At 41.7% G+C, this 72089-nt stretch overlaps 1 protein-coding gene across 1 annotated transcript; it reads right to left on the bottom strand.

Annotated features, from left to right (window-relative positions):
* Positions 1–19132: 19132 nt before the first annotated feature.
* Positions 19133–23301, bottom strand: pim1 (Pim-1 proto-oncogene, serine/threonine kinase). The gene is made up of 6 exons (XM_030733759.1): positions 22857–23301; positions 22506–22612; positions 22332–22382; positions 21821–22187; positions 21049–21225; positions 19133–20937 (listed from the first exon to the last, which is right to left on the bottom strand). Exons 1-6 carry the CDS (start codon positions 22936–22938, stop codon positions 20723–20725), a joined length of 999 nt encoding a protein of 332 aa, XP_030589619.1. The 5' UTR covers positions 22939–23301; the 3' UTR covers positions 19133–20722.
* Positions 23302–72089: the final 48788 nt, after the last annotated feature.

The raw sequence follows: 72089 nt of genomic DNA on the forward strand, positions 1-72089 counted from the left end.
CACCAACTCTGTAGCTGAATTAAGGATTTTCTCTTCAACAGACCACAGCATCCTCAACACCGGCACCCCCGAAGGCTGTGTTCTCAGTCAACTCCTATACTCACTTTTCACACTCGACTGTACCCCCATTCATGACACAAACTACATGTTCAAGTTTGCAGATGACACAACTGTGGTGGGGCTGATAACCAGTAATGATGAGGCAGCATACAGACAGGAGGTCCAGGCCCTCACATTCTGGTGCCAGAACAATGACTTGCTCCTCAATACCAATAAGACAAAGGAGCTTGTCATTGACTTCAGGAAACATAATGCTACAGTACATGCCAGTCTGATGATTGCTGGAGAAAAGCTGGAACAGCTGGGGAGCTTCAAATACCTTGGTGTTCACCTCTCAAGGGACTTGACATGGGTAGAAAACACCAGAGAAGTGGTGAAGAAGCCCAGCAGAGACTCTTCTTCCTGTGGTCCCTCAGGAAAACTCGGCTCCTCACCAACATCTACCAATGCACCACAGAAAATGTCCTGAGCTGTGGATGCACGGTGTGGTTCTCCAGCTGCACCTCAGAGGAGAGAAAAGGCCTGCAGCTGGATCATGAAGACTGCATCAAAGATCACTGGTGCCCCTCTCCCATCTCTGGACCAAATTCACTCTGCCCGGCTGAGAAAAAGAGACGAAAAAATCAGGTCGGACTACACACACCCTGGGACAATGTCTTTTTGGCACCCTCCTCTCTGGCAGGCTCAGGGTCATAAGGGCACGGACAGAAAGACTTAAAAACAGTTTCTTCCACAGCGCTGTAAAAGCTCTGCTCTAAGCCAGAGCATGGACTGTACTTCACAATTTGCATCCCACTGAACTTTAGACTTCACACTCTGCGCCTTACCCACATCCACACTTTATGGACAGTTAGGTCTGTATTACATCATTTTTGGCTGCCATTTATATTTATTATATTTACATTTGTTGTTATTTTCTTGTTTCTGTTTTTATTCATTGCTTGTGCAATTTATATCTTGTTCCCATTCATACGCTGCCGTGAAAAAAAGGGAGAGCGGTCAAACAGCATTTCATTGCATGAAAATGTGCAATAACAATAAAGAATTTCTAATTTCTAATTCTACAGTCCAAAGGAAATTGTTTTGTTTTTTTTTAATTTTCTGTGTTGCCACATTCATTTTAGAAAGAACACTTTCTCTTGGCAAACTTTCCAAACAAGACATACCTGTTCAGTCTTTGAGCTGTCATGACCTGTGACGTGCAGTCAGGGGAGGCAGTTGAGGCAGTGCACTGTCATCATGACAAGGAAAATACTAACAGTGAAAAGAGAAAATGCATTTGACCACATGACTGTTCTATAAAACTATTTTCTGAATTATTTCAACACTTCCATCCATCCATCCATCCATTTTCTTCCGCTTATCCGGGTCGCGGGGGCAGAAGCCTAAGCAGAGAAGCCCAGGCTTCCCTCTCCCCAGCCACCTCCTCCAGCTCATCCGGAGGGACCCCAAGGCGTTCCCAGGCCAGCCGAGATACATAATCTCTCCAGCGTGTCCTGGGTCTACCACGGGGCCTCTTCCCGGTGGGACATGCCCGGAACACCTCACCCAGGAGGCGGCCAGGAGGCATCCTAATCAGATGCCCGAGCCACCTCAACTGGCTCCTTTCGATGTGGAGGAGCAGCGGCTCTACTCCGAGCCCCTCCCGGATGGCCGCACTCCTCACCTTATCTCTAAGGGAGAGGCCAGCCACCCTTCGAAGGAAACTCATTTCTGCCGCTTGTATTCGCGATCTTATTCTTTCGGTCACTACCCAAAGCTCGTGACCATAGGTGAGGGTAGGAACGTAGATCGACCGGTAAATCGAGAGCTTCGCTTTTACACTAAGCTCCTCCGTGAATCGCCACCCTCCTCCGTGAATCGCCACCTTATTGTGGTGGAGGGGTTTGTGTGTCCCAGTGATCCCAGGAGCTATGTTGTCTGGGGGCTTGTCCCCCTGGTAGGGTCTCCCATGGCAAACTGGTCCTGGGTGAGGTTCCAGACAAAGAGCGGTTCAGAATACCCTTATGAGTGGAAAAACAAGGGAACAGTTTACCCTGCCCGGGATAGGGTTACCGGGGCTCCACCCTGGAGCCAGGCCTGGGGAGGGAGCTCGAGGGAGAGCGTCTGGTGGCCAGGCATTAGCCCGTGGTGCTTGGCCGGGCGCAGCCCGAAGAGGTTACATGGGCCCGCCCTCCTGCAGGCCCACCACCCGCAGGAGGTGTCGTAGGGGTCGGGTGCAGTGTGTGTCGGGCGGTGGCCGTGGGCGGAGGCCCTGGCGGACCGATCCCCGGCTATCGAAACTGGCTATTATTTCAACACTTAAATAGTCAAAATCACGGGATTCACGCAATGCCTGTTCAAACACATGGAAGAAATGCGGCGTGAGGCAGTGCAGTGCTGTGCCTCACCTCGGATGGCGCTGTGTCACATACAATATATGGCATTGTGCTAATGCACACCTGAATGCTTCAGAGCAGTGCAGTGCAAAAACCTCTGCTTTTGTAGAAGTGCTCACACTTCCTGATGATCAGTTAATCAAATACATTTGATTAGCAGCAACTGGCGGCTACTTACTGTGCAGCAGGGGTGCATCCTTGATGCTTGTCTGTATAATGTGCAAACAATCAAGCATGGAAAATATATAGTTAATATTGGCGGTGCTGAGATGGGTGGTGGCCCCAGATCAAATTCTACTTAGTGCCTCATAACACCTTTGGTCAGCTCTTTCTGTACTGCTGCTCCAAAGACATGTTTGTGAATGGCTTTAATTCCTGTGTAAAGGTCAGTGGTTGAAGCTGCATTGATTTCTTTGTTGTTCTTCTTCTTTTTGAAAGCAGACTTATTTTGTTCCTTTATTTGGAATATTTGTAATTTTTGCACTCAGTTCCCTAACTGTATATTTTTCTTTCCAGATGAAAAGACGACGTGAACCACACAATAGGGGAGGATTACATTCCTGCCTTGTTTTTCTGTCTAATCCTTCCAGGCATTATGATACGCTGGGTAGTATCGGAGTAAAACCAGTTTATGCCACCTGCTTCTCTTTTATGCTGTTGTTATTCATAAACCCTTGAAGAATCAGTCATTAACAGTTGACAGTCCACAACAACCACATGTTTAAGAAAACGAAGCGTACCAGCGTCGCTTCCATGTAGCTCATTTGCTAATAGACATCAAAGCCTCTGCACCACAGCCAGCAGCAGCAGCAGGCAGAAGCTTGAGTGTTACCACATCAGTGTTCTTTATTAGTTTTTCAGGAATGAGGAAGTGAGTGAGGCAGCATCTTTACGGGAAGGCAGCCAGTGAGGGAGGGAGGGGCGAATGGGAATGCACGTGGGCGGGGAGGTTATGACAAATATTTGTTAAGACAGACAGGAAGAGCTGGACGAGAAGAAGGCAGAGTGCAAAGGTGGAAAACTTTAATTACATTTGAGGCGGGGTAATCACATTTCTCATCTCACTCACACTGCGGTTGGTTTGTTGTGTACCCGCCCTGCCTGTGTTACTACTTGCAACGTCTTGGCAAACTGGTGGTTGTTGTGAAAGGAGTCTTATTTGGCAAAGGGTTGGCTTATTCAAGAAAGGAATTATTGTAGCTTGGGGCAATGATACATTCTGTTCCCTTACACAGTGTCATTAAAAATAAAGCAAAACAATACGTTCCACTTAGCAATGTATCTGTTTGCCTTAATGATCTCGGTGTGTTTTTAAGTCTCCTCACTCTTCGCCACACATCCAAACTGCTTTCTAACTGAGTGGGAAAATAAGCTGACCTTTCCTTAATGGACGCGACACCAACCAGCACAATGTGTAATGCCGTGAGTCGGTCTGAGAGGAATGTGGCACTCCCCTAGTATCTCCTGTAAACACCACACAGGTTCTCACAGAGTGATGCACGGCTAAGAGGGGGGAGTTTGGGGAAGACTGACAGGAGCTGATATTTCTCTTACATGTTAAGCAGTTACAGTGGTGTTTCTGCTCTGTTCCTGGAAGAAAAATCCTCCTTTTAGTAGATCCAATATTGGTGAAAACTTAGGTAAACAAGCTGTATTCTGAACTGACGCTACATACAGCTGTTTTCTACACGTTGTTCACTAAACGACCCGGCATGCTGGAAAATGAGCCTGTTTATTTTCTTGAGAGTTAAAAGAAAAAGTAGCTGTCCTGTTTTGTCTCTTAAACCAGCCAGACACTGCACGTCTTCATTAAGCTAACAAAAAGAGAAGATCTCCAGCATTTCCAGGGACAATGTAAGGAGGAGACTAGCTACTTAACCGTATGAGGTCCAAGGGGTTATTTAGAGAAGACCCAAACTGACTTCTTTGGAAAAAAGTATGAATAGTTTTTGATGAATTATTATTTTGCCACCAGTGATGGCTTAGACCTCAGAGGGTTACAGAATTATTAGAATTCCAATAGTTAAAGGTTTGATCGTCCCGCTACAATTGGCTTTTTTTTTTTTTAACAACACTTGAATTTGAAATTCTAGACAATTCCTAATTGCAAGTGCATGCTGAGGTAGGGGCATTTCCAAAGTGCATGCCAAGGTAGAGGCAAGCATTGCAGCCAAATAATAATAATTAAAAAAAAAAAAGCTGCTGGGCTCCTGCAAACCCTCACAATACATGTCATTTTCAATATTTTTCCAAACAGCCAGAACCTGCAGATCCATCACACCCTGGACAAAACCTGTTCCAACTCCTCCCCTGTGGTAGGCGCTACTGAGCACTGCACGCCAAAACAGACACCTGGACAGTTTCTTCCCACGGCTGTCAATCTGATGAACACTTAGAACACTCATGCAGTGCCTGTACTAAAACATCCATCATACCTGCTGCTGAATCAAAGCATGCTGTATGTGCAGTTTTTGTTGCACAGATCTCTCTCTCTCAGTCCTCATTTATATCCCTTATTTATTCCATAATTTATTCCAACATCTTCACACTCTGCACCACTGCATATATAAATATAAATATGCTGTACATATTGTTATTGTCAGTCATCCATGCTGCTATGTACACTGAGAGCAAAGAAATAACCGGAGCCCAATACGTTTATGTGTACACGTACTTTGTCAATAAAGTTGATTCTGATCTAGCAACATTTACTTGTTCACACCAAAGAAGTCACAAAACTTGGTTGGTAACACTGAAATTCCATAATTTCAATACCTCAAATTATAAACTGATAACATGAATATATTTTATCATCTTTTTTTTTATTTTCTTTTATCAGACCCATTGTGCTTGTGTGCACACACACCTGAGACACATAGTATGTTAATGCTCTGCTGACTGAGTAACTGCAGAGTTTCAGACCTCCTCTGGCATTAAAATCAGCACAAAAACGATGTGCCAGGAGCTTCATGGCATGAGTTTCCTCCTTTCAGCAGCGCCTGTCGGTGTAATGTGTAGGTGGCCCATTATTTTTGTCCTGATAGGTTCAGATCATTTTAATAAACTCAGAGAACAAACACACAACTCTTTTCAAACTTGCGCAAGGAGGAGAGATCCGTTCCTTAAGATCAGCTCTCGGCTGAGCGGAAGTTATCTGTCCCAGGGGACGACTTCCTGCGCAGCGTTTTTATTCAGACTTTCGCAATAAGATCACGTGGTTTACACCAAACTCAGTTTACAGCATGTAATAAATAACATTCTCGGCTTCTTCCTTACCATATATGGTAGTAAGTATACTGTGAAATGTGCATACGTAACATGGCGTACATGAGACACGTATCCTATGTGTGTTCTGTAGGCTTGAAACAGCCTGCAGGTAACTACAACTTCCTCTTTAAGAAATGTCACCACGTGTTTCTATTTCAAACATAAAAACAACAGTATAATATGTACATAAAACAACTTATAAAAACATACAAACAGAAGATATGATAATTCATAATAAACAGAATGGAATTTATACTATAATTCCAACAGTCCCTGCAGTCTTTATCCATAGACTGCGTGCATGACAAAACACAGGCTCATGCTAATTAAAGGACTAGAATTTCACTCACCAAATAATGGAGCAAAATTAATTGCAGAGCAAATCATAACACCTGTAAGATAAATCCATCAAAATGCTCCAAAAGGCACCAACACCACAAATGGTTCAATAGGTCAAGAGCAGGTGTCTACGAGACAGCTGCCAACTACAGCCATGTGTGCTGGCAGTCACCTGTAAGTCAAAGTGGCTACACCCTAAACATAAGCCTTAGCAAAGTTTAAATTGGTGAGTCATATATTGATATATGACTAATAACAGCATTAACATTCACTGGTTACAGCTTTGCAGATTTTTTCATGCGATAAGCATACAGAAAACCTTTGGCATGCTATAATTAATCACAGTTAATTTTTTAAAGTAATTTGAGCAAATAAATTTGTCAACAACTGGATACAAATGGGTTTGTCTCCTGCCAGAATCCTGCTGGGGTGTACAGGGTCTGGGCTCCCAGGTGCTTGATTTAGGTGATCCAGCCTTGGACAAAGTGCAGAAGACTTCATATGAAGCAGCAGAAATTCATGAGTCAGGTCCAGCCCAACTCGGGGTCAGAATCAGGCTGAATGAATACAGTAACCCTCAGCAATAAAACAAATAAGTGCATTTTTTAAAATGCTGGATTTCCTGTAAGGGAACAGTGTGGGGTTGATTATTCATTTAAAGGGACAAGAGCTGGTTCAGGTCATGACATGTGCTCTAACTCACACACCATCATGAATGCAGAGCAGAACCCTTTTTTGGTGATTTTGTCCGGAACCATTCTTCTGAGCTTCCTCAACCTCCCCTTCCCATAACCTTTCAGATTCAAGGATCTGTTGCCTCCCCCTTCTGCAGCCTATCAGCTGCTCAGGGAATTAGCCAGAGAGAAAGTCAGGGTCACCCTTGGCTCAGACTAGTTACTCCCACTACCGTGGAAACCCAACAGGCATCCTGGAGACAAACACAGAGTCACTGAGCTACCACACAGAGTTCCTGGACTCCCACAGTTCCCAGCCAGGCCTGGGAAAAATACCCACTGAAGATGTAAGGCAAATAAAAGCCAAGAGTTTGTTTAGTGAGAAGCTCCAACTGGCTTCTATTGCCTCACAGGTCCTTATTTCCTTCTGAGCTTCAATGTCTTATCTGTTTTCTTCTTCTGGCAGACGGGAAAGAGAAGTTTAGCTCATCCCAAGTTTAGCTCATTTGGGTCTGTCTGGCACAGACCCAAATGAGCCTTTTTACTCAAGTCTAAATGCAAAACTCCCTTAAATTAGTGTCTGTCCTGCATATGAACAATAAGTCAAATAATTTTGGGATTTCTATTAGGGTTTATCATCTTTTAGCAAAGCTGCAGACTGATGAAAACAGTGACTTTCATCAGTCTGTAACTGCTCTCACTGAAATTTGGGCATCGTTTTCATATTTTTGCCATCATTCATATCTGTTTAAACGTATAAACGCTAACAGTTTTAAAGTGGTTAAAGACAGGATTTAAAGGTGAGCCGCAAAACTGTTACCCAAGCTTTTGGTGTGACTTCCTTTTTAGTTCTGGAAACGAAAACTTTCTTGTAAAACCTTTTACTAAAAGGTTTTACCAAATAAATTAGTTTAGATCATCTGGATCAGCTGTTCACGAGCTCACAACTGTCCTGATTTCCCCTGTCCGTTCAGGCTTCTGCTGAAGTAAAATCCAGGCCAATATCCCCAATACCAGAACTAATACTGTTACAGGTCGTGCATGAAAGCTTAAAGTGACTGACCTAAACTATGGTAGGATTCAAGAGTTCAGGCCCCATTTTTCAGATTTATGCTTCTTTACTTTATCACCTCATCTCTGTCATTAAAATATGCTCAGTATTGATAATGAAATGGGCATTTCACCATCAAACATGATTAAACATCTGAAACATAGTTGTGTCACGCTGGGTTACTTCATCTGACAATGCAAAAAAAAAAAGGGGGGGGGTGATAACATGTCAGTGTGCTATGACATGAATACAGACGTGCCTTGAAAAATTTGCCGAAGCCTTTCAGATTCTGGTTTAGTCAGAACTGAATCACTTTACCTGGATTTTACCTGCCACTAGCACAACCTTTTCTTCTCCGCTTCAGTGGCTCACAGACTTAAAGCTGAAGTTTGCATATGATTGGGAAGGAGAAGTATTAAGTATGGTTATCATTTAGACTAGATCCTGGTGGTAGTGCGTTTACACTTGACTCTTTCCTCTGTGTTTACCCCTTATTGTCTGAATCCATTCTGCTGAATAGAATCCTTCTGTTGATTCACACTCCCGAATATGATTTTCTTCTAGCATTGTCACCATGTTCCCAGATGCTAGCAGACAGTTGAGTGTGCACAGTGCTATAGCTAGGATTTCAGAGTGCCAGACAAAAATGTCAGCATGACAATGCATGTCCTCTGGTTCTCAATATTTCTTATCAGCAAGACAGAAACTGGGTGGGAAAAGAGGTTGCGGCAAGAACACTTGCACAACATGGTGGTACCCGTGTGTTTATGTAGCCTTCCCAGGCCAAACCTCCTACTCTCCTTCCCTCCATGTTCAGGCTTGTTTGCAGTGGAGGCCAGTGGTGGCCACAACCCGTGGGATTGTTGCTGAGAGAGCGAGCGCTGAGGTGGGGCAGTGAGCTGTCAGCAGTCTCCCTTTTTCCCTTTATGAGGGCTGAGTCATTCACAAAAATGTGAATACAAAGTCAACAGCACAGGTGTTTTCATGTGACTACAAGTTGACAAAGAATGACTGCTGGCTGTTTGGTTCAGATTAAACCGAACGGGAGGTGTTTACGATACAGCGCGGAGGAAAACATTCCTACTTAATGAGCCAATAAATAACATTGCCATGGGAACGTCGGTTGATGAGCAAATGCTGTGCAGCCACGTTTGCTTTCATTATTTTCACGCACTGCTGTTTTCTGTTTGCTGCAGCTCTACAAATGAACAAAATACAGTTAACAGCACTGGGAATACTAGATTGCTCTGTGCTGCCGATTTACTATGGATGCATAATGAGGATGAATTTTCCACTGACTAGCAATTTAAATTAAGATTAAATTGCAGAATATTTAGGTTAATCACATTTTTTTTAATTACATTGTTGTTTTATTGACTGTTCATACAGTCAGTTATGGGTGGGGCCAACGGCTATTGCATTGTAATTTTGTCAATTATTGTGTTTGCATTCATCATCTCCTTTCAAAGGCTGATCCTTTTCACTGGTCTGCCGGCTTCCAAAAGAACTGCAGCCTCTGAAAATGCCCTGCAGATATTAGCAGTCTTATAATTACATTTTTTAGAAACTCATTTTGAAATTAAATATTGAAAATAAGTTGCTAGAATTCAATGAGTAACATAACTTGTGTTTACTTACCCGCCTTCTTAGACCGTGGTAATGCAGCTCTTTTTATATATATATATAAAATAATAATTTGATTGCACACTTTACCATAAGCAGGCAAACAAAGCGTTTTTTAAATATAAAACGCGTTGAGTAGAAAAGCGCTATAATATAAGAATGTGTCCATTTAACCAAACAGCAGATGTACGCTTGTTTTAGCAGCTAAAAAGTCTGATATTTCCCTGTGGAGATGGAGGAGTCTAAAAACAGAGCTCAAAAGGAATGTCAAGAATTATTGGTCTCATTTGTCAGGCGGCTGGAAATGCCAAACAGATGGATGGTGGAATTGTTTGTCACAAATCATCAGGTGTATTGATCCACAGACCGGATTTTACTGTTTGACAGAGGTCATTTTAACTGTAGTAGCTGAGAGGTTTTTAGGTGATTAAGGTGAGAATGAAATAAAGAAATTAGAGGCAGACATCTGAGAGTCTCTAATAGGGGCTAAGATACATTACAGACGTCCGCCAAAGCTAATACGAGGCTTCAGCAGACTGAGATCAACAATTTAAGAGAGAACCATCCAGTGTTACAGCAAAATCCCCTCTTTGATCTTCCCCCTGACCTCTCCGGCAGACACTAATGCAAAGTGGGAATTTTGTAGTGAAAAGTGTGTAACTTTGGAAAACACCCACTTGATTTGTCTTACTGTGGGATCCGGAACCTCATATTAGCTTCAGAGGAAGTCTGGAATGTATTTTTGCGAGAATGAGGATTAGAAGTGCGCAAGGACAGACTTGTTTAATGGCTGAAAAGAAAAAATAATTAAAAACATGTTACACTGCAGACTCGAGTGCCCGAGAGACAAATTGTGAACTTGTTCACTGGGATATGAATCTTTTTACTCAAATACCTCTTTACCTCTTAAAATTTCATATTCATTGCACTACTATTTAACTTTCAGCAGTTAACTTTGTACTGCAGAAATCCTGTGTTTACAATCACAATACCAAGATATTTTTCTGCCTCATCTTTGTATTTTTATGAATTAAATATATAAAAATATATCCAAGCTCTCACTGTAGGACCGCTCTATTAAGCAGAAGCCTGGCAGCAGAGTGTGCAACTGGTTGTTGAACATTGTGGATAATTTAGAAACCAGCAAACCAGATATTTCCCTCAGCAGCTGGTGGAGACCAAAAATAGAGCTCAAAGAGGATGACTACTGAATATAAAATTTGCTGGGTGAGTTCAAATTCATGCTAAATTTGCTCCATGGCAGACGCTTGCATTTCTATACAGAACCAGTCAAAAGTTTGGACACACTCACCCATTCATATGAATGGGTAAGTGTGCAATATTCACAACTTGCATCCTTTCGATGCAGTTGACAAATAAGGCATTGCATGCCTAAGGTGTTTTGACAATTTTATTGAAGTATCAGTTGAACACAGCAGATAATTCAGCAGCCAAACAGCAATATGTATCCCTTAGGTGGTGGAGGAGACCAAAAACTGAGCTAAAACAGGCTGATATCACATGGATGAATTTGCCAGAAACAAAACTGAACCACCTTTTTGTTTACATAGAAACTTGAAAGCTGTTGATACACCACTTTAACCACCACGACTTTTTCCGGCCACCTCCAACTGACAGAAATTGTACTGAATGTTTGAGATGCTGTCAGTGAAAAAAAAAAAAAAGGAGGACCGGAGCCAAGTGGTGACATCAGGAACACTGTGTTGCTGTATAAGCTGGCAGTTCATCTCAACCTTTACTGGAGCATCATGCTCCCTGCTCTGCTGGAACAAGTGACACAGACACTGGCTGACCATCATCATTACTCAGTTAATGATTGTGTGAGTTCCAGTATAAGGTTGAAGTGACCTTATGGAGGAAGAACCGAACTGCAAACTGGGATATTAATCTACACAGTAATTATTTTACACTGCATGTCTTCTCTGTTAGCATATAGTTTGTTTAAACGTGGCACGCACGCAACTGCAGTGAGTGTGTGTCTGTGGCTCTGAACGCTGCTAAAATGTGGGTGACCTATACTCAGTGCCCTGAAGCACTGAAGCTAATGTGCTTTTCACGCTATCCTGTGTAGATGCTAGTGTTGGAGTTACATAAAAACCTTGAATCAGTTACTCTTTGCCCATTACTCGTTGGAAAATTCAACTTTCCTTTAGTTACTCAGCACAGCTCCAAACAGCTGCCATTAAATAACCTCAAATAGCCCACAAACGGCTGAAAATGTAAACATTCATCTTCACACAGTTCCTAATTTGTAGGAACAGCAGCTGGTGGCCATGGTTTTACCCACCTTCCTTCTATCTGTGATTCACTCCAGTGTGTGGGGATGGAAACTATGAGCTGCTGATCTGTGGAAAGTATTTTATTTTTTTTTTTCAATCTGGCAGCAGACAGACAAATTACTCTTTAAAGCCTAAATTTGATTGAGCAGAGCAGTCAGGATGGCCCGACAGTCTGGTGCCCGAACCCCTGCCAACACGCTTGCAGAGAGAGCCTGGATCAGCTGTGAGACAAACAGTGAAAAAAAAGAAAAAGGAGGACCGGAGCCAAGTGGTGACATCAGGAACACTGTGTTGCTGTATAAGCTGGCAGTTCATCTCAACCTTTACTGGAGCATCATGCTCCCTGCTCTGCTGGAACAAGTGACACAGACACTGGCTGACCATCATCATTACTCATTTAATGATTGTGTGAGTTCCAGTATAAGGTTGAAGTGACCTTATGGAGGAAGAACCGAAGCTATTTTCCTTCCGCTTGCTTTAAATGACAGTGTGTTCAAATGTGTGCCATTTCCACAAAAAGATCAGGGCTTATATTTTGGATATTAATCTACAGAGGAGATACAAGAATAACTCTTTAAAAATTAGCATAAGAACAAACAGAGTGGGAAAAATCCATTAGAAAAATGTAAAACTGTACTGCAGTCACATATTTATTTTACTAAAATATATATATACACACACACACACACACACACATATATATATATATATATATATATATATATATATATATATATATATATATATATATATATATATATATATATATATATATATATATATATATATATATATATATATATATATAAAATTGAAGGGTGCTGCAACTATGAATGGAACTATGAGTGGATCAACATTTGGCATAATCATGACGTTTAGTTATTTTTAAACACTAGCTTCAACTTCTTTGGAAACTATAAATAGTACACAACCGAAATGAGAGCAATCATTTCTGTTTCTAGCACTGCTTCTAAATTGGACGGAGGTTATTAGGTTAAAAAAGTTTTTACAGTTCCATAATAAATATACAGGCCTCATAACTGGAATGCATTAATTTGTATATTCACCTTTATGTTCAGGGACCAGCGCTGCACAGAGTTTTGTTCTATTCTCCTCATGGATAGTAATATGATGTGGATGACACATGATGATGAAAATAATACAGGATGTGGTTTTATTGGCTAAACCTAAAACTGAGTCATGTGGCAGGTACCCACACAAACTGTTCAGGGCTGAAAACAAATTTAAGCACAACTAATTCCATTTCACCCCGACTCCAAGTGTCACAATCTAATACAAAATCTTGTTTTCGTTCAGCATGTTTTTTTCTCTGACAAACTTTCAGCATCAATATTATGGGATATATGATAGTGTCCTTGGGAAAACTGCTCATAAATTTAATGCCTATTGATGTGCAATCACAGAAACAAGCATTAACACCCTGAATGGTTTATGTCTGATAATTCACTGGAGAAAACTTCAAAAAATAGATTTTAGTCACACTTTAAAGGGTCATAGCATGATGTGGGATAGGTAACTGTTCAAGAACAACAACAAACAAAAAATCCAGCAAAAAAAAAAAAAATTAGACGTATCATCTCGATCAGATAAGTTTTTCAAAGGCCTAGACGAACCTGGATCATAAAGGATCTCTGCTCACAATTCTTTTGTTTCATTTCCCGTTCAGCTTTTTTTTGGCATAAGATGGGAAGTTACCAACTTTACTAAACTATAGATGGGAACATTCAGTTGATTTTGCAACTTTGTTCAGTGCGGTAACCTCACATGCTCAGATCCCTTCTGCATGCTGAAAATATAATAAGGCTAGGCCTGCACTTATGAAGTTATGAGCATTTGAAAATGGTGTAAAACAAATTTGGAAGTTATCAGCTGATTCTGAAGGGGTTATGTGTGAGGCACTGATTGATTTTTCAAGGAACATCACCTCCCTTTTTCACCCATGCAGCCCCATATCTTCACTAATGGGACTATGCATTCACCATGGTATTCCTGGCCTGGTTCACATCAAAAATGCTGGTGCCCATCTGACCTTAAAAGATGCCCCTGAATGATTTTTTATTTGTTCACTAATGTCAGCATGAAGGATTTTAACATTATCAAGGAATGCAAATATCTGTCATGCATGCAGATACTCCCTTCTAATTTCATTTATGGGCTAGCAGCACTTTTAGGTATTTTATCACCTTATTTTCCTGCGACTGAGCCATTGCTGTTCCACCTTTGTGTTTTTCTGATCCCCATTCTTTAATGTAAAGCCTGACACTGCATATTTCATCACACTTTAACATCAACATTTCTCAAGACTGTAAATCACAGGTTGAACCAGGGCACACGTGATTTCCCATTCATCTTTCAGTAAGTTCTTTGTGTAAGAATGTGTGTGCGTAGTGTACTGTTGAAGTAGGCAGATAGGAAGGGGCCAAACACACACAGATGGAGACTGTGGCAGAGATAGGGGCGGGGCAGGGCCGAAGGAAGTTCCTCTCAATATTGCCCAACTGTTCCTGCTCCACATCTAACAGTTGGAACAGGGAGGAGGGTGATTACGCAACAAATTGGCTTTCTGTTTCTTTCTCACAAGATAACGATGATGACACACAGCTTACGGGAAGAAGGCATCGATGACCCAATCAGCTCTGATTGCTAAGGTGTTGAGAGGTCTCTGGGCCATATCTGCTGCAGATGAGACACACATATTCCCCTCTGTACTTTGATCAAAACAAATGACACATTCACTTAGTCAGTGTCCCACATGGGGTCTCTTCACAGAGAACTTATCAGTATTATTCTTCTGTGAAAGCTAATCATATTGCTGTTGTAAGAGGTTTGTTTGTGTGCTTTCAGATTGTGGCTTATTTTGGTGATGACTCAGAGTAGGAGCAAAGCAGTCAAATCAACTCAGGGCAGAGGTTGTGTGTGTGTGTGTGTGTGTGGGGGGGGGGGGGGGGGGGTGATGGGTGTCAGTGAGTCATGACAGTCCATGCAAATACCCAAGCCTGTAATTTGACTCTGATGGCTATTTGCATGATTAGTCCTTCCAATGAACAATAGTATGAAGCAGCTCATTGCGCAGCTCTGCTGGATGTTTCTCATTCATGTATGACCTGCTCCTCATTTTATATCTCCAACTGAACCAAAGCCGAAGCGTTCCAAGTGCTCCAGTGCAACATAACAGAGGTGGCCGACATGCAGAGTTTCAAGTGTTATGTGGTTCTCAGAACGAAAGGGGAAATGAATGGCGGTGTCATTCGTAGAAGCTTGTGGTCTCCAATACGCTGCAGCCTCTTCAGGGAAATAGGGCGGCGCATGAAAACCCGAGAAAGAAGAAAGCCAGCAGCAGATCAAAGATACTTGAACACTGACACGACATTTTCAATTCATGCAGCAGATGACATTTTATATTTAGCTGTGCTCCCTTTGAAGACCTCCGTCTATTATTATCTGCTATAAAAATAAAAACAGTGAGTTGAGCCACTGCACAACTTCCATTTTGTGCTTTTTAACTCTATGTCAGACTGATGGGCTTAAAGGGCCCTCACAGGCTGACCTAAGAACAGATACCGGGGATAGGCTGGGGATTAAATGGTGCTCCAGAAGCATGACCCCCAGACTTTGATTATGTGAGTGTATTTGCAGCAGGGGTGAGGCATTAGGACGACTGCATTAAACCCTTTTTATCACAAATCAGCGATTATGTGTCATTTATGCAGCCCTGTCTAAACTGCAACATAAGGTCAGAAATCCTGCAGCATATTAAGACAAGTCATTAAAACATTAGCTCTGAATTCTTTTTTAATTATAACAAGTGGAAAAGATTAGAGGAAATTAGCCTAAAAGCTAATGGTGGCCACTGAAAGCCTGGTTAAATACTCTGTGAGGCTGTGCAGTAATTTGAACTAACACGCTCAAAGTGTAAACATTCACTGCAGATATTTAGCAGCAAGTGTTCCCCCACATATTCATCTTTGCTAATTATCAGGAAACAAAGTACAGTTACAGTACTGAGCAAACACCATGAGCCACCCCTCATTTCTTTATGTTTAGCTTCCAAGGAGCCAGACTTACTTGATTTTTTTAAGTGGCGGTGAGTAAAAGCTCTCCAGGAGTTCTGAAGGTCGGTCAAAGTTTTTCATTGGACGCTGCCTGCTTTTCCACTCATTTTCAGTCCATTCCTTGTACTTGATCGTTTTTAGAGACACTTCACACACACTATCAACACACACTAAGAACTGAACAAGTGGAGAACAACAACAACAGCAAAAAAAATCTATCAAATGAACTGTATCTGAAAGGCATTGCCTCAAGAAATAGAAAAGAATCCCGCAAAGACCTGAGAGATCCATCTGGACCTTCAGTCGATCCAGCTACTGTTCACCAACGCTTCAGCAGAGATGGTCTCAGCGGCTGTCGAGAATGAAGGAAGGAAGGGAAATGGGGAGAAAAGGCTGAGGTATTCCAAATTATATAACAACTGGACTGAAAATCAGTGGAGTGATAGATCTAAATTTGGAATTTTTGGTTCTGATCATCACCATTATGAAGAGAGGAGCTCAGGAGAGACATACAACAGTGAGCGTCTACAGTAGAACACAGTGGAGGTCCTGTCATTGTCTGGGGCTGCATTTCAGCCAGTGGTGTTGGCGTTCCTGTCCAAACTTATGGAATTATGAATGTGGAAAGTACCTTGCAGTACCTTCTGGACAGCATTTGGTTAGCAACAGCTTAATTTTTCAGCAATGATGACAATGAAGCGGTGTGGGAACGGAATAAATGCCTTCAAGGAGCCTGGATAACTGTTCCTGAGGACTGCTTAAAGAAATGACAAGAAGGGAGTTCAGGCTGTGGACAAATAAAGGTAGTTATACCAAATATTGACTTTCAAGCTAGCTTCTAGCCTAGCTAAAAAAAATATTAGTACACCTGGATTTTCTTTTTTTCACATGTGGACAGTAGAAATGTCGACATATCCCCGACAAACTTCTGAGCTAGAAATGAACCATTTTATGCTTCCAGCTGACACTGACAAATGATTTGGAGCAATATTAAATTTGCTGCTTTTTTTTTTTTCGCTCCAGTGACTCCCAAGAGAAATACGGGGCTCCTGAGCCGGGAAATAGGCCCCCTCTCTTCAGCTGCTAGCTGCTAACTGCAACTGCCTGTTGTTTGATGTTGGAAAGGCAGCGTCAAATGTGTTCAGAGCATTTCTACTAAACACTGCTTCCTGTAGACAGTGAGAGTGAGCTAAAACTGTACACCTGAGAGCCATGAGGCTAAAATAATAAGCTGAAAGACGCTATTAAGCTTTGTTGAGCTGAGGGGAACTATAAATACTTTTACACCCATTCCATTTATTTCAGTTTCCATCAGTTCATTTAAATCTTGGCTTGTAAACACACATCGCATTCACCTGACAGACACTAACTGGGAATGATGGGCCCAGCGGCATTTCCAATCTCCATGTAATTTGCTGTTGTGTAAATCTTCGTCTCGCTGTAGGTGGGGTGCTGGCAGCGCTGTCTCAAGGAAGATTAGCGGCGAGGCCGGCAGTCCCCCTGGGAGCATCACAACTGATTAAACCTACAACTCTTATCTATCCAAGAGAACAGATCCACGATAGGCTGCTGCCTGCTGGTTACTATCACCGCTCAAATGTCTAGATTAACCCACAAGAGCATCTGCAGCCTATTAGAGGGATTAAACCCATGAAGACAAGCAGCCATCATGCTGTGAACTGGCAGAGGACAATTAGTTCAAACCTTACTACTAATGACTGATGCTTTGAGGAGTGGTTGTGACATAAATTACTTTCATGCACCCGTCTAAAGATATTCCATTGCAAGTAAAAGCCCTAAAAACGTCCATAATAATAACCTTTAATTACATCATAGCGTAGCAAAATCAAACGTAATTCGTGTCATCAACACAACAAAGGTAAAAAACATCTTTCAAAGCATTTAAGTCATTTTTAGGGTTCCATTACATTTAATTACTTTGAGCTTTTGGGTTTACAGCGCACTCTTTAATAACTCAATATAGCCACGTTGTCTTTTTTTTTGGCCACATCGGCTTTTATCGACAGTGGCGAGAGACAGGAAATGGGGGAAAGATACAGAGGAAGACACGCGGGCAAATTGGCAACGGGCCGGGACGCGAACGCGCGCCACCCACACCGCAACGTGACATATGTATGTGGTCGCCGGCTTCACCACCACGCCACCCAGTTGTCTGAGCACTTAATTGGCCCTTTGTAGATTTTTTTTTAAATTTTAAGATCATTATCTAAAAGGTAACTACGATTAAAAAAAACAAACTCTAATATGTAGTTTAGTAAAAGAATGAAATAGGTACATGTGTCTTACAAAAACCTACTTAAGTGTGGGCGTGAATAAATGCTTTCCTCACTGATGAGCAACCAGTGTTGGGTAACTATTCATCCTTACCTGGAGGTCCTTTACATATTAGTATGTGGTATTAATGCAACCCTCCATGACTGTGTCAGTGAAGAGCACCCCTAGTAGTACAATGAATTAAAAAGGATGCAACACTGTTGCTTCATTTTGTTTGTATCATATTTCCCAAGAGATGCTGGTAATTTTTTGTTTTAGTTTTCAATGCTTTGCTAGAACCGCCTGGTTCTAGCAGAACCGCCTGGTTCTAACAGAACCGCCTGGTTCTAGCAGAACCGCCTGGTTCTAGCAGAGGCCTTTTCCTGTTAAAAGGGAGTTCTTCCTTTCCACAGTTGCCAGATGCTGCTCATAGGCAGTCGTCTGATTGCCTATGAGTGGGTTTTCCCTCTGATATTAAAAGATCTTTGTCTTGCGATATAAAGCACCTTGAAGCGACTATTATTGTGAATTGGCACTATGTAATAAAAACTGAACACCTTTAGGAGCATTAATTTCTCTCAATTAAAGATCTGTATTCTATTTGGATGAACAGTTTGCAACACCTGCTGATGTCACATTTATCCTGTGGGATAACTGATGGGATTTATTTCAATTCTTTTCTCTTGCTTAGATACCAGGTTTTTATGTCTCTTGCTTTTGAGCATTTTGGAAAGGTTTTGTAAAGTTTAGATTTATTATTAACACTGAAACCAGTCCTTGAATATCTCAGTCTGCACTTGAAAGCCAAGAGCAGAGCTTGTTCTCTTTTCTCTAACATACATGCACCCTGCTCTACGCTGATGCTGACATCTACCATCCTCTTATCTCTTCATCTGTTTCCCCGTTTCTTACGCTTTCTACAGTGTTAAACAGGAAGCTGTATAACCTTCTGGCCTAGTAAATTCTCTGTAGGCGTTACAGTGTTTAGACCATTGTTGTTTTTAAGGTACAGTCTCACTGTTTCTAGTCTGCTGCAGTGTTTACTGTATTTTTAAACACAGAATCCAAATGAAAGAACACAAGAGTTCAAGTGTCATAGTTAAAAAAAATATTTATTGAAATTGTATAAAAATAGCTTCTATCATAATTTACAATTCTAATTTGAATAGATGGAAAAAAAAGAACCCCCCAAAAAAAATTCAAGCTACAATCAAGCAGCCAGAAAAGTCTTCTCAGTCTCTCACACACTCACTCACGCACACACACACACACACACACACACACACATCCAACATTCACTCAGACAACAGCGCAACAAAACCAGTTACCATCAGTAGACGTTGGATGATTACATACATTAGGATGGAAGTGCTTTTGGGACTATTTACATGTTATTTACAAGACATACACATCTGCTCTTTTCAGATTTTTCAAGCTATAAATACGGTCACAAAAACAAACAATTCATCTGTTTTGTTTAAATAATGTGGGCCCTTCAGTGATGGTGGAATGAAAAAAAATAACAGTACATGCGCACAAACAGCCGACATTCTCTCATAAATAAATAAATAAGTTCTGTGACCAAAAAAACAAACAAACAAAAAAAAAAAACAAAACAAAAATCCTCATTGAGTGTGTGAAAGAAGTCACGGCAATAATAAATATCGTTCTTATTTACAATTCTTGTCCCCAGCATTTTTTTAAGACCTACATGAGGCACCGGTTATAAGAAAAACAACCCCCCCCCCCCCCCCCCCCAAAACAAACAAACTGAGGAGCAGAGGAAGTATGGTTTTGCATTGTGGTGTGCATTCAGGTGGGTGTGAATGAGCGGTTGCCTAAGCTTTGTGTTTGTATACAGTACAACACGAGAAGGAGGAGGAAGCAGAGGTTGTAGAGTAGAGGTGGATGCTGTAGTAAAGAGAGTGAGGTAAGTCCAGTGTTTTTTTTTTTATGACTTGTTTGCACAGGTTGCTGCCGGAGCTATGAGGTTGTCTGGTTGCTAATGACATTGGAGTAGTAGAAATAGTGATAGTAGTGGTTATAAATGGCATAGGCTTTACTGATCTAGGCCCACGAGAGGGAAACAATAACAGCAATAAACGCTATAAAGCTGTGTACAGAGAACAGAGTGAAAAGACCTTTGATAAAAAGCCTTCTTGCTTTCATAAATTCAAGTATTTTCAGGCGTCTACCCCCAACAACCTCACAGAAGGCACTTACAAAAAAAAAAAAAAAAAGGTCAAGCTTCTCTTCACCAGCCTCTCTGCTCTTCCCTCGTTGCTGTGATCTCGAGGGAGAGAGAGAGCAGTGCAGTGAGAGCTTCTCTGTCCTCTTGCCATTCAGCACAACAGCCACAGGTGTGCTGTTTGCTCAGAGCAGGTACACCCAGAGCATACTCTCCTGCAGACTCATGGGCACCCAGTTGCCTAGAGTCGAGAGTCCAGCGAGGATGCTGTCATGACATCGACGGCTGGGAAACTCAAGTAGCTCGGGCTGTGAGGGTGGAGAGAGTCTGACCCACCAGGCTGAATCTACCAGATGATGGTTTTTGATGCGTGTAGTCGTTTACGCATTATTCTGGCGTGTGGTGGCTACTGTTCGTCTCCACTCCGTTTCAAGTCTATGCATCAGTGCAGTCCAGTTTGGACCAGAGCAGCCAAGTTCAAACTGTTCGCCTCCATCACCGAGCCACAGCCACAGGGGTGGGTGTGAAGGCTGAGGGCTCGTGGCTGATGCTGTGCAGCCTGATTTCTGTGGTCGGCTTCTCTGTCTGCACCGAGGATGGCACTACAGAGGAGGATGTGCTCTGCATCCACGAGTGGTTGAAGATGTCCTCGAAGGACGGGCGGTCGGCTGGCCGCAGAGACAGACACCACTTGATTAGCTGCTGACATTCTGGAAAAGAAGAAGAAACACGCAATTAGTCCTGATCAACACATGAGGAAAGTAGATGATGCGCACGTTTGTGACCGAAAGGCTGAGATATGCTCTGCAACGGGAATTTACCTGAGGAGATTCTCCTCCGGAATAAGACCTGCCCCCTTATGATCTCCTCATCGTGTTCAAATGGGATGTCCCCACACACCATGTCATACAGCAGGATACCCAGGGACCAAACTGTGGCAGAGCGCCCGTGGTAGCGATGATATTTGATCCACTCTGGAGGACTGTACACTCTCGTGCCTATGAAACAGAAGAAAACACAAGAGACACACAAGTTCAAAAAGTGAAACTTATAATCTCAAAATTACCACAAAGATATCTGAGTACCAGAAAAACAGATCAGAATTTTTTTTTTTATCATGCAGTCATACTGAAAATGAAAGTATTGTCAGGGAGGGTTAAATAATAAACAAGCACTGGAGATTTGTCAGCTGAGCCTGTTTCTCAGGCTTTTATCTGGGCTCAGGTGCCAGGCAGCATGACAGGCAGTGTTTGTGTGCGCTGAGAGAGCGCGCAGGGGAGGGAGGGGGAGCAGACATGTGACTTTGTTTACAAACTTTGAGTTGTAAAAATACCACCTTCCTCCAGTGGGGGGCAACAAAACTAAGGCAGCGCTGTTCAGCCTGTACTAAAAGGGCGGCAGGGTGGAAGATGAAAGGGATATGACACAAGCTGGGAATTTCTGCTGTGGTCTAAACGGACACATAACAGACTTAAAAAGCCTTCCGCTAATAGCGATGACGTTTAAAAGGGACATGTAAACAAGTTACGTGAAAAAAAAAAGAAAAAAAAAAGCTATATACAGCGCGGTATATTCTGAGCGCTGTAAACTCACCATCAAAGTCCGTGTAAATGGTGTCCTTTAGCAGGGCTCCGGAGCCGAAATCGATGAGCTTCATCTCCCCGGTGCGGAGGTCGATGAGAATGTTCTCGTCTTTGATGTCCCGGTGCACCACGCCGCAGTTGTGGCAGTGCCGCACGGCCTCCAGCACCTGGCGGAAAAAGCTCCGCGCCAGGTCCTCCGGTAAGGCACCTTTCTCTGTGATAAAGTCGAACAAGTCCTTGACGTTTTCGGGTCTCTCCATTACGATGATGAAGCTGTCCGGCCGCTCGAACCAGTCCAGCATCTTGATAACGCCGCGGAAGCCCGTCCCGACTTTTTTCAACAGGACGATCTCTATGGGGACCCGGGAGCCGTTAGGCTGGAGAGATAACGATAAATACAGCATTTATTACACATGAATATAAACAGAAATACACTCAATATTTGACTCGAAAGTACTGATATTGATAAATAAAGCCTAGAAGGCACAAACATGAATTTAAATAATAAAACGGCTTCTTACCAGCTCTCCCCACTCCGAGATCCTGTCCTTGGCTACATGTTTGACAGCGACCTGGCATCGCAAAGAAAACACCGCGTCACACCACATGTATAACAACCGCACATGTAATGAAAACGTAACAAACAAACAAAACAATAATACTTATAATAATGACAACATATATGGCGTACTAACCGGAGCTCCGTCAGCGATCCTCGTACCGGCGTAGACGGTGCCGAAGCCGCCGCTGCCCAGCACCGCGCCGACCTGATAAAGCTTCTCAAAAGGCTCTCTCTCCTTCACTGCAACACAGCATAAACACAGCCGGTAAATACCGGAGAAGAAACCCGCTTATCCCTTCTGAAAACGGCGATAATATATAAATATAAAACATTACAATACGGCTAACATCACTGTTAATAAACAGTCTAATAACCGCTTGTCCTTGGCCGTTATTAAGTTATGCTAGCAGCGTGTGTAGACTGAGCCATTACTGCAGCCCCGTCCTCCATGACAACACAGCGGGGAAAAAAAAGGGCGTCTAACCTTGATGAACCTGGAGCTGGATTTTCGCCGGCATGTCTACTGTGGAGATGTGGGCCAGAGAATTGAGCTTGGAGAGCAGCATTCCTTTAATATCCACCGCAGGTCAGCGACGTGTGCTTTTCGTACGTTTTTGTTTCGCTAGAAGGAGCAGCTTTATTCCGACAGTGCGACTCTCCCGTGAAGAGCTTGGAGTCCACGTTGCAGGAACAAAAATGCGGTAGGGATCCTTTCATCCGAAGACTCACACACAAAAAGCCTTTGGAAAATATAGCCAAAAGAAACTTAGTCCAGGCGAAGGGGTGAAAAACTAACGTGAACTGCGGCTGTTCCCCGCAATGTTTTGTAAACAGTTGAGTAAAAATGAGCGAGATAAACCGATAAACGAAATGCGTACTAAAGCCTCCGTCTAACACCGGCTCCTGGAAATAGAGAGCGGGGGAAGACGCTTAAAAACAAGAGTAGTAAGAGGGCGGGATAATACGGCTGACGTCTTAAGTTTCGCCGCCTCTTTCCGCTACTCTAAACCAATAAGAAAGCAAATACCCATTCCAAACGCACGTCAATCAGATTGAAAATAAAACCAAAGGCAAGCCAGACACAGACGTGGCGGGAATCAAAACGCGCCAAAAAGGGAGAGACTAAAGTAATAATTATGAATTCATGTTGGAGGGAAATGCAAATTCAAGGCCAAGTGCTCCCCGTCTCCTCCCTTCGCTGGAAACCAACGCAGGGAGGGCATTACTGGACCATTAGGGTTAAGATTACAGATACAAGGGCAGCGCTGGTGAAGCTGGAGATACAACTGAGTTTTTTTCATTGCTCACTCTTCACTTGTTGAATCTGCATTTAAATAAAACTAACACCCTCTTGCTTTTGCACAGAAGCATCCAAACTGCTGCATAGTTGTACTTAAAAACACACACACACGCACACACACACACACACACACACACACATAGTAGACATACAACCTGAGAGCAGTTCATCAATTTGCACTTCAGCTATTCTCACCCCCATGCCAATCACCTGATTAATTTCACATTTAACACAAAGGTTTTAGGGGCTGAAGTGAAGCCGGGACTGTGCTTTCAGCTGACAGTGCCTCTCAATCGGCCGCTGCATCAAAGCGGCGCTGGTGAGAATAGACGCATTCCACTCATTCTTTCAAATTGGGTGGCCGTGTCTGCAGCCGTTCACAGGATGTGGGAAACTAGAGATAAATAGGCTTCCATTTACCCCCCCCCCCCCCCCCCCTCTTTCTGTCCTCTCTGCTCCTCCTCTCTCCGCCTTCTTTTTCCCGCGCATGTTATTGTCTGAATGGCATGCTCTCTTTCCCCCACCCATGCTTAAGTTACATTTTGTTTTCCTTTGAAATTTCACAGCAAATCTTAAACGCTCATGCTGCTGATTTATTGCATTTCACAAACAGGTCGTGAGATGACGCACCCCGAAGAATAAAAGAGAAACTGCTGTGGGGGTGGATGAGAAACATTGTAAAGTGCTTTTGTAAGGTTTTTAAAAGGTGCTTGATAAAGTGCGGATCATTTACTATTTTTCTAGCTTTGTTTTATATTCAGTAATAAAGATGGGTCCCCCCCCCCCCCCCCCCTTTTTTTTTAAATGCATGGTCCAGCATGCACAAAAAAAAAAAAAATGTGAGCTTAATGCACCATGAAGGTCATGGAGTGCATGTAAGGAAAAAAAAAAAAAAAAGCTCAGTGGGCTACTTTCTTCAGGTTTTTTTGAGGTCATTCTGGCTCAGTGGAATGACAATGAGAGAAAGTGGGGCCTGTTGATACTTGCATTTGGGACCCCCCTGGGCAAATTCCTTCACCCCTGAAATGTTTGATGACAATATGCAAATCAGGTGCTGAACAATGTAACCAAGTGTCAATCTCATTTAAAAGTCTTCACTTCAAATAATGGTGCGGATAAGTGCTCTGCAGCCAAACGCATGTACCTTTTTTCTTTCTTTAGGATACACGCCAGACATTCTTCCTGGGTGTGGATTCAGGCTGGTTGGTGAGCGACACACGCGAATTAAACCCCCGAAAGCTTTGGACTCTCAGGTACTCCATGTCCTGCATCCGGTGATTTTTTTATGCATCAGTTTGTGTATTTTTTTATGCATCATTTTGAAGTAGAAATGCATTTATTTATGTAAAAGAAGAAAAAAAAATCCCCTTAAGTAACAGTTCAACATCTACTGGAATATAATGAAGCCTCTGTGAGTCATTCCATACTGCTATCAACAAATTACTGTTAACTATTCTTATTTAGTAAATAAACTCATTTATTTTCCATGTTCAAAACTTTCTTACTTAAGGTATTCTGATAAATGGGTAACCTCTGAAGCTGAAACAGAAGCCAGTGCACAAAAAATAAAATAAAATGCAGTTCCTTCAGGCGCCACTAGGGCTCCAAACAGTAATAAGATTTAGTGCTATTTGTATAGCACAAGAAAAACAAACAAACAAACAAACAAAAGACAGAAAATAGATAAAAGAAGAATGATAGACATGAGTTTTTTAAAAATTGGATAATGGAGTTAAAGACGTGGCTGCTTTGACTGACAAGTGTTCCAACACAGATGGGCGATGTGTGTTAGATGGTATGAAAGTTGGATGCAGCTACCGTGATGTTATCCACTGGTTTCTTAAGGCCCATTTTGAAGCCTTTTCTCTGTCACCAGCTTGGTTTAAAAAAATCCTGATGTAACAAGAAGGTGCGGGTATGACTGTAAAACCGCTTGCAAACTACAACAGCACCAAGATTCACAACAGACATCGGTTTTTTATTCAATATCATCCAAAATGAGTGAGCGAGCCTGCAAACTCATCAGGAAAGTGTTTACAGAGGTCAAATCAGACAGACGATCCAGTGTCAAAGATTGTGTGCTGGATGCACTTCCTGACGTGATCCTCTCCGTGTCTCCAGGCTCAGAACCAGCAACTGGAGCACGCATACTTGTGGCTCCTGGTACATGGGTCAGTGCTGAAGCTTCAAAATGCAGAGCCCAACATTAGATTAGCAACTTCCAACTTTTTTTTACTGGCTGTGGGTTTGCCTTAGGGAGTCATTTACATCTCAGCTATTGAGTAAGACTGGAAATAAGAAGATCTGGATACATTTTCTTAAGGAGCAAACTAGCAAAAATACTCTAAATTCTAAAAGTCATCCCAATAAACGGCCGTCCTCCTCCACAGGAGAAGCTCCATCGCTGTGTGGTAGCGTCAACTAAGTTCATCACAAAAGATTCAGTGGTGGTAGGAATTCATAATTCATATTCATACTTTGGGATTGAAAAAAAAAAAACCTATTGTTGAAGAAAGAAAGAATGTCCGAGGCATTCCCTGCTGAGCGATGTTATCGTGGCTTTCCTAATTAATGCCTCAGCTTCTTTCATGCTGTTATTTGGGTGAAGCAAGTGCCTAAATATTAGGGAGGTTGCTGTGGGGGTGTGACATTGTTATCTCCAGTCTGCCTTTGGTCTTCAGTTTTTCTGTGGTCTCTGATTTTAAAAGGTATTTTTCCCAAAAATCAAACAAAAAAATCAGAAAACATGAAAAAAAACGCCTTAATAAGACTTTAAAACCACATAATCAATAATCAAGATTTATATTAACCTGTAGTGTTTTATCTTTTTACAATAAATTAGCATTGCTCATGACCACAGTTATTCCTGAATGCCATTCTTATTAGTGCTTTAATTATATTTACACACATTTCCTGTCCTTCATTTTTGTAAATAACTTCCAAGATTCAGGTTTCATTTCTCTTTTCCGCAGCACATTCTCCCTGCACCATCTGCCTTTGATAGAAAACAACTCAGTTACCATTCTTGTTGCTCTTGGTAGAACTGTTTTATCAAATATTTACACCAACATTGTGTATGCTCATGCACAGCGCACAATGGCAGCGAGGTAGCTTCGGCTGGTGTAGCTGCTGGAGGACATGAAAGCTGATTTTTTTTTTTTAATACTCTTCTGCAATAAAGAAGTCCAGTTGTATAGAAGTCTATTGTAAAATGGCCCTTGACTTCCGTGATCTATGACCTCAGTAAATACTTTGTTGAGGAGTTTATGGTCTCAGTTGCTATCTTCAAGTCTTACTGAATACAACACGATGCTGATTATTTAAGTTATGATCCCCATTAGTGTCCAGAAGAACAGCAGAGCAGGATAAAGCTTTAGCCGGGGTCTTGTGATTGACAAGTCGCTAACATACAAGTGGGCAGTGTCCCTCAGCCTTGTCATCAAGTTTCCAAGATGGTGACAGCAAAATCCTCACAGTGGGAAGTTACAAACCACCTATTTAGAGAATATATGTGCAAAATGTTGAAATTTACTTTAGGCAACTTTTTAAAAAAAAAAACTGTTTCTTCATATGTATGCATTAATCAGACTCTGACCTTTTAGACCTTAGTTTTAATGCCACTGGCCTGGATTGGCAGCTTAAATCGGTTTGCCACACTGGTCAACAAATTGAACATTGCTTAAGTGTAGAAATATATGAGTATGTATGTGAATATTCTACAATACTGTCATTTTTACTACTCTTATGTTTTAGTAGTAATAATGTAAGCATAATTGTTTTGCAGTGCCCTAGGTTCAGACAGGACTGCGCACTTCATGCTCACTCAGAGGCACAGGAGAAGTGTGTGAAAACGGAGAGAGGTCCAAGGCAGTGAGTGCGACAGTGAAATGCCACAAGTGAGTGCATCATCTTTCTGTAGGCAGCAGATATTCCTGCTTGCATGATCAGCAAGGCTCAAGTGACAGCCATCTAGCCCCATCTGTCAAAAGGACGGGTTATTAGTTTGGGACCAGCTGCTCACTCCAATATCCTGACGTCTTCCCCCCAAGGGGAGGGCGACAGGTTCTCAGTGCAAAGCAGGGCATCCCGCTCTTTATGATCACCAAACGGAGCCATGGTGCTCCATGCAACACCGCAAGTGATGGGCTCAAGTTTTTTGCAGGTTTTGCATTTACGTCAGTCCTATTCTGCACACTGAAACTTCAGAGGCAACAAGGCAAAATAGACACATGGCTAAAGATTTGGCTTGCGTAACATGTATGTCTATGAATTACTTCCTCTTTCTAGAGAAATGAAAACCACGTCCACTGGAAAGTTACACAATGCCATTGTTTACAAAGAATGACTGGTCATAATCCGTATGTGCATAACCCCTTGTAAATATTTGATTGAGAGGCATTTTTATTGTGAGTTGCATTGTGATACAGAAACAGAGTGCAATGGGAGATCACTAAATGCTTGAAGTAAAAAAAAAAAAAAAGACACTGTTTGCACTTTAACCAATGAAAGCAGAGCATGGTCTCGAGCCTGTGAGTGAGTTTTCTGTCTTCTTGAGAAACCTGCTGCAAAAATGTGTTATTTCCGTGACCTTTTGACACAGCTTCGACTCGCTACTCCACCTTCGTCCTTTATCTGAACGTTATGAAATATCCGATATGACATATTAAATAAGAACACATTGCCTTCCAAGGAAATGATTCACTTTCTCTCTCACCCACACGTGTGGCCTGGTAAAAGGTAAAACACCATTTAAGACACTTGTCCGTCCATCAGTCACAACTGACAGCTGGTCACCTCCTCTAGCTGAACCACAGATCCCCTTTGCTGTAAGTGGCAGAAAAATGATTACGGAAGGTCGCGGGACAAACGTCCACCGGTGCTCCCACTGAACTAAACACTAGATAATAGATTGAACTCTCCAATGTTGTCACATTCACATAAAATCCTGCTATGTAGAGATGTATAATTATAAGATATACTTATTTGTATTTTATGCCTTAGCGCTCTGTGTGGAATGCAGACCGGTAATTATTCTAAATAGCTGGTTTAAGTAAAAACACACAGGCTCTTCTTTATGATACACATAGTGATGACTGTGTTAAGGGACATTCTCAGTAATTTCCCCTCTATAATGGGTTTGATACTTCACTGACAGCCTTATCATTCATGACAGCACCTTCAGAGCTCACAATAAATATAGAGCTCCCCAATGCAAGGATAATTGCTGTTTATATATTATAATTGCTTGAAGCTCTGTGAGCCTATGGTGAACCGAAATAACCTCTCAGGTGCAATGATGCCAATGCAGATAAATTTAGCTTTCCTAATAGCTAGCTTTGACTGACATGCATACATGTTTTGCTTCCAGTTTCTGAACAGCAAAATGATTTGTCATAGTGAAGCTTTCACGTGTATGAAAAAGTGTGTGATGAATGTAGCCATTAGCTTGTGATCTAAATGGGAAAATCCCCTGAAGCACCTGTAAAAGGCATTTATATGCTCATGGGTATGTGTTGGGCAGTACACAAGTGGAATCAGGTCACGGTGTTTGTGTGCTCCCTGACCGTGATTGACAAAGATGACCATGTAATTAGAGGAGGGTCGTAATACTGTCCTGCGGCCCAGCAGGAGAGGTAACCTCACTCCTCTCAGAAAGAACAAAACCTACCTGTGTCATTCATGTTGATCAGGTTGCCAGATGTGAAGCCTGCAGGGTCCTTATATCTTACTACTTTGGATTTGATAGTCAGGAATGAATGCAGGTTTTGCACTGAAAGTTTCGCTTCCCCTCGCTTTCCATTTGAGCAGTCACTGATTTCACTGCTCAAAAATGTCTGGGGTGAAAGTTATGGTGCCTGGCCACTACCCTGGGCTGTGACACGGGACCTGGAAGTCGCTAACCCAACCACCCAAGGCTTAAACACACACAAATAAACACAACCCCTGAAACATTATCAGTCATACTTCCAAATTACCTGCAAAGTCTGTTTAAGTCCCCCCAAATAAGGAAAGCATGGGCATGTGTGAATGATTGTGTATGTGTAGGGAATGAGACAGGGAGGGCAAGTTATTTTTAGAGGTGACTTAAAGGCAGAAAGACTAGCTGTGGGGTGGGTAGCCTCTGGTGTGGCCTGACCTCTCCTCAGGTAGCCTCTTATCCCCTGCTCTCCTCAGGGTATGAGAGGTCTTGGCTAGTGGAGCTCATGGGAAAAGGCTCCAATACACATCAAAGGCAGGCCTATGTGGGAAACCACCACAGAGTGCTGCTGGAGAACCCTAAAGGTCACCATAGGTCAACTTTCATGTCAGCACAGGCCTGGTTTGGGGTCAAAGGTTATTAGCATACCTGTCCAGGGCCACTCAGACTGTTCTTCAAGGAAATTATCCCCACTTGTCCCAATTAGGGGTTCAGCTACTGATGGGTTGTTTATGGTCATTGCTGTGTTGGTTAAAGAGGAGTGGGTATAATTAGAGTATAAAAAAGGCAGAATGCTTTTAAGATTGGCAGTGTGAGTCTAAAGCTCACAGTAAGATGATTGTGAGCTTTAGACTTGTCACTATGGGGTTTCAGATCATAGGAAATAACACATCCTGCTTCATCTGTGTCATGGTGATGTGATGGTTAGCACTGTTGCCTCACAGTAAGAAGGTCCTGGGTTCAAATCCACTGTCTGGCCAGGGCCTTTGCATGTTCTCCCTGTGCTCTCTGTGGTACTTCACCTTCCCAAAGACATGCATTCACTGGGGTTAGGCTGACACGTGGACACGTGTAATAAATGTAACCATTAACTTATATGGCAGTGGAAGAAAATAGATGAAACTTTATTCATGCAATTCCTGCTGATAATGACACTGTTAGCAGAAGGGATTGCATGCAATCACATGGCTTTAGTAAAATAAAAACTGCAGGCCAGTGGACAGTATAATGAAGCAGCTTTTATGTAAGCTGCAAAATAGTCTATAATCTGCAGTAGTGTTGTATTTTTCCCCCACGGTTACAGGTAATGTAGATTATGTTATGCTTTGCTATGAGAGCAAACCAGCAGTAACTAGAACCTATACTAAACTGGAACTAATTTATATAAGTTCCAAAATTGCAATTTTATATTCAGGCTATATATATATATATATATATATATATATATATATATATATATATATATACACATGGAGTTAGGGTGCAGGCATCATTTTCTTTGACATGTCAACTGCTGTTTGGCTCTGTTTGATGTAAGAAAAAAATGTATTGTTATTGCTCTGCTATGCTAAAATAGCAACAAACAACCCCATCCCCCCAAGATGCCTGGGTGAAGGTCTGCTGAAAACACCACCCTCAGCAATGCCCTTCCAGTGGATCTGTAATGACTTTGAGGGTCACACTGAGGGGACTGGGAAGCTATGCGCTTCTGCGATGAATGTGCTGAACCAGGAAGAAGTCTGCTAGTGTCACCTTCCCACGGAGGTTAAGTGGATCAAGGGGGGGGGGGGGTATTGGAGGACAGTTGTTATTTAGCGGGGGCTGTACACATTCATCCATGTGGGAAACGCACAGTAGTGACACATTAGACTGCTATCACACAAACAGCACAGTGACACTGTCACCAGTCACGGCTAAAGAATGTTGGCAGTAGGATTATTTCAAAAATATTCCCACAGAGACAGAACAAGAAAATTTGCCCTTTCTTTACGTTCAGCAATCGACTGGTCTGTCTTCATTTTAAGACATGTGAAATTAACGTGAGAAACAGCATTCGAGCCAGGTTACACTGATGCCAACTATAAATAGCCCTGTCCCCAACAAGTAAGACTCCCTGATGGAGTCTGGGACTGTTTTGATGAAAAAAAAAAATCCCTGCGATAGGAGCACAGTTAAACTGCAGTTCACTGCTTTGTTTAGTTTCTGCTTCTTGTTTCACCACCCACCGAACTTTCTCCTTTTCTTTCTCACTCCCCCTCCCCCTACAATGTTTACAGTTGATTTGCATTGTGGCTCAGATAGTGGGGTAAGAAGTTATTGTTGTTATGATGGCAGAGGGGTTTTCCCACCAGCTTCTCCCTCTCCTCCAGCTGAATCAAAACACCTCTGTGTTGCTGCCGGTGATGTCATGGCCTAGAAACTGCTCAAAGCCCCGCTTCCCTGGGAAACCCCATATCAGGAAGTCCAGACGATTTTTTTCCCCTCACTATTTGATTGTTATAGCAGAGCAGCTTGGAAGAGACTGTGAGGTTTCTGATTAGGTTCCCATCCGCTGCCGGCTGAAGTGGCCAACGTGAACCCACTGAACTCAAACCCCAAAGAGGCTCAGCTACTCATCTGCCTGCTTTTGTCCCTGCTTTGTGTTAGAGCAGAAAAAAAGGATATAACACGGCTCTAAAAAAAGACAACTCTTGCCAATATTTGTGATTTATTGTTTGTGCTGCTGTTTTGTGCATTCGTGCACACAGGCTTAGGCCACGAGCAGTGAGGAAATACAACTGTGCATGAGTCATCAGGTAAAAATATCCAACAGCTGATTCAACCTAACAACAGGAAAACAAGAGAGGACAACAAGACAAAAACAAAAGGCTACATTTGGCAGGGCCAAGTGATTAGTGTTTTTGAAGTAAGAGCATGTTTGCTGGATGAATACTGGCTCACTGGTGGTAAAGAGATGTAGTTTTCATATAATCCTGATTATAATATAATAGGCTTCTGCAGGCAGTCATATCCCTGGACTGTTTGCCATGGTCACATGTTGAGCTGTGTTGTTGTTTTGATATCTTTTGGATGGTTATAGCAGGCATGCAGTAAAGACATAGGGACTCACTGACTGAAAAGCCCCGCACACCCGATCCCCACCAGCGATGAGGTCACCCTGAGCTGTGTTTTTAAAGGAACTAAACTGTCACACACTCAGAGGACAGCAGTGAGTATCCATGTGTTCAGGTGCCTGTAGTACAAAGCCAGATCACACAGAACTGGGTCCCAAGAGTTTGTCCCAGTACTGTTACGGACATATTTGGGGAACCACCTGTGAATCAGTGATTTCTATGGCAGTTATTGCAATGGTTAACTGCTGTGGTTAACTGTTGCAACTGGAAAACCTTGAAGGCCTTTACATGCTGTGAATATTAACCCTTCCAACCCTGGGAACCCCTGTGCTGCTGCTATTTTTTCAGATGTGGTTGGCTTAGCATATAGAGTGGAACTAGAATGAAACGGCTAACAAAACCACTTAACAGCTTGTGAAATCTTTAAGCACAGAAACTGACTGGCTGGTTATTAAAATATTCTCATCACACGTCAGCAAGGAAACACATTACTAAACAAATCCCCAAAGTGAATTATTTCTTTTTATATTCCTTTCAGGAAAAAAAAGCTAATTAGGCCTAGCTTGGTATAACTAGGTATAACTTTATGCTGGCTTTCCAACCACCGCTGTGTCACTGTCAGCTGCTTTTATTTATTTCTCATCATTACATATTCTTACTAATGTAGGGTATGTCACGGACTTCATTTAGGGTAGGGAGTGCTTTAATCATAGACAGAATTGCAAAAGCTAATGCTGTCTATGGGGCCAACACAGCATTAGCATCTCACTTGGTGTTAAAACCAAAGAAAAGAGGAGTTTTTTAAATTTGATTTAAAGGACCTGACTCATTATAAAGGACTTGCAATTGAGATTTGTAGTATAATTATTTTATAAATAGTTTAATAATCTTAAATGGTTGTGTTTGCCATGCCATGACACAGAAATATACTTCTGTGAGTAAACCCCCACTTATCAGTGGCATTCATGACTATTCATGAATATTCAGCAGCCCTCTCTACAAGTTGCAACCCATCTTTGTAAATGAAATGCATTTAACAATGTAAATCATGACTCCGTGATCCCATTCAGCTTAAAATAGTAAAGTTCATGTACCTACAGTTTCCCGTTCTGCCCCCTAATGAATGGATTTACCTTTGAATGGACGGCAGCACAAAGCATCATTCTACTGGCTCTGGCATACTTTCCCTGCTGGTCCTCCTCATGTGGATATCCTGCACACACACACACACACACACACGCACACACACACACACACACATACACACACACGATCATCTGACCATGCTGTCCCCAGAGGGAAGGGAGGGAATGCAGAATATCTTCGGTCCCCACCTTCTTGTCTTCCCCTGTGTCTCTGCTGATTACATCCTGTCTCAGTGCCATCATAGGATGACACATACCCTGAGTTTTTCATCTCAGATGCTTTTTCCCAGGGATAAAATGTATGAAAACACCACCCACTTCATGAAATTGTAAATAAACATTTAGTTCTAATTAGTGCTGGGAATGAATGTCCTGTCTTCTTTTTTTTTTTCCCTCTCTAAAGCATCAAAACATCTGATATTCTTTATATAAACTGTTGAGGGAGTGAAGATTTTGCGCCTGATGCTATTAACCAAAGCAAAGCTGTTTGTGCTTTTCTTTCTCCTTTCTTGTCGACAGTGCGTGGCCTTTGCTCTCAGCCACTGACCATCCTCTTTATGGCTGCGGTTGGGGGTCACTGTGGAAGTTAATGATAGAGGAAGCACATGGTGACACGCAAATTGCTGGTGCTGCTCAATGAGTGTATGGCAGCTGGCTGGCCGGATGAATGATAGCAGCTGTTGTCACTTAAAAAAAACTTTGTTTTTGCCTGGTTGGAAAAAATGTCATCTGGCATCTTTCAGCAATTTTGGAAATGGTGCTGCCACCATGAAAATATAGTAAAAGTAGTATGATCATTACGACGGCTGCTCAAACTGAAGCTGATTTGAACTGTTTTTGACACTGTGGGAAGTTTAAAGGTGATCTGTTGTCACGGTTCTGAGGTTTTGTCTTTATTATTATTACATTTTGATTTCTGTTTGCTTTTTCTGCTCCTGTAGAGCTCTTGGGTTTTGATTAGTGTTCCTTTGAAGCTTTTGATTCCTGTTTTGTTTTCATTATCATTTGGGTAATTTCTTGTTGCAGATATTCAAGTTCTATTCCCTGTTTTGGAATCTTGAATTCTAGTGTTAGTCTTCAATTCTTGGTTTTTATTAAGCTTCACTTCCTATTTTGAGTTTGTTCTTTCCTATATGTTTGGTTCTTGCAGTGTTTCCCTATCTGAGGGGTACACAATGAGCAAAACCCCATCTGGAGATAACGGGTATCACGACGGTGGTTGTTAACTTTTGCTGTTAAGTTGAGCGTTCTGCTTCACACTCTGTGCATGCTCACATAAAAATGGACATTTTGTGGGTCATGTGACGCTTCTTCCACAAAAAATGATCCCTGTGAGTGCAGCCTACTCCAATCAGACATGTTATCAGATGATAATGATGAGAAAATAATGATTGAAAATCTCTAAAGAACAAGAAAAAAAAATCTAACAGTAAAATGCAACACTGTTGCAAATATGACTAAAGATTAATGCTGCAGAAAATTGTTAATCTTGGGATTTATAACACAGAGGGATAAAATAAACATTTTAATTCAAGTTAATTATTGCTGGGTGCACTCTCAGTGCTGCTGTTTATTTCTAAGGTATGGCTGCACATTAGAGCTTTAACTTGGATCTGTTTAGACATTAAAGGTTACTGTCCCTCAACCTGATAACAGAGACAGGGAAATCGTTTTAGTTTGTCAACAGATCAAAGTGAAATTAATTTGACTGAACAGGTACTCTTGGTGTCTTTTATGGGGTCTAGCAGCTGCAATTCCAGCAGCGTAAAAGAGGCTTAGCAGCAATATTTGAGTTCAACAACATTTGTACATTGCTGTTAAAATGCAGCGCTTCATTCAGTGCTTTTAGTAAAGTACGGCTTAACATCTCGGCTCGACTCGGCACGGTTTGTAGGCTTTTCCATTAGTTCCTGGTACCAGGTACCAGGTACTTTTTTAGTATCCACTCAGCCAGGGTTCCAAGTGATCTGAGGCGATTTGAAAATGTGACATCGAAGAACAGCAGGCCACTGATTGGCCAGGGAGTTTCATCACTAGCTGAGTAATGAGAGTGACTCCTTCACCAGAATGAACAGCACCATTTTTAAAACCCGATATCAAGAAAATGGAGGCACGCAAAACACTGGGAGGCTTGGCTGAATGCCCAGACCGACAGTTTGCAGCGGCAGTTTTGCAACAAGAGAGCCATCTTAAATACACACACAGCATACATATTATAATACTTAGCAATGATAACCTTCATCCATTAAAACATTGTATGGGGACTTACGCATGATGACGATAGTAAACTGGCATTAGCTACCGTTAGCTTGCCTCTATCTCATCCATTGTTGTGTTGTGTTTTGAATTGCATACAAATTATGTCAAGACACTACTGCCCGTTGCTATATCGACTCCACCCACACTGATGTGGTACTCAATTGTAATGGAAACAAAACAAGACCATGCCGAGTAGTGTCGAGTCGAGCCGTGCTGAGTAGGTACTAGTGGAAAAGAGGCATATGAGGCCCAGAGTGTGCCAATAAAATATTTCCTACACCATTACACCACCACCAGCCTGAACCATTGATACAAGGCAAGGTGGAGCCATGCTTTTGTTGACCTTTCTGACCCTACCATCCAAACGTTGCAGCAGAAATTCAGACTCGTCAGAACAGAGAACATATGTCCAATCTTCTATTATCTAATATTGTTGAGCCAGTGCAAATTGAAGCCTTAGTTTCTCATTCTTCTGGAGTGGTCTTCTGCTGCTGTAGCCCATCTGAGGTTCTATGTACTGGCATTCAGAAATGCTCTTCTTCATATCTTGGCTGTAATCAGTGGTTATTTGAGTTACTGTTGACTTCCTTTCAGGTTGAGGCAGTTTAGCCATTGTCCTCACCTGGAGAACCGCCACTCACTGGAGAGTTTCTCTTTTTGGACCATTCTGTAAACCTTAGAGATTGCAGTGCAGTAAGAAAAACTCAGACCAGCCCGCTTGGCACCAACAACCAAAGTCATTTAAACCAGCTTTCTTCCCCATTCTGGTGCTCAGTTTTAACTTCAGCAGATCGTCTTACCCATGTCTACATGCCTCAGTGTGTTGAGTCACTGCCGTGTGATTGGCTGATTAGATATTTGTGTTAGCAAGCAGTTGATTAGCTGTACCTAATTAAGTATTTCATGGCCTTCTCAGTATTTAAAGACACCTTTTGTGCCCCGGGCCCACAGTTTTATTCTTGTGTTCTAGTAGAGTAGTTTCACAGTTCAAAGTAATCTTTAAAATAATAACAAAAAAAAAAGTCTTATTCTGGGCCTTGGTACAGTCTCTCAGTCTGTCCACTGTATCAAACAAGATGTTTTATGTCTAACATTACTCCCTTTATGCTAATTTTCTTCTGATTTTTTGCCCTTTGCAAACATAAAGTTTCAACAGCTTTGTGCCTGTGAGGACCATATTAGCGCCGTCCCCTCACTTTGACATCACAAAGACCCAACAGTAGGAAACAGACAGAAAACCTGGTTGGACTGACAGGGAAACAAAGGGGCATTTTAATGACTAACTTAAACAGAAAGCACTGCAAAATGACAGATGGGAAACAGAGAAAGGAAACATTCAATAAAAGAATAACTGAGGATAACAATAAAAATCTAAGTAACAACATTCAAAAACGGAAAGGAAGAAAAATACTGAACATGAAGTATCATGAATCCAGAGATAATCCAGGACAGAAACTGTAATGGAGAGTTTAGAAGAAGCTGGGACCTGAGCTGTTGGCTCAACAACAGCAGCTGCTCAGGTTATACACTGACCTCATTATCTAAAAGCCCTGGCAATGTTAAACATGTAATATATCAGAAAATATAAGCAAAAGCCTAATAGGACCCCTTCAGTTTCCCATATTTTATAAACTGGTTATATGTTTTGAATTATTGACTATAGGATTCTGCCACTGATGTGTTATATTTAAACCATAATTTGAATTCCATGACCATATCGGTAGTCCATTGTTATGCAAAGCAGTGGATATTTTACGAGCAGCGTGCCCTTTGTTTTACGTCAGCGCAGCTGTTTACTTTGGTCCTCTCCCACAGATGACCGCCTGCTAAACTCACAGTGCTTCAGAATGTGGACAGGTCAAACAAAAGCTACGCAAAACCTCTGAAGCCAGGCTTTAACAACACACACGGATGTGTACCTTTCCTTTCGTGTTCCTCACACACCATCATGGCCATTGACTTGTTTACAGGGAAGCCTACTATAAACAGCGGCCACTGATGTGAAGAAAACGTGGGAGAGGCACAGCCTGGAGTCCCAACCTTTGTTTACATTCCCTGGCCCTGACGTCAGCGGCGAGCCCAGGGCTTGGTGGATCAACAGTGGCCATACGGGAGGGTCCTGTTTACTTACCTGGGAAAATTACTGTGACACTCTTCTACATCTTTAGCAAACAGGAGATGGGGAGGATGGAAACACAGAGGCAGAGAGGTGGCTAGAATGAGCCGATGAGAAAAAAAACAGTGTGTGGAAAAAGACTGGTTTAAAGAGTAAGGGCACGCAGAGCTGCACGGCCTTGTTAAGCAGATACAGGTCACTGCAGCAGGAGCCGTCACTCCACGTAACCTGAGCCACTGGCAGACGTCAGGCACTCGCACGAGAGATTTCCATTTTGAAACTCCAAGCTAATAACCCTTTCCTCGCCTTCGGTTCTCCCATCTGCAGTATATCTCTGCAGATGGGCACAAATTGATATTTTGACTTTCACTCACTGCTTACTCTCTTTCTTATCCATCACCTCTCTAAGATAATTCATTCTAATTCAAGTGTGGAAGCAGCACTTGCTACTTTTCCACTTTAGCTACACCTATCCTGCAGCAGCCCTGCAGCAGCAGCAGCTCCATCAGTATTCATGACAAACTTGAAATTTATGATTTGGCTGTGAGGTATTGTCCTCAGGGCACTCTGGGAAGGCAGCTCCTGTGCCTGGTTCTCACAATAGTAGCCTCGTCTTATGCAATATATGTTGACAGCTGCATGTCTTTCAGTAATATTCTACTTTAACTTTTACAACAGGTGAGCTGTCAAGGACTGAATGCACCCAACACTCCCAAGCGCTCAACCTCTCTTTCTGTGAGCCATAGTTCAATCAAATTCCATACATTTCACTGTGTGCAGTTAGTCATGCATTGTCATGTTAATAATTTTAAAAGGAATCCTGTTCAGGCAGGTGTGTACAGCAGTACTGGCTTGGACTGTAGTAACACTTTGCCAATAATCTAGAACGACCTGCTCTTACAGTTTCAGGCCTCCGAGCTGATCACCTGTCTGCTTTTGTGACTCCAGTCAGGTGAAGCAGATGATCTCTGTGTGTCAGCTCCTGCACCAGCAATCCACAGAAAAACAAGAAAGTTTTATGGCACAAATAAAACAAGAAAGATTTGTGTAAATCATTAGCTTGTGGTGCATTCTCAGGAATATTTCAGCAAGGACCACTATTGTCAAAAGGGGATAGCTGTTTCCATCTGCAGTAATTTATGTTTGGCAGCAAGTCTATGTTTTGAAATTTCTCTGCCCTTCCATGCATATGTTTAGGAAGCATAGGGCAGAGAGAGAGTAGCAACAGCCCAGCATGGAAGACCCTGAGGTCCAAGTCATCATCAGTGATGGAAAAAACAAATAGATTTTGATGTGTGTCAGAGTGATTATTTCCTTTTATTGCAAGACAACAATTTTTTTAAAAGAGTAAAAATTCCATATTCTGTTAGCATGGGGTTAGGGTCATCATCTATAATGACCTAGACCTCAGAGGGTTAAAAGGAGGAGCTGGAGTGATGGTAAGATGCAAAGCAGTACGCCCTATATGAGAGCTGCCAATTTCATGAGCAGAATGGTGTCTGCTGAGCCATGGCGTGATGTGGACTCTCACTGAGATCAGTTGAACTACTGGGATTGTGAATTAGTTTGACTTTGTCACCTGCCTGTCTGAACTAATGGAATTAGTTTTTTTGGGAAAAGGGAAAGATTAGCCAGGTCTGCATTTTCTTAACAGCCTTAAATAGAGAAGGAATCCTCATAGACCATTCTTTGCAGCAAAAATAATGTAGACTTGTCCTAGGCTACCTTCGCATTATGTAAAGGTAGAAGCAATACACAGCTCATTTAGATGAACAAAAGTTTAAGCAAAGAAGAAAAAAAAAGAAATATATATATATATATTTCTTTTTTTCTTCTTTGCTTAAACTTTTGCTTAAACTGGAACGCAAATTTCATTATATGTTTTCATTATATGTTTACATATATATGACAATAAAGTCTTCTTGATTCTTGAGAGAGAGAGAGAGAGAGAGAGAGAGAGATAGCTCAGTCATTCTCAGCCACCCGTAGGGGGGGTATCCCATTTTGAGTCGAGTATGACTTCCAGGTCGTACTCGACACAGATGTTCCTGTATACGATGCCGGCCACTTGGTTAAACCATTCCATGTACGCCCTGCCTGCTAGCATCTTGCACCCTGCTGTTATGTGCTGGATTATCTCATCGCTGCACAGCTCGCACCTGGGGTCTTACCAGGTGTGGTAGAGTCACTGCTCTATCTATCAGTAGCTGGTGGTTTGGTTCTTTGTTATTTCTGCCAATTCCTTTTTGGGCACCGCTTATGTATTGAGGCACATACCTATACATCTTAGCTGCTAAGATGCCTGACAGGAGCTTCCACGTTGTGCCTGAGGCAGGTTAGTTGGGTGGGACCGGTCCCTTCTTGGCATTCTTGGGGGTCAGGACTGTCCAGACTTTGGTCAGCCATTCCAGCGGAGCCATTCCAGCAGAGTCTATAATGGCCATCAGGAATGAAAGGAGAAGCTGAGTATGCCACTAAACATTACAAACACGGGTATAAAATCAACTGGGATTGTCATCCCTATAAAGTAAAGGCATTACAAACTCAACAATGAGCAAATAAGGAGATGAATGGATGCATGCTGAAGTACACTTGCAAAAGGTAAATTCAGATATTATTTAATACTCCCAAAAGCAGAAGTACATGCAAAGATACCCAATTAAAGGTCATGAGGGTAAATTATTCATGTTTTCGTCTGTTTTTGGTGACCAGGTGACTCTGAATATTAGGTTATTGTGTTTCCTATGATCATAGAAAAGTAGGAATCTCTTTCTTTATAAAACATAATAGATATAACATTGTATTTGTATGTTTACTTCAAGAAACACTGCCGTTCACTGCCTTTCATTAATTGTAGTGTATTTTTAAAAGAATATTTACACCTTAAAAGGAACCTTTTTCGCTCATTTCCAGCTTAATATTTGTCATTGTTGTACTCCCTGAGACTAGTTTTGCAAGTTCACTTTTCAAAATAATCCCGACGTATTTTATGCTGAGCTTGTAGCTGTCAGTTCATCCGCTGATTCGGACAAGATGTTTTAACTGCCTTAAAGCCATCTTTGTTCTGATTGGCTGGCCCTAGTAAACAGAGGATTGAAATGGCAGGTGGGTGAGGCTTTTTGTGCTGACAACCTGGGCAGTTTACCTGAGATTACAACACTAGGGATTATGAAGCAGTATGAAGCCTGAACTTTTGACTCACAGGGATTACTTGAACATACCCTGACTTCAAAATTTATTTAATACGAGCATCCCCTGTAACAGTGACTATAGCTTTCAAGATTGATTGATCCGTCGATTTTCTTGGCACACTCTGAGTACCAATTGTACATCATTTAAATGCAATAGCCTACCTGAGTACTGCTGCTGACCTTTCCCTTTATGACCACAGTGTACCCAGCTTCTGATAGCTGCTTCCAGCAGGATAACACGCCATGTCACAAATCTCACAACATGCCACACTGGTTTCTTAAACATCGCTGAATTCACTCTACTCAGATGGGTAAAGAATGAGCCAATTTCAGAAGCAGCCATGACATACGACTATTATATGATATGGTTTTATCATGACCTCCATTAGTTTCTGATGGAGTCATAACCCTAACCCGCAGGCAGGAAAAAAAGTTTGCATCACAGCTCTCAAGTGGCTCGTTTTTTTTTTATTTTTATGAATTAGCTTTTTCTCCAGTCTCGTCTGACAGTGTGGCCGATGCTCAAACAGACTTTAAGAACAAAAGGCTGAAACAAGAGTGAGAGAGAAAATACAGTCGAGAAAACACATTTATGGAGGGGAAACAAGATCAAAATTCAAATGTGTCTGCACTTCAAAGAATAGCTAAACAATAATTACTGAACTGCCATTCAAATGATTTTCAAGAAGTTTTCACATTGCTGTGAATGCATTTTGGGGGAAAAGCAGATTCAGCATGGTTGCTCAGGAGCATACGGTCAGATCCTGTATGACAGGGCAGTCCTGTTGTGTTGGACAACAAATTGATTGACCTCAGGTCCAAGTCATTGAAGCTCAGGTGGAAGGCATTTTGAAACATTCTGGAGCTCTCATGAATCATCCATAATGTCTTTGAGTAGCCTGACACAATTTTTCACTGCTGGCTCGCCTTTGTTATAAGGGGGAAACTCGCGTAACACAAGAAGTCCCCATTTAAACTTTATGTCCTAGAAATAGCTGTCACTGTCACACACTGGAAATTCTGCTGTGTGGAAACAATTTATAGATGCAGAACTAGGCTGACAGCACATTAGCAAGCAGACAGAGTGAGAGTTTGTTCCGTTACAATAAATCTGCATTATGCCAGTTATAGCTTCACCAGAGTGGCCCAATCTGGAAACAGCTTTTCCCAAGCTGTGCAGTGAAAGTGAGCTTAATTACGGCAACAAAGAGCACAGAGCTGCTGGCTTTTTCTTTTTAGTGTGTAAAGCGCAGAGCAGAGCAGTTGTTGTGTGTATAGGGAGCCTTTCCTTCACCTGATCAGCCCTATTTCAAGGTCCCTGAGGCAGCAAGTGTCCTTCACTAGATACTGAATCTCTTCTATCTCCAGCGCTGCTCTTTAGCTCAGCCTGACCTCTGACCTCCCTGAGAAGGAGGGATGTGAAAAGAACAACTCTCCTTTGGGGATCAGTAGAATATGACAAAAAGTGGATGAGAAAAGGGGTTTTTCTTCATGAAAATGAAGCATTTCTCTGGGGAAATTCTTTTTGAATTGCTTCCTGTGGGTCAGGACTCTAAATAGGTTGTGGGCCTATTAGTGATGGATCCCCTCATGGTAGTATGTTTTAATGAGCCTAAGTCCCAGGGCAAGAGACTACATTTTAGATTTAGGATGAGAGAGTTTAAGGGGGCATTAGGCAATCTGTGACCTTTATAGACCATTGTTGGGTACAAAGGTTTGTGGTTGTTTTTCAAACTGTGGAATTTTGTAACAGCAACGGTACAGGTGAGAAGTCAGAGTGTTAACTTCTGATCAACAGCTCTCTAAAGATATTTTTTCCTGTAAGAAGAGCAAAAGCTTGATTGTCGAGATTTCCTTGGCTTGGAATGTCCTCTGATCCCATCAGAAGTCTGTCTACATACTTCCCAGAACAAGTTTCCTTTGGACACCAAAATTTCCCCCACCCCCACCCAAATGACAGTTTACAGTGCAGGTCATAAGCCCCACCCCCTTCGTGTCACCTCTTCATGGAATGTCAACAAAAATAATTACAGTAATGGCAAAATTTAAAAAATATCTTCAATCCCCAGTGCTTTCTTGCTGTGAGGTGACTAACCACTGCACAACACTGCACCAAAATAACTAAGGCCCTGAGCACACTGACCTAGAGACCAGATGGCGATGATTTTGCAAACACCAGCTGTGAGGGAAAATTTTGTATTTGTTGACTTGCTGGTTGTCACAGGTAAAACTGGTGTCAAAGAGGGTGCTGCACCTTTGATTGCTTTGGCTACTACTAGCAGATTGCCATTTACTCACCAAGTGGTGGTGAAACTGTGAAAAGTGCGGTGCAAACTAGAAACAAAGGTTTTCAAAGTAAAAGTTGTGACTTAAAAAATGCAGCCGACGCATTTCAAAAAGCTCAACCTTTATGGTTTGTGGTGACCACAGCAACCTGCTAATGACACAAGTCAACATGAGGACATTTTTGTTTAGCACCTTATACTTCTTTTGACCGATTTGTAGTATTTGAGTGCAACTTTTACTTCAAGAATTATGACTAATGATACACTTTTGAATATGATACATATGCAAACAGATGCTAAGGGACGGCATAAACTTTTTCACTAACTGCAACAATTTTCCCCCCATAAGAACTGGAGACCATAGTGCATGGACCTCTGTTTATCAGGGACTTTAAAGTTCCAACCATGTCACACTGATGTACTGAAAAGATGCAAGAATATGATGATTGATGAACACATGAATCAGTGCTGGTAACTATTATCAATAAATATGGATAAACATTAGACGTGTTCTAAGTAATGTTAGCTTCAACATTAATACGGAGCAAAACATGGAAACTAAACCAAGAGTGAAGTCCCAGCTTTGAAATAAATGCAACACACTAAATAGAATGTGATTGTGATTGACAGAACTTAAAAGGATATGTGCAATGGAGGAAATCTGAATCAATTCTGACGTGTCAGAGCGAAAGAGAAAACTCTTTGCTTCGAATTCCCTTCAGATTGCTACTAGGCATCCACCACACCATCGAACAATGTAGAGAACAGCAAATGAAAGAAAAGGTGATGTTGTGTTGCCAGCTGCTGTCTGGTTGTTATATCTTGTTGTATCACTTTAACATTCAGTAGAGTTATGAAAATTAAAAAAAAAAAAAAAATTGGCTTGCATGGTAATTTCCAGGGGACTTCCCTGATTGGTACTTAGCCTCAGGTAAAGAAAGTCTCTATAAGCGTTTCCATTTTTGAAAATAAACACATTAATTCATGTTTTTCATTTTCTTTTTGTGTTGCATTTAAAGTGTACTGAGCCCGATATCAAAGGGGGAATGTTATGTAGGCCTATTAAAAAAAGATCCTCACGCTCCCTTGCTTCGCTCTTTGTGGATGGTTGTGGCAGCAGACGAAGGGGCAAAATTAGCATGGAGCCAAAATGGTGTCATCAGGGGCAAGTTCCTCCAGTGGCAGGCAGGCCACACACAGCCAAGCATGCACTCTGTGGGCGGCGTATGAAATGAACTGCGCAAACTCACAAAGTTGACGGGCACGTTTGCACACATGCACCGACGATCGCACCTCTCATCCGCCTGTGCAGCCACAGTAGCTGACCGCGGCTGCAGGCCCCAGCAGGATTGGAATGCGCCCTATTGTTGCAAGGGCCATTTAGCAACAATAGAGGTCCAGGGACAGTTAGCACCACAATACCTTCATGCTGATCTATGCAGAAGCATCAGTGCCGCTGGCTGCTGGGATCCCCTGCTGAGCCCTTTTAACCGGTTGGGAATCAGGTCGCTTGTGCAGCTCATCAATTAACGATGCTTTCCCAAGAATTGCTTTAATGGCAATCACATAACAACAACGCAGCCAGAGCACCAGGAGACTTCAATATTTGGATCCATGGTGGGAACTTTGTTACTTTATTAGAAAAAAAGCACAAAAAACGAACTCAGCACAAAAAGCTGTGATACACATGAATCCATACAGTAATTAGTGAAGCAAAGCTTTATCATATCTGTCTGAGTGTTGTTCCTTAATGTGCAAAATCAATTAAAAATTACATATATGCTTTCGCCCTTCTTCACGCCTGCTTCATTTTATATTCAGTAATTAGTTACAGTTTCTAATCCCAGTAATGTTCTTTTAATTCATCGGTTTAGTGGTCAGCATGCAGCATGTTTCAGCCAGATTGATACTCTTTGGATTCAATAGCCAGACCATGGATGTATTAGGGGTATTAGGGACGTTATTATTAGTAGTTGGACTGTTCCTGCTAAATATTCTTAAGCACATACAGAACAGAATCCTGACAAATTGAAGAGCTAGTCGCACTGTTCTAACAATAGTTTGATATAAGACTCAAATCTTAAATGTGTACCTGAAAGAGTTTGTAGACTTGAAGTATTTTGGCGCACAGCACATTATTAAAAAGCAAAAGTATACGTGTATCAGTTAGAGATCAAACACAGCAGAAACATGAAGTTTTCTTTCCTTGTGCGTCACATTAGGGAAGCATTTGTGTAGCCACCGAGTAACAATGCGGAACAGCTGCCTCCGAGTCGACAGTAACATCACTAGCAGGTCACTGGCTGCCCAGAAAGCTCAGTATGAGGAAGTGACACTAAATTTGCAGAATGGGAACTGGAAAGCAGTTGTCAATGGGGATTTCTTCCAACCTAGTTTCCATTTGTTCAACAATGAAGTGCACTATTCTGCTGTGAGGAAGTTTTCAGTTTTATTATCATCAGGTGTGATAGTGACATCAATGTTGAGGCTGAATCTGCATAAAGGTTGATATAAACAGGTGTTACGCAACATCAGAAGGGCGGGATGGGGTGAAAGATATGAAAATGCATGTTTTTATTCTTATTTTTTATTAATCATGACAATTAGGTGTAACCAGAATGACTGGAGATAAATAATAAAAGCAGTGCGTTGAACTGTTTTGAACCTAAAATAGTTCAATGAATTAAATGTGCGAGACAAAAACCTTATTGTAAAAATAGCATCATTACAACTTTTCCTTTTTTGGGTGGGGTGGGGTGGGGGGCCTTGTACAGTAATTGTTGGCTCAATATGTGGTAGGGAGACAGAGTGCTTTTATCGAGACAATAAAAGGGATGTGACTGAAGACAAAAGGAAACCCAGACATTTTAAAACACGTAACTGTTTTAAAAAGCAGGAACCTGAAACACCTGCAGAATGAGAATAGTCTTCTCAGGAAAATGGGACTGAGAGTTTTTTTTTAATGACTACATCTGTACAGTAAGCATATGTGTAGGAGGCAGAGGCAGACAGACAGAGATATGGAAACAGAAAAAGGTTGAAAGTTTTGACAAAGAAGGAAAAGAGAAGTGGATGTTCTAAATTGCGCTTTGACACCCACAGCTACAATTGAGCGTCCACTTAATAAAACAAAGAGAATGTGAGTCATGAACATGAAAACAAAACGCACACACACACACACACACACACACACACACACACACACACACACACACACACACACACACACACACACACACACACACACACACACACACACACCTGCACAATTCTATCTGTTTATGAGTCACAGTGGAGATGTGAAAGTAAAGCATTGCTTAACAATGCAGCCAGAGAATCCAACCACACGATAAAGGTGGCAAAACAAAGCGTGGCATGAATAGATCATTTACCTGAGGAGTGTTTGGTTTCGTGTGTGGCATGGGTGATGGGTGGGGTGTGAGAAGAGAAAAAGGTGTGGCACTTTTTTTTGTTGACTTGGATGCTGACTTGGATGCTCCTGCTGGATCTATCTATCTATCTATCTATCTATCTATCTATCTATCTATCTATCTATCTATCTATCTATCTATCTATCTATCTATCTATCTATCTATCTATCTATCTATCTATACACACACACACACACACACACACACACACACACACACACACACACACACACACACACACACACACACACACACACACACACAAGGATCAATCATGCTACTATATAAGGGTCATTGACTGGTCTCTAGGCCTGGTGGTTTAACAATTTAGGAAATTCTAAAAAAAAAAACACTACTCTGATGTCTATCCATTAGATATGATAATACATCCAGTGACCTTATTTTAAGGAAACATCTAGTATGACTGCCACAAAGCCATGTCTACTTCACCTCCCAAGTTGCTAGTTACTAGATTATAGCTTTTCTGTAACATTCAGAAACCCTAAGTGTTGAGCACCATGAGTCTTGTTACAAGAGGCAACTTTTTTGACCATGCACTGACAAAACCTCAGGAGGCACTTGGCTCCTAAAAAGTTCAAGACATAACATTCATAACGTGCTTTTTATTTTTTTGCAACAAAAATAGTTAAAGGCAATGCTAGAGGTGGCTCAGTTAGGCTATGAAGATCAAAAGTGTGTTGTAGTATCCACTCCTTAATAGGCAACCCTAAACAAAGTTTGTGCAGGGAGACTGCACAGGACTTGTGCTTATTGGATAAGCCATGTCGGGGGTTGATTTGCAGTGGTGCTGCTCAAGGTAAACGTGTGCAGCCAAGATAATGTAAGTGTTTGGGTACATCAGTCTATGAAACTACAAACTGTGCAACTCAGATTAGAGATAGCAACAAATCAGGCCTTTAAAGGATGCAGCAAATTAAAAAGAAAATTTACACAGCAATTCTTTAAGTTATTTTTCTGCATTTTAACTTGAGTTCCTGGGTTAATTACTGCAAACCTGTTGGTAGAAGCCTATTTACATTATATGAGCCCAATAACCTGAATAAAAGGCTATCAGGCTATTAGTGTAATTCCATAATAACTGGCAGCAGCAAGTGTTATGGGTGTGACTCCAATCATCAGGTACAGAGTTGGCAGAACACAGAGTTCTGTGTCACATGTTTGGCATGCTGACGTTACCACAGGCTGCATCTGTTAAATGAGAATACTTTTGCTTGCACTGATGCACAATGATGTGATTTATTAGGCCTTTGGGTGTACAAGCAAAATATGCATTGATCTGTGCACAGAACTGTGAAACTTCAATTGGAAATGACAGAAGATTAAATACTTAAATATGTAAGTAGAGCAACATGTAATATTAAAAGGCAATGGAAGTCAACAGGTTATTCAACAAATTTATAAAGGATAATATATTGCATTGATATTGACAGCTTTTTTTTTTTTTTTTTTTTTTTTTTTTTTTTTTTTTTTTTTTTTTTTAGCCTGTCATGTCTGGTAGATCTTGCAAGCAGAACTGTGATCTGAATGCGTTGTTGTGCCAAACATATTTGCTATTTCAAGATGAGCTCTATAGGTTCTCAATAGGCTCTTCTTGTTGTTGTTTTAACCCTTTATTTTATTTATCTGAGTTATTTTTCCACATACTATGTAACAGCCAGAGCTGACAGGCTGAAGAAGAGGAAAATAAAGAGAAGAAAAAGGGAGAGAGAAAGGGAGCAAAAAAAAAAAGGGGAAAGAGCACAAGTCTATTAATCAGATAGTTCATCACTTTAACATATAAAAAAAAATACTATCAATACTTGCAAAAATAAATTTGTGTGTGAAAAACAAAACTAACAAAGCATGTTACGCACACCAACAATTTTGTTGAGTTGTGATTGAGTGGGCGTTTGTGTCTGTGTCATGTTTGTGTCTGTGTCATGGAACGTACTTACCAATGAGGGCAAAACGCTGCAGCTCCACCCATCAGAAGCCAGAGGCAGGTACGGAAAGCCCCCAGAACCCCAGGCCACCAGCAGCCCACCAAGGGCCAGGAAGACCCCCGGCCACTCAGTCCAAAGACAACCGCACACCTACCCCAGCAGACGGGAGAGGGTGGTCTCAGACGGAGCCCCCCCAGTCGAGGAGCGAGGGCTCCAGGGAACCCAAGGCGATGAGAAGCCAGCCCCCCCCCAGCGGCCAGCCCCCTGCACTGGCCGGCGGCAGGGCTCCCGGGCCCACGGCACCCAAGGACCGCCCGACCCTCCACAGAGCCCCCCCCCACGCCGAAGAAGCCAACGCAGCCCCGCACCGCACCCCCAAGGGGGGCAGGCCAGTACCCACGCCAGAACACCCAGCCCCACCCAGGAACCCCGAGGCACCCCCATCCCAGGGGGGTAGGGGGGAGGAGGCAACCAGCAAGGAGCGGCCAGGAGGCAAGGCACAAGGCCCAGACCCAGGTCCAGCCATACATACAAACACACCCAGACACCCGTGTACACATTTATACACAGATACTCATACATGCCCATACATACTTACCCACACACAGATATGCCATACATACACATTCACTCACCCACCCATACTCACGGAGACGGTGACAAATACACAAAGACACACATTCATCCATAGCTACCCACCCTCTGAAGGCGGGGCAAGTGGAAACCACCCCAGGGCCAACAGCGACCCCAGGACGCCACCAGCCCGGTCCCCAAGGAACCACCCGACCCCTACCCCGGGCGAGACGCAAGAAATCGGGGTGTAAGATGACCCATCCACCCCTCCTCCTCCCCAACTTGTAGGTCTATGTGTTAATGTTTGTGAGTGAATGAGGTGTATAGGGTGCAGTTAAAATTGAGGGGACAGTTATGCCACAAGCGCCAACTGTTGGTCGTCAGCGCTTGCCCACACTGCCCCCCCAAAACCCTCCATGTCTAAAGTGCAAATAAAATTTGGAGACAGACAGTGACGAGGATCCGAGTGGGGCCACCTCAGCGGCCCATCTCATCAAAATTGACAGCTTTATTAATGTCCTTTTATCACAGCTTTTAAATGATGCGATTATACTGGAATTAAGATCTAACATAAAAAGACATCCCTTTGGCCTCATCAGCCAAAGGGATGAGGCAACACCTGAATACACCTCTTTAATACAAAGTAGCTTGAAAGATATTTATTGAACTTCATAAGCTGTGTCAGTGTTTTAAAATTTGTGGCATCTGTTCAGCACACCTCCACTCTTGGACTCCTTAAATGAAATATATATGCCATAATAAAGCTAAAGGTTATCATAACTGATAAGGATGGCAGGTAAAATAATAATAATAATAATAATGTACTTTTATAAATATGTAGAATAGTCCTCTAGCAATGACTGGCAAAGCTACGGCATTTTCTTTAATTTTCTGTTTCTATGTAATTGTTGATAGTTTCATAAAAATTCATCAGGTCACATAAGCAGTAATCAAGGTAGTGCACCTTACCCTCTCCTCATCCAGTTCTTGTTTAACCTTGGGGTTTCCTACTAGTTTGATGTGCCTGAGAAACCTCCAATAGAAGGTGCTCAGATGGCATCCAGTGCTCAAACCACTCTGGCCTCAGACTATAAAATACCCCAGCAAAGGCCTGAGGAAGGTGTTGGGTGGAAGAAGAGAGCAGAACAATATCATCTGCAAAGAGATTGAAAAGCAATTTGGAGATCATATTGGACACTCTCCTCCCATCGATAAGTGCCTTTGTCTATATACATCACAAGCAGGACTGAGACAAAGGATAACAAAGATTGAGACCAACACAAACTGAACGTGTTTCATGTTCTGCTGAGAATGTGAACTTTTCAGTTACTTCAGTCCATTGTTCCATGACTAGGACAATGCACCCATGCACATGGACACTTTCTTTGAGCTATAAGTCCAGGATCTAATTTACAGATCTTTAGCATTTCATTGACTGTCAGTGAATGCTTTTTTTTTTTGTTCATTCCACAAGATCTTTGCATTACATTATTAAAAAGTATGTGAAACCCATGCAAGGTCTAATATATTTAGTTTTTTCTATTAACTCAACATTTAAGGACAAGCTTTATCTTGATGCATCCTTACTTTAAAACAAAATGTTCCATCCATTGTTCATTCATACTTATGCCAATGTTGACTGTTAGTCGTCAAGAACAACCTACTGTTTGCTATTAACAATGGAAATGTATTTTATGCCATCTCATCTGCAATGAGACTAAATCCATAGTAGGTCTAAATTTAGTTATAAGCTGATCAGTATTATTTTAAATATTATTCAAACTCACTAATGGCAATAGTGGAGAAAGAGAGCAAGTTAAACCATAAAGGAGCTTCAGTAAACATGCTAATTTTCATTTTTATGCCCTCAACAACCAGCATAAAATCTTTCCACAGAAACAAAGGAGCACAGCCACTCGTTCACTCTGAGAGGTCCCGGATGGGTTTACATTTATTCAGGTCCACCACCTCCACCCCACTACCCCTGTGCTTTCTCACACTCAACTGTCATGTGGCTCCCTCCTACTTGTTCTGTAGAAGTCTGTTCTTATCTCACCCTCTACTTCCAGAGAATCCGCACCCCTGCCCCTAACACAGCCCTGTTTTTAGCACGTGCATTTTTTACTATGTGCACATGTGCACTGTGAACTTGTTCCTGTGTATTTGAGTGTGTGTGTGCTTACACAGGAAAGCAGGGGAGTTATGCGTGATTACTATTGCACATCCTTGTGTGTTTGTTTATAATATTGCAGCATACATTGTGGTGGCCTGCGGTCAGAGTAGTTTTCCTGGAAGAGTCTAGCAGCCCCTGTAGTACCTATTGTTATAGCTATTATTTTTGCTAAATTGAAAGTGATGGGTCCTTTTGTGACCCCCGGTGCCATTTTTTTGATTAAGCAATAGCAGAGGCTACATATATAATGCATAAGTGTGGAAAAATCCATTTAGATGCTGTATAATACCATTCAGGCCAAAGGTTTTTTTCCTCTGCTTTTGCAAATAACAGTTATTTTGCCTCATGACTTATGCCTTCCATAGTGGCTTTTCTTATTATGTAAACATGAACATGGATTGTATGCAGACATTACAGGAAGCACAGGAATCTGATTTCTGTATGAAACAGAAACCATATTTTCAAGGTTGTCAATGAGTATTTATATGATTTAAAAAAAAATGTTTTTTCTATTTTTTGTTTACTTGGACAAACAAATTACAGTAAAAATCAGTCTAATTTTTCAGCATTTCTGTGCACATTTATACATATAGTAGATGCTACAGTATTTGTTATCCAAGTTTAGTAACATTAGCCTAAATTTTGTCATGCCATCCTTTTGTCTCAATATGGTCACTTCAGGCTCTTTGATGTACCAGAGATTTTTTTGACTTTTTTTTTATGCCATATCATATTAGCTACAGGTATGGAAAGCTTTGGTTGGGGTTAGGAAACTTTAAGGAAATTTTCATTTTTTTTAAAAGCACAGATGAGTGTAAACAAAATATTTACACCTACCTGTGCAGGTGTGACAGCTCAATTCCATTTAGCTTTTTCAGTTTCTCAGTTTTGTTATTGTGTGTGTTGTTGGCCCAGTGTCACTGAATAAGGCCCACATTATAATAATTCACAGTAGACATTGTGACTCTTCATAACAAACAGACATGTGACAAATTTCACCGATGATATCTGAGTTCCCAAGTTCTCAAAGTATCCTAGTGAGCCACAGCTGCAAGCGAGCACACAAAATTCCACAGAACAAACTCATCTTAGTGGAATGTATTCCTGCTATGACATGCCAAATGGGAATCTAACCGTAATTCTGTGAGTGTCACAACTTTGTTTACATGCAATGCCAGTGGACTTCCAGTACATTAAAAGGCTTCAGAAATCATGCATCAAAAAAATGAGCATTACTTCAGAGACTCAAATCTCAGCCAATCTCAGCAGATCAGCTGATCTCAATACTACTCAGGAGACCTCACGGGTCAGCTGATACCCTGCTACACATGGAACTGACAAAGCTTATGTAGGGCACCTTATTTAAGCTGTTTTATGCTACGGTTACACCAGGGGAAACTGCAGCATGACCAAAATTATTGTGACTTGAACTTGCAATCTCATTGCCTTTGAAGTGGTTTCTTCCTCTCTATTATGTCCCTTAGCCACTTGCACCTTGATCAGATGCTTTTGGTCGCAATCAATAAGCTTCTGGCACAGTTCTGGTTCGATATTTGATCACTGTTCTTGACAGAATTGGTAAAGTTCTTTTAAATTGGTTTGTTTCCTGGCATGGTCCTGGCTTTTAAGCATAGTCTGCAAATTTTCGTTAAAGTTGAGGTCAGTGCGTTGGGAAGACCATTTCAGAAGTTTAATGATAGCCTGCTTAAATTCCAAAATCAGTCTTGATGTGTGTTTGGGATCATTGTCCTGTTGGAACACCCAGTTGTGTCCAAGTTTCAACCATCCAGCCATTGATTTGGTAACGTTGAAGAATTTGGAGGTAGTCCTTCATTATTCTTCTTCATTATTCCATCTACTCACTGCTACCACTTGCAACAAAACAGCCCCAGAGCATGAAGCTACAACCACCATACTTGACAGCTGGTACACTGGTTTTAGGTTTGAAAGCCTCACCTTTAGTCCTCCAGATATACCTCTTGACATTGTGACCACATCACTCAAGCTTTGCCTCGTCTGACCATAAAATGTTTATCCAGAAGGCATTTGGCTTGTCCATGTGGGCAGCTGCAAATTTCAGTATTAAATGTGTTGATTTTGAAGCAGGGGATTCAGTCTTGGTTGGTACTTTCTCAGTCCGTAACAATGTAAAACACGCTGCACTGTGGACAGTGATGCTGATGTTTCAGCACTTTACAGTTCATGGCAGGCTTTAACCTTGGTGGTTCCTGGGTTGTTCCTGAACATCCTTACTAATTTCCTCACTAATTTCCTCTTACCTAAGGATGACAGTTTGGGTCCTCTTCAAGACTATCGCAAAGTGGTGAAGAACTTGTACTTAAGCACAATTATTTGAAATGATGATCTTGGAATCTGTAGTTATTTAGAAGAGACTTTCTTAACTCATTCTTCTCAAATTCTCCTTCTTAGAGCTTCACTGAGTTCCTTGGACTTTCCTGTTGTTCTGAGTATTGGTCAATCTAATGAGTGCTGTCTATCAAATCATTTTTATGCTGGCAAGGAAAAACAGTGATGCAATTGCTGAAGGGCAGTGATTTAACTGCAAAATAACATAGGCACATTTTTGCATACCTACGCCGGTCTGTCTGAAAGTGATTGCAATTGTTTGGAGACACGTTGACCCCACCAGGCAACCTGTACAATTACCTTGAAAGTGTTTACCCAGAGATTGAGGGTGTTACTTGCTCAATCGCTTGGTGACCAGTTGGTTGCCACAACTATTTGCAGTTGGTCACTGAATGTGAAAAAATTCAATGCAATCATCGGGCAACTACTGGTTACATCTTATTTTATTCTGGTGTGGCCAAGTCATTAACCTTCCCATTGTTAATGGAAATAACGATATACTTTTGACTGTAATGGTCTTGAATGAAAGTTTTAGAAATATTGGGCTAGTCATTTCTCCCTTTGTGTTTGTCACTTAATAGCCTCCATCTATGCTGTGACAGTATAATTGTAATAATGAGTGAAGATGAGCAGACTAATTTATTCTCAATGAATACAAATTAGGTAAAATCATCATGTTCACAGTTTCGGGACGAGATGGTTGCCTAGTTTTTTGGAAGCACAAAAAGTGATCCAAAAGAACCTTTTAGTTCCCTGAACAAAGTTCCTGAGAGGAAACATCCATGTACTTTTCATGGGAAAATGGCTTAAATTCAGGCAACTACTAAAATTATGAGGATTTATCTCCTAGAATTTATTAAAGTCTTTAGCAACTTTTGAATCAGTGGCATTTAAGCAAAATACAAAAATTCCATAGGCACAAAGTCAGGCACACAAAGAAGCCATCCTCTGAGGATCATGAATGTCACAGTGTAAAATTTGTGGCACTCTGTCAGAAGGACTTTCAATTAAAATTTAAATTACCCTTCTGTATATGATTTAATTTGTCCCCAGGGGGCCAAAAATGTCTGTATAAAATGACAATCGAATTTTTCAGTCTGAAGCAAAGTGAAGGAAGAGCCAGCTGACATCTGTAGAACAGACACGTAGTTAAAAGATGCAAATGCATCTTTTTTTTCTTTCCAGTTTCACCAAACCAAAGTCATTTGTTGACATTTTCAGCCCACAGTCATAAAGCTTTCAAAGGAAAGATGATCATCTAACTGTACTCATATATCAGTACTGCGCAGTGTTAGAAAAACATATGGGAATGCCAAAAAAATTGCTTGGGGAGGATTCTGAGGAGAGTCCATCTAGCTACTCCCAGCTCTTCAGCCCTGGCAAAATGCTAAAAGTGATGTCAGTGCATTCCTTGGGCTTCAGGGACATTCTCCAGGCAGCACCAGTGAGCTTAAAAGGCCTTCTCACAGCATTAAAGGCCTACAAACCAAGTTCACGTGTTTTACACAATACACAACATGAGACTGAATGCTGACACTGAGTGAAGGCTTCATTTTAGGTCCTCAGAAGGATAGTTCAGAACTAACCAACCTTGTGACTTAAGTTTTTAGGGGCAAATTCAAACGCAGGATCTGGACTGGCCACACGCTCTGTTTGGAAAAGGATGGAAAATTAGAGGTATGTTGCTGCAGGTCACATTCTTTCCGGGAAAGTGAAGCACCTCCAAGACAGTGAGGCTGTTTCATTGCCATGTCTGGTTAATGCTGCTGCTCTGCTCTGGCTCACCCTCACTTAGGCCCCAGTGACTCCATACACAGCTGACTCAAACACAAACACAGTGCGAGACACACACATGCAACAACACTTGGGCGATCTTCCAGCAACTCAGTGACCTCCTTTTTACTGTACAGTTGATATTCTCCCTCATACGCACACAGGCACACTCACTGACCCCTGGCAGCTGATTCTGTAGCCCCTTCCCAGAATTTAGTGATGAAAACAGCTGCGGCGCTGATCTCAGTCCAGACTCAAGTCTGACCAGAATTCCTTTGAATTATAGTTGAACCATTATGATTCAATGGAAATCCCATTAGCTTAACTTAGTGTCAGTGCTGATGGTAGATGAACAATTAAATAAGTAATCATTGGCTGCTTCTTAAGCAAACAGCATGTTGCATTAATAAGAATGAAAGCTTAAACTGAATTGACTAAACTTCCTGTCAAAGGGTCCCTGCTTGTTTTTATCTTGCAGTCATAGTGAAAGTGAAGCTAGTGTACTGGAATGATTTAGATTTAACTTTCAGCCTCACTGCACTCCTGCACTCCTGCCCCCCCCACCTCCCCCAAACAAAAAGCCTGCCACTGGCAGAGTCTCCCAGACAACCACAAGACAACAAATGAGTTCCTGGAAAGCTCATAGCAAATGTTTCTTGTCACACAGCATGGCACAGTCTCCACTGCGCATCTGTGCCACCTCGTTGCTGCTGGTTATTTTTTTTCCCCCAAAGTACTCCTTCTGCTGATGGAGAAACAGTCAAACAGCAGGCAGGGGAAAAACTGGTGTGATGACCTCAAGTCTGGTACTCAACTTTTATATGACATAAAAACCATCCATACAGAGCAAAACTTTAGGCAGCTGTTTTTCATTCTAGTAAACGTGTTGCTAAACAGGATGTCGGTGTCTTTAATAATGTATAGAGCAAATGGAAATTTTCTTGCAGTTGTATACAGGAGTCGTGCTGCAGAGTGATTTATTACAATCTACAAAAGGAGATGAATGTCAAAACTAAAGAAACTAAAGCAAGGTGTGAGCCAGAAAAGGCACACCTTTCTTGGACTGGTGATTAATGACTTGGGCTACAGCAACCAAGGAGGTGAGTGAGGCTTCCCCTGAGATATGGACTGTGGCTCAGGTAAAAAATGTAAACGATCTGGCATTTAAGATGATGAGGAAAAAAAGAATAACAGACCAGAAGAAAACGAAGGAAGCAGGTGGAGGACAAGGACCACCTGGTGTGTCACCCCAAGGTGTGAGACTCACTGCAATTACTGGACAAACATAAGCAGGATATGAGGATGAGAATGAAAGAAATGACATTTAGTTAGGATGCAAGCCCTTTTTTGTAATGAATATCTATAGCCTACTAATTTATAACCAAGCTGTGACTGCCATTGTGAATGACATGCTTGTCTTTGTCATACCTGCCAACATTTAGAGCTTAGATGTTTTATTTCTTTTTCTTGAGGAGTGAGGGGTGGGGAAGGAGGGTTTCAAAGCTTTTTTCCCCATTCTAACGCTTTAACATGTTCAGCACAATATTGATGCATTAAGTCATTTTGATGATACAGCTCTGAACATTAGCCTGAAGAGATTCACCAGAGAAGTAGAGCCCAAAGATCCATCCAGGGTGTACGCTCAGCTACAAGGGAACAATGACCCACAAAGAGATGAAACTGAGCAATACTGGAAGAACATCTGGGAGAAAGAGGCATCAGAAGAAACCCTTTCCACTTTCCCATGATGTCAAACTTGATGCTGACATCATTGCTCTAGTCCAATCATTTTCTTATTCGCTTTCTCTTATTCCTCTTATGCTATTGCATGATGTTATCCCGCTTGAAGCAGCCATCAGAAGGTGGGTACACTGTGGTCATAAAGGGATGGACAATACTCAACAATACTCAGGTGGGCCGTTGCATGTCGACAATATTCAGTTGGTACTGAATGTGTGCCAAGAAAATAAAATAAAAGGCAGGATGGATCTGTGCTTTCGTGTTGTTAAAGCCAAATTTTGACCCACCATCCAAATGTTGCAGCAGAGATTGAGACTTTTTCTAGTCTTCTATTGTCCAATTTTGGTGAGCCTGTGTGAATTATAACCTCAGTTTCCTGTTTGTAGCTGAAAGGAGTGACACCCAGTGTGGTCTTCTGCTGCTGTAGCCCACCTGCTTCAAGGTTTAACATATTGTGCATTCAGAGATCCAGTTTTTTGAGTTGCCTTAATATCATCTTGAAGTAGTCCAACCATTCACCTCTGACTTCTGCCATCAGCGAGGTGTTTCACCTGGAGAACTGCCTCTCACTGGAAAGATGGATGGATGGATGGATGGATGGGTTCTCCTCAAACCCTAGAAATGACTGTGTGGGAAAATCCTAGCCAGTTTCTCAAATACTCAGACCAGCCTGCCTGGCACCAAAAACCATGCCATGTTCAAAGTCGTTTAACTCAGCTTTCTTCCCCATGCTGGTGCTTGATTTGAACTTCAGCAGGTTCATGCTGACTGTGTCTACATGCCTAAATGCATTGAGGTGATGCCATGTGATTGGCTGCTTAGATATTTGTATATATGAGCAGCTGAACAGGTGTACCTAACAAAGTGACCAGAAAGTGTAGAAGATTTTTTTTAATATATTGTATAGGTCAGGTTATGCTGAGCTAAGTTAATGGCTTCATATTTAAAGCAGACAGAAGCTTTTCCTGAACTGCTGAATAATGTCAAATCCACCATGTGAGAACAAAATCAGCCCCTCTGTGAAAGTTCTGAGTGACTAATACTGAAAAATAAAATATGATTTGAGACAAGTCAGTCAGTCCTCATTTGACAGTGTGATTTTGGAGATAATGATCCTCCACAGAGATAAGTAACCTCTCACTGGGCTGCTTTTTTTTTGTACAGCTCAGTTGTCTTATTATCAGCTGTATGGATGAATACAGCTGCCATCACCTGAGATGAACCTTACTGGGACTTTTCTGTGGTCTGTTTCCACAAGCTGTCTAAAGCGACTGAGTGGTTTTTGAATACACTCATCTGTTCGCTTGCTCTCTGCCTCTCGCCGTCTCCTTCTGCTCCTGCGTGCCGTCCCTAAATGACTCTGTCTTCCTCTCTTATGTCTCCATCTGCTACCCTGTCTAGTGGTGTTTATTCACCTCTTCCTCTCTCTCTTCTTCTGCCATCCCCATCTGCTTGCTTAGCCCTTTTGGTATTTGAAGGATTTCTTGCCTGAGTGTTCATCCTGTTTGCTCCATTTCACCATATTGTGTTAATGTACTCCTCTGTAGAACCAAATTTTATGTATACCTGTCCCTCTGAAAATGATTTCAGATGCCTGCAGGTCTGCTTACTTATTTACGGGACAGAGGGCCTAGGCCTTGGAGTTTGATAAAGGTTGGGAATGCATACAACAGAGATATTTTACAGATGCAATGCATTAAAAAACCTGCATAACTGATGGGTGTATGATGGTTGACTCCACCTCTAAGAATCACCCGAATTAACCCCTGAGCCTGTGAAACCACACAGGAACCTATTTTTTTTCAGCACTATCGAGCACAAACATAGGTCTGTTTAAACATAGGCTTCCTCTGAAACCAAATACTTAGAAATCAGCTGGCTGTATTGTGTGCAGGCATTCACTTTCAGAGGATTCTCAAAGAGAGGGATGAATATTTTGCCTCAGATACCCACTGTTCTCACTGCAGAAGGTGACCACAGGGCTGCAGCAGGTTGTAAAGTAGTGTAAATGAGCAAATGGGTTTTGGGCCTTGAGAGTCTGAAAGACTGTGACTGATCTCTTACACAACATTGTCTTATAGAAAGCCACACAACAATGACAAAATACATCCACTTAAGACTGAACAGCTGAGGGACACACAAAAACCAGCACTCAAAATGACTCCTGTTGTGATATACCAGCATTGCCGTGGTGCCAAACGTTCCTTTGCTGGTTCCTGGAAGAGGAGAGCATAGTAGTGGGCCCAGAGCCAGCATGGCAGCCGTACAGCATCAGCAACCAAGGCAACAGATTCCCTGAACAGATTTAGCTCTCTGCTCAGAGGCACTGAAAGAGAGAGTTTGGCTCGGTTGTAAGTATTAGTTGCAAATACCTTTGATTTTCCAGTGCCTGGTTTGGGGTAAAAGCCTCTCTGTTACAGAAGCCTGGGAGAATTCCCCATTTTAGCTGATGAATACCTGCTCATACATAAGCCAATGAAAGCAAACACGCCTCCTGACAATAGCGTGATGGTGAAGGGCTGCACATTTATGCATTTCTGCTGTCCAAAAAGCAGCACTACAGATATTTATTGTATATATGTGTATGTGTGATTGTATACGGCAAATTAAAAAAAAAAAAAAGTTTTTCATTTGTAGGCAGTTTGTTGCAAAGTCCTTATAAATGCAAACTGTGGCGAGCCTCTTTCTCATAGCAGACCGACCACAGGCAAATGATCGACCCAACTTCCCTTCTTAAAGGGCAAATTGTTTAGTAACGCAATCACCCACAGCACACGAGTTCTGTAATCCAAATGACAAAAAAGGTTGCTCGATAGTGCTATCTTGTGATCTTGCAGTCATACTGAGAATGCAGCATTGTGTGTCAGTGCCTTCCTCAACACATTTGGCCATTACAAAAATGATTCACGCAGCTGCTTTCTTGTATGTCGGTGCTAAGGTTTAGGTTTGGTTAGGTGTGGTACTTACTGAAACCATTTAGCTGAGGCTACATAGTCATAGTTAAAAGAAACCAACTTTAACTTTTGGTGGGAAATGGGGCATCTCAAATGTCACAGCCACAGACTTACCTTCCTCCTGGCTTCAGAACCTCTAACTGAAGGTGCAGCCATTGTCATGTCATTGGTTTCATGTTTCTGCTGATGTGGGAAGGTTTTCTAGAAACTAAATATTGGTGTTTCAGTGCAACGGTGATACTATTTTAGAATGTGCAACGTGTGGTTTGCTTGATTGTGGGACAAAATTTAAATTAATTATTAATGACTGTATAATGTCTTTCCCCATGACACAATGGAACATGCTGGGAATGCCAGGACTTCAGAACTCTTACAAGTATGAGAAGCACCACGTTACACTTCGTGAAGTTTGCAGATGAGAAAAAAGCCTGTAAAAGCTTCTACTTTGCTTTGTGTTTTCAGACCAGAGGAACCTTTTTTTTAGTTAGTTAAAATCCATCATTTTGGCATGTCTGCACTGTAGGAACAAGAAGCTATCAAAGTTCTTAGAACCATTTTGGGTCTTTTTTTTCATCCTATCTCAGGATAGATCCTCTCCAACTCAGAAGGAAGCTTGTCACTGTGTGCTGCAGCACCAGCAACCGTCAGATTAAAAAAAAAACAAAAAACCCAAACAACCTGTAAACATTGCCAGAGGCAAGTTTAATACTCTCCATTTAAACAACAGATAGCTCTAAAAGTGGACCTACTGTCAAATGTAGGTTTGATTGACCCTAAATGATGGAGCAAACACAAGAGGACTGTTAGCCTCAGCTGCATGAAGCGTCCACACACAGCACAGGTTTTACAGTATTCAGCGTCAGCTATCAACATTGCAAATTTTTTCCAAAAAACATGAAAAAGCATCCAAGAGACTAGTGGTGTGGCGGTTGAATGATCAGCACAAAGGAATTCACTGACTCAGAACAAATACATGTGCTGAGCAGATCTGTGGGCTGAAAAATGACAATAAAAACAGAAATGATCAGGCATTATGGGCCAATGGGTTACAGAGCCAGATTGGTTCATGTAAGGTCAGCGTCAAAGCAGTAACTCTAGCCTTAATCCCACCAGATCTATGCTTCAGTTCAGAGCTTCAAAATCTAATCACTCCTAATAGAGCAGTATTGGATTCTCAGTACTCCACTCTCTCTGTATCCCTCTCGCATTCTTAGTCACCTCATATGTCTTCCTCTTCTTATTCTCCCCATCCCCCACCTGCTTCAAGTCCCCACCTCTGCCCCTTGTTTTTTTCCCTCTCCTATATCTCGTAGTCCTTGGTGGGTGTGGAGGCCTTCTTCAAGCTTTGACCAAGGATACCTTTATCAGAGTTTTTCAGACATCCAGTCAGCCAGCAAATCAGTTACTCTATCACTAAAGACACAATCAAGCGTCCCAGCATACCACCGACCCATCCAGCCGTGCAATCAGCCACTCAGCAAGCAGGTTAGGAAGTTAGGCCACACGTCAGCATGAACATACATCTTAAGAAGCATCTTGTTTTTGTTCTGAGGCATCCTCATCTGGCCTGATGCCACCATGAGGAAGGAATATTCTACAGCACGGGGTTGCAGCCCCATGCCCAGTACATGTGAGCCTAAATGATGAAAACCAATCAGAGTGTTTTTAAAAAAAAGTATCAAAAAAGTGTGTTTTTGCCAGCAACTCCCCATAACGTTACGTCTAGCCTTTAGCGGAAATAGCCGAGGGCGAAGATACTGCACCACCCAATGAAGCGCCTGATGAAGTGGTGCCTTCAGAAGAGCTATAATGCTCTTCTTGGCTGTGCAGTACTGTACATTCATCTCATCATCATAACCTTCATCGCCATCAGTACTGCACAGCTACATAATTCATCATCTGCATCATTCCAGTTGTAGCATACTTCCCTGGTGAGTACCCATATAGAATTTTATTGTTGTTAAAAGGTTTACGAGTGTAGAAAGTGTTTAAGAGCATATGAAGTGTTAATAAGAGAATTAGAAAGATTTATAGGAGTGTGGGAAAGGGTTTATAAAGCCTTAATATATATATAAATAAAATAAATATAACTTAATGGATTTTCACCTAAGTGGAAGAGAATGGATGGATGGATGGATGGATGGATGGATGGATGGATGGATGGATGGATGGATGGATGGATTTTCACCTATCATGGGGGTCTCTGGGACATAACCCACATGATTGGTGGAGGATCACTGTACTTCTTGGGGGAGACATACAGGGTTAGGGTACCTTAGGTGAGGTAATGTAACCCTAGTCCTGACCCCCTTACCCTACCCTAATTCTCAAAAGAAGGGTAGCACCGCCTTGTGTTTCATTTGATAGGCATGGCAGGGGTGACATGCTGGCTGCTTTACAGCTGGGACTGCACTGAGAATGGGATGACAAAAATTTGAATGCAATTTGGGATTTGCATTCAAATCCCAAATTGCATAAAGTCTGTGCAAAGGAAGCAAGAAGAGAGGGCGAGCCAGTGGTGGAATATCTCAAAAATATGAGGAAGATAACCCAGGGCTCCACATCAGGATGTTCGCATGGACAATTCATCACAGTGCCCAACTATATGTGACGACCAGGGATGATGCCGGGTGCCTGGGTGCACAGGAACACTGAAAGATGAATGCTCACCTCTGTTTTACAGCACAGAAGGATCGTTTTGTGAAGTTTCTCACAGAGTGACAGCAACATATCTCGCAGCATGAGAATCAATACGACACTACACTGAGCAATACAAACCTATCATCATATCAAGTCATATGTGTAAATATCTCAAGTGTTTTGAATTCATTTGATGACATTTGTGGAAGCTTTTCTGATGTTTTTCTTCCTCTCTAACAGTTGTCTTATGATGTATGAATTAATAATTTTCTCTTTTGTTTTGTACCATCGTTGCACAACGTTATCCCTAGGCAACAAAAATACCCTGGACTGGGGGTATTTGAAGTATAAAAACATTTGTTTTGGCAATAAAATGGCCCAAAGTGAATCAGTAAATGATGCTGAATAATTTTCAGTATGTACCATCAAAATGTGTGCAGTAGTGGGAATATGTTTGTCAAAAAAAACAAACAACAGTGAGCCACCCTGTTAGATTGATACAGTATAGTCCATCATTACTATGAACAGTAGCTACCAAATTAATACAGGCCCTCAAAATACTCTGTTTTCTGATGGAACAAACTGGCTATTAGGAGATTTTTTTTGTCTCAAAGTCTGAAAACAAAATAATTTCCAGTTCCATATTTTTGTCCTTGGACTCTTATGATTGGATTAGAGCAGTAATTCACAGTTCAAAATAATCCTTATTTATTTTATACTGGACCTTAGTCAAGCCTTTCCATTCATTCACTGCTGGAAATAAGCTGTTTTAGCCCCTTTTCCGTTGAAGGAACCCCCTTACCTTTAAGCCAGCTCACTGGCTTTCTGTTGGTAGGCGAACTTTCTTCTGCTCCTGCCATTAACAGGAGGTTTGAACAGCAGGTGGGTGGGGCTTATTGTGCTCACAGCCAGAGCTGTGGGCCAGAAAGACAACACTGAGGATATCCTCAGTCTTTGACATACAGAACTAGGAAGACATTATTTGAAACTGAACTCAGAGCCAAAAGCTCAGGCTTCTGAGTTGCCTGAAGCCTGAGCTTTTGGCTCGCAGAGATTACTTGTGCATACGCTGACCTCATTAATTGAAATGTTTACTATGAGCATCCACCAGTATGATCCCAGGAATACACTTATTGCATGTCTGTGATGTGGTTTTGTTCCACCCTTCACACACTTTAAAATCATGTGAGGAGTGTTCAGTTGGCATGAGGTCTCTTATTTGGAAAATTTACTCCGTTCTCTAGACTATTCCTGCGTCTGATTTCCTGGCCTCCTCATCTGTTTTGTGCAGCTTGATGTTACTTCTTCAGAAAATCATTTTGAGCCGAGGGGAGAGCCACTTCTGGGATAATTCTGGGAAACCTCTGTAATACAAAACAGCATGTTTGGTGGATTTATGCTGTCTTCGGTTTTGCAGTTAGCGCCAGTGGCTGTGTTGGAGCTAGAAGGTGACACGTGTGAGGTCGGTGTATTCTTGGAATAACAGGATGTATACATGTGACAGTTAATAAGGAAAAGGATGATAGCCTCACTTCAAGTTATTAATGCTTGCCCTTGTTTCCAGTGAACTTTAAGTTCATGGTTGAAATGCATGCTTTGAACAAAACAAATTCATCCCAACCAAACATCAGTGATGTTTGGGATGTTAAAGGAAAGGAACCACACCAGGAGCTAACCTTCAAAATAAAGCAAGATTTTAAAGAGGGAACAAGAATAATAAACTCACAATGACAGCACTGACCTGCAGACAAAAGAACAAAGAAGAAACAGAATAAGTCTGGAATTATATATCCATAAATCAGCTTTCAAAAACACAAAGGAAGTGATGAATTAAGAATTATAAAGAGAAACCAAGCGGAGGGATGAAGGCCCATGGCACTTGGATGTAGTTTTGCAAGATTTTTACACATTCAAAATACATAATTCATGCATGTTGGGGATGACACTGAGCTGCTAAATTGCAGGAGTTCATAAGTGAATTAAATTAGAATGACACACTTTCAAAGAAGCTGCTTTCCCAAACAAAAACAAAAACAAACAAAAGAAGAAGACTAAATGATGCAGTGGCTCAGCAAGTATTCGGTTTAGGCATCTGACTTGGATGCCTCCTGGGAACCTCTTGGGTGAGGTGTTCTGGGCATGTCCTACGAGGAGCAGCCCCTGTGGTAGACCCAGGATGCACTGGACAGATTGTATCTTGCGGCTGGAGTGTGAACGCCTCGGTGTTCCCCCACATAAGCTGGAGGAGGTGACTGTGGAGAGGGAGGTCTGGGTTCCAGCTCCAACTTCCTCGAATGTGCCAGTTAAACAAACTCCCACATGTCAAGATGTGACCCAAGTAAGCCTCTTCTTATTCGTTCCATGCAGTAATTCAGTCATTCAATCTTCCAGCCAGTTTGACACTGTCTGATTGGCTAAGTATACTTTTTTTTTGCCCCCAGCTAGTCAGTGTGTTAGCTAACAATTCATCCAGTCAGGCCACAAGTCCACACAGACCCTAACAGTGTTGTAACACTCAGTCTCTGTCTTTCCCTCCATGGGCCACCTGACAGCAGGCTTCTGGAAACCTGTCAGAACACAACAGGCACACACTCATAGCTGAGCCACAGCTGTTTGTCTTGGACAGAAGTAGAGGAGAAGGGAGAAGGAGATGCTTTCCACCTCCCCTAAGCCTGTGATTCAGATAGAGGGCCAAAGTGGAAGGATGAGGTATTGTCTCGTGGTCAGAGAATGAACTCATTTCACCCACATGAAAACAGTCACAGAGAGAAAGACCAGGGGGGGTGGGGGGCTGTGGGGTGTAGGGAAAGAGAAGAGATGGATGTAGGATGATGTGGCACATGGGGCTAGACGTGGTTTTTCAGACAGACTTTAAAAAAAACCACTAGCAGTGACGGAAACGATGTGTTGCTACTTGGTCTCAAAACCACAAAAATTCTGCCTACAAAGGCTTGGCACATAGGAGACATCAGTGACTCCGGCTTAAAAATATGTCAGGCGGGAGTGGCTGCAAACAGCTGTGCAACTTGTTATTTTCTGCTTGGGACAGAGTCAGACACACTTTGAGTAGCAGCTCTTTCAAAGAGTGCAGCGATGACGCTTAGCTTTCTGCACCAAAGAGCTTATTATTAGAACACTTCAGCCTTAATCTTCAGAGTATCAAATGATAGAAAATTACACTTAACGATGAACCGCCTGTGCTGCTAAAACAGCAAGAAGAGGAGAAACTAGTGGAATGAATCAGCAATACACTACAGATAGAAATTCAGCGATTTCTTGCAACATCTTTCGACTGCAGTGTGAAATCAGCAGCTGTGCAGGACATATTTCCTGTGCTGCTCTTGCCTTCTGTTTGCATTTAGGCCTGAACAGGAAGAGAAGAAGAAGAAGAAGACAGAGGACACTGTCCAGGACAGCAGGGTATGTTTGGTGACCTTCCGTGCGATGAAGGCAGCCAGGACAGCAAGTCTGAGTTGTTTTGATCCTCTTTCAGTTTAGAGGGAAGAACAGGCCAGTAGAAGCACTGTATGGTTTGGATTCCTGTTTTTGTTGTCTGCACAGGACAGATGTTGCTTTCAACAGTGCAGTGGCAAACTGCTCAGACCCTATAAACACTTTAAACTCAGCCAAAAACGTTAATTTTCAGCATCAATAACAGTATCCTAAAAAAAAAAAAAAAAAAAAAAAATATATATATATATATATATATATATATATATATATATATATATATTGTTTTTTTTTTTTTGCCCCAGGCAGCTTTTCATGTCACTCTGTCCCTTTTTCTCTGTATCTTCCTGTTTATCATCACTGCTCTGTCCAATAAGATCAATTAAGAAGAAACTGAGGGAGACCAGTTAGAGGAAGGAAACGTCTTCAGCCCAGAAACCCAGGGACTGGACATTAAACCACTGAAGTCCACATCTGAGATTAATTTGATATCCTTCCACCACATCTTTGGGTACACCACACTTATCAAAAGAATGGTGGCTGCTGTGAGACATTAAGGGACATTAAGGGAGGGTTCACAACAGTCTTTTAAGAAATGCACAGATCTAATAATGTAAGTCATAGTGTGTCAGGACCAGCACCACAAAACATAATCATCCAAACAGAATTTTCCATTTCTCATTTTTCTCATTTACATCTGTGCTTTTCCTGCTATGCTAAATGCACTTTGTAAGAAAGAATGACTAGAATTTCTATTTGTATCATTACTGTGTGTGTGATGTGCTCTGGTGGAAGATGATGGAGAGAAAAAAACTGCTGTCAACCAACTTAATACATGAGCAATGGCACAAAGAAAACCACTGACTGAAGGATAACAGTGCTGGTTTAAAATGAGTTTTTACTTTTTAAATACTGGTGTTGTGAAAGGTGTGAATGTGAGCGTGAATGGTTAGCAGTCTCTTTGTGTTAGTTCAACATTATGCAAAACTATTGATATTTATATATTTGGTTAAACATGAAGTTTTAGATATGACAGCCAGAAGCTTTTCATGGCTAGCAAAGGTGTCTGAAGTGCAACTTGCTAAGTGACAGTTAACCAAATATTAGTGGGGGTGTATGTATACTTCTCTCCCTTTGTGGATCACCCACCACCACCACAAAAAAAAAAAAAAAAAAAGTTGTGGACCCAATTCTTGTTATTTAAAGTCATTGAAAATATTCCACCATGCAATAAGAACAGTACAAAGAAATTATTCAAGGCCTAAAATTACCACGACATTCGTACCCATGCTGAGTGCATGGAAACACATCTACCACATATAATCAAACCTTGCACACAGATTCATCACTACTTTAAAAAAAAGAAAATCAGTCCAAATTCAGAATGAATGAAAGATGGGTTTGGATTATTGGTGTGTAACATAGATTGGTGAGGCAGGTCCAAATGCTATTAATACACTGGCACTGACAGAAGAGGGGAACCTCTGGCTCCTATTAGCTGGCTAGTGATAGTCTGTACTAATCCCAGGTAATCCTGTCTCTGTTCAGCCCTGACCTCCATTCTGCTGTTGAAACAGGAATACATGCATGCATTTGTCTCACAATTCCCCCATTTTAACCCCATAAATATATAACCGGATACTAAATGAAGGATGACACCACAATGTTTGACTTTGCTACTTAGTTGTTTTATGTCTATTTATGTGTGAATGCACGCGTGTATTTGGAAGAATTTTGCCAGATAATAAAAGAATGTAAACACAAGCTCCTTATGCCTATCAGCAGCGTTACATCACGAACGAGACGTGACACAGTGACCTTTAGATAATCCAATAACAGCATGCAATCCTTTGTGATCATATTATCATTAATGTTGCAGCCAGATGGCCATGGGTGCCAGGAAGACTGTGAAGGAACAGACTGCTGTGCACTTCTGTGCATGTGATATATTTATGCAGATATAAGTAATCTTTCAGATGTGTTGTTGTTGCTTGGGTGTCTTAATGAGTCGATCCTGTGTTCCAGGAAGTTGCACAGAGTACTATAAACGTATGTGGCACATACATACAACCATAAATACTCTGTGTTCTTTGTTATCACCTTGACAGCTAGAACAAATCATCCTTTGCTTTGTCTCCTCTCACTGTTCAAGACTCTACAGCTCTCCTATATCATCTTACCACTGGCATCATGAAACCTGAATTCAGAATGTCCTTTACATAACTTAGAGCTGCTGATCCCCTGTATACTTTGTGTATTCACTGACTGTCATATAAATCAACAAGACTTCTTGGTCGTTAGTAAAAAGGCTTCAATATTTGTATAGTTGATTTTCAAGGATGTTTATTTGTCGTTGCTTTTCCTGTGTGACAGTCATGGTGATCTCTTGAAGTCTGCATAGGCGCATGGTTATCAGGCTGCATCTGGACACAAACTGGGAAATAAAAACTGCATCTTTCGACTCAGTGCTCTGCTTACTTCCTTTAATCGTGTCTCTGACAGCCCTCTTGGGTTTAATTTTACTCTGGCAAGGTAAATGCAAAGGTAGAAATGATATCTTCCATATAGATTGCTTTTTATCTTACATCCGGGAGACAAAATTATATGATGGCTCAGTTATTAACATTTACCTTATTGCAATGTGTGGGAGTAGACATCCCCACACATAAATGTGTGATTAAAATTAAACTGACTCTACAGTGGATCTCCATTTTTAAAAATTCCACTCTGAATCACGTATTTCCATTTTGGAAGCATTCATATTCATTGTTTCTCTCCTTGTAGCTGAGGACTCACAGACTTTGATCAATATTTCAGGGTGTGGTTTATGTCAGCTGTAAGGTGCACTCTGTTGTAATTTTCCAGTCCATCTACCAGCAGGCAGTCTTGCTGTATGCATGCATTCCTTATGAAAATACTTATGGAATTTATCAGCCTGCTGATTTAAAATGCACAGATAATGAGACACTGTATATGAATATGATGGCTGTGGTAAATTTTAACTTTTAATAGTTGCGACACATCATCATCATCATCATACGCGTGTGGAGTGATGCATGCACGCTCGCATCCAGTGTGTAGAGAGCAATAATGCAGATGGATACTGTGGAGCCACAATTTAACGACTGAGTACAGTAAGTACACCTCCCCTAGCAGGGACAGCCAAGAGCATAAAGGATGTTCAACATGCATTTTAAAACATTAAAAGCTGAATTGCTTCCTCATAATTGCTTCTCTTTTATGAGTGGAGTGCTCTGTGAATAAGAAAATGGCAGCAGCAACATCAGGGACTGGTATATAGTACATCTTAAGGCACGCATGGGGCCTCCATACATCAGCAATATAACACACTCTAAACTGGTTCATGCATACATATTATTCATATCTGTTCTAATTATGTTGCTCAGTAACTGCAATCCTGTTTACAAAGAATGCTAAAATAAAAAATAAAAAAAGACATATAACTGTAATTCGGTTATATGATCCAATGTCTCACAATAATCTCCTAAATAGATCATCTGCTCTGTACACCAGGAAAATTTACTTCTCTCAAAAAAATTTATGATATCCCATGAGCACTTGGTCTCACAGCATTTCTTGAAATAGTCACAAAATGTGATCTGTTTGTTCTGGTACATAGACAAGAATTGTCCGTTTTTGGTTATGAAAGCACCCTTTTGAAACTAATGTTGGAATTATGGACGGATAGCATGTTGGTGCAGGGGTTAGCACGCTCGCCTCATAGCAAGAAGAGTTCACATCGACAGCCGACAGACTTTGCATGTTCTCCCTGTACCTGTTTGGGTTCCCTGGGGATGCTCCAGCTTCCTCCAACAGTCCAAGGACATACGTGTTAGCTGATCCTAAACTGCCCACAGGTATGAATGGTTAATGGTTGTCTGTCTCTCTGTATTAGCCCTGTGATTGACTGGTGACCTGCCCAGAGTGTACTTCACTTTTTGCTCTATGACAGCCCCCCACCCCCTCATCCCCCAACCCTGAACTGGATAAGTGGAAGATGATGGATGGATGCATCTGTGTTTCCTGTCAGTTTCTCAAGACTGTCCTTTGACAGAACTCTTGAAAGCAACATAAGAACTGAGCTTTAAAACATGGTAAACATTGTATTTTAAATCCTAACCAGCAATTTTGTTGCCTTGTCCTTACTCAGCAGTGAGTGAAAATGACAGTAATGTGTGTAAAAACTATAATCTCTATAGAAAAAGTGGATGTAGCTACCATGATGTCAGCGATTGGCTTGAGCAGTCCCCGTTTCAAAGCTGTGATGTGGTTCCTGTGAAGCAACTAAATCAGAAGTAACTAAATCAATGCTTTAGATGCTAATAGGTGCTGATGAGCAAACTAACAAAAACGAAACTATTAAAATAGTAGAATTTCACTAAGCTGTAAAAATAATCCCTACTGTATAATTGTTAGAAAGAGCAAATTTATCAATGGAGAGCAAAACTGTTTTCTTTATCAAAATGTGAGCATGTGTATTTCACCTGCAAAGTTGGATTTGATGAGAAGAGCCAGCCTCAAGCTGCAGGTTTTGACCATAAAGTCCAGAATATGTTCAAATGTGAAAATGTAAGATCATATATCACCCATTATTGGTGTAGATATTAAAAAAAGAAAATTGTTGTTGAATACATAATTCATTTGAGGAAAGCTCTGATTTGTTAGCTATACTGAGCTGTGGGGTGTCCACCACAATAGCTGCACTACAGTTTTTATCTGCTTCCACAGAAAGAAAAGAATTGGAAATGCGTTACTGCTCTGCACACCCATCAGTGAGGGATTATTTAGTTAAGAATCAGAGACTTAAATATCTGCATCATGTGAAGGAAAATCAATACCAGCAGCCATGTCAGATATTTAACCTTTAAACTCTACTTGTCATGCTCTCTCTCTCTCACACACACAACACACACACACACACACACACACACACACACACACACACACACACACACACACACACACACACACACACACACACACACACACACACACACACACATTAAATTAATGTCAACCCCACTAGACCTGCCCTGGGAAATATTGTCATGATGTGCCTTCCCTCACCACAATATCAGGGTTCATGTCAGGTCCCAGGCTTAAGCTACTGAGGGTAATCCTCCTTAGACGTCGTTTAGATGGGAGTGACAGGAACGCGTTGACTGGTGAAGGCAGGCAAAAGGTTGTGCACAGAATGAAGAGTGAAGATTTTTCCTTCCATATTTATGATCACATGAAACTGAAAGCCATCAAAACACATTTGTAAATGTAAAAAACTGTCTGTCACAGGAACTTTTCAGTGTACTTCATGTTTGGTTCTGACAGCTGACTCGGAAATGAGGTCCACACAGTTTTCTTTATAAACGCCACTTCACAGCAGGAAAAAGCCTAAGGGTCATTTACACATCCTGCTTCTTTTCTGGTTTATTGAAATGCTTTTAAAAAACAGTCAAACACTAAAAATACATAAATAAATAAAAATCATATGTCACAGTGCTGTTTGAGGTCGTGCTTTCTGTATGCGGATCACGTTTCTCTGGCTGTT

The sequence above is a fragment of the Archocentrus centrarchus genome, chromosome 7 (assembly GCF_007364275.1).
Source record: "Archocentrus centrarchus isolate MPI-CPG fArcCen1 chromosome 7, fArcCen1, whole genome shotgun sequence".
Taxonomy (NCBI): Eukaryota; Metazoa; Chordata; class Actinopteri; order Cichliformes; family Cichlidae; genus Archocentrus; species Archocentrus centrarchus.

What these genes read in the sequence shown, in the direction of transcription:
- pim1 (XM_030733759.1), bottom strand. Translation starts at nt 22,938, where the DNA reads ATGCTGCTCTCCAAGCTCAATTCTCTGGCCCACATCTCCACAGTAGAC. An exon ending in CCAGCTCCAGGTTCATCAAG is followed by an intron (nt 22,613 to 22,856) that starts GTTAGACGCCCT and finishes GCTGTGTTGCAG; the next exon opens with TGAAGGAGAGAGAGCCTTTT. An exon ending in GGATCGCTGACGGAGCTCCG is followed by an intron (nt 22,383 to 22,505) that starts GTTAGTACGCCA and finishes TTGCGATGCCAG; the next exon opens with GTCGCTGTCAAACATGTAGC.